General features: G+C 46.8%; 3 protein-coding genes across 3 annotated transcripts; 1 reads left to right on the forward strand and 2 right to left on the reverse strand.

The window, feature by feature from the left end:
• Positions 1–1,444: 1,444 nt before the first annotated feature.
• On the reverse strand, positions 1,445–19,490 carry TBC1D2 (TBC1 domain family member 2). Its single transcript, XM_050912843.1, has 13 exons — positions 19,083–19,490; positions 18,299–18,431; positions 17,106–17,247; positions 14,900–15,036; positions 14,090–14,277; positions 12,559–12,945; positions 11,604–11,714; positions 9,778–9,965; positions 7,506–7,976; positions 6,231–6,351; positions 3,372–3,557; positions 2,599–2,720; positions 1,445–1,901 (listed from the first exon to the last, which is right to left on the reverse strand). Exons 1-13 carry the CDS (start codon positions 19,488–19,490, stop codon positions 1,700–1,702), a joined length of 2,796 nt encoding a protein of 931 aa, XP_050768800.1. The 3' UTR covers positions 1,445–1,699.
• A 4,415-nt stretch (positions 19,491–23,905) lies between these two features.
• On the forward strand, positions 23,906–56,749 carry ELP1 (elongator acetyltransferase complex subunit 1). The gene is made up of 36 exons (XM_050913066.1): positions 23,906–24,055; positions 25,532–25,684; positions 27,467–27,548; positions 29,537–29,617; positions 29,961–30,046; positions 31,317–31,416; positions 32,320–32,410; positions 33,482–33,605; positions 34,287–34,377; positions 34,837–35,067; positions 35,359–35,529; positions 36,189–36,288; positions 36,965–37,147; positions 37,830–37,936; positions 38,433–38,536; positions 39,368–39,421; positions 39,520–39,625; positions 40,288–40,403; positions 41,161–41,234; positions 41,874–41,952; positions 42,216–42,295; positions 43,187–43,327; positions 45,010–45,095; positions 45,677–45,825; positions 46,707–46,830; positions 47,297–47,394; positions 48,621–48,822; positions 50,223–50,284; positions 50,774–50,836; positions 50,955–51,015; positions 51,828–51,941; positions 52,627–52,738; positions 53,889–54,016; positions 54,420–54,574; positions 55,605–55,683; positions 56,616–56,749. The coding sequence occupies exons 1-36, from the start codon at positions 23,906–23,908 to the stop codon at positions 56,681–56,683; spliced, it is 4,005 nt and encodes a 1,334-aa protein (XP_050769023.1). The 3' UTR covers positions 56,684–56,749.
• Positions 56,750–59,260: 2,511 nt separating this feature from the next.
• LOC127027231 (actin-like protein 7A) lies at positions 59,261–60,442 on the reverse strand. The gene has a single exon (XM_050912823.1). It carries the CDS (start codon positions 60,440–60,442, stop codon positions 59,261–59,263), a length of 1,182 nt encoding a protein of 393 aa, XP_050768780.1.
• Between the last annotated feature and the right edge of the window lie 506 nt (positions 60,443–60,948).

Genomic DNA, 60,948 nt, shown 5'->3' on the forward strand with positions numbered 1-60,948 from the left:
CACCTGGCTGAGAACAGTACAGGCTATGAATGCTTCTTTTCCCTTCCTCTGCAAGCACTGACGACTTTATACCACAAGAGGTTTAAAGGAGGCATCATCCACTGAATGGGCTTGGGTTCAAGGTCAGTCTAAAAACGTAGAGCAGAGCCCCCCTGCTGCATGCTGTCAGTGCCAGCACTGCAGGCACACCTGGAAGAAAGTACCGCTCAGCAGAAAAGCAGGGCAGCACGATTTGGCACCATGTTAGGGAAAAGAAGTTGTATTTATCTGAAGCACTTGACTCATCCTGGGTCTGTGGAGGACTGAGCTGCACAGGCAGGGCATCCAGCCCAGGGGATGGGCGAGCCTGGAAGGCAGAGGTGGCGGCTATCAGACCCCATTCCCAGAAGCAGGCAGGGCATCTCTGTGTGCTAGACCCATGGAGGCCAGCTCCTTGGTTCAGGGGAAATTAAAGTTTTTTCTAAAGAATATCAAGCCATCTTTTGTGACCTAGTCCAAGTGGTTTGCAGGTTCACCCCCAGAGTACCATATTCCATGGGTCAAATACCTTCAGTATTTGAAACTCCTACAGAAAAGACCTCCTCCCTCTCATTATGAATGGGAGTCAGAAACAGGGATATGAACGTAGAAACCCAGCACAGGAGGAGCGTAACTGTGAGGCAGAGAGAGATGGCCACACACTCATCCCGGCCAAGCATGAGGCTATCAGAAGACCCAGGTATCCCCAGTAGTCGAAGTCTCCATAACATTAGGCCTGGCCTGCAGCAAGGCTGCAGGTGGTTTCACACTGAGAAGAGAGCTCCTCTGTGGAGCAAACTCACCTCTGGAAGGCATCATGCTGCCAGGGTCAGGCCAACCCATAGATGGCTCTGCTCAAAGCTAAACAAAGAGGAGAGGTAGCTCCCAGCATTTCCCAGCCAGGCATGGAGACACACCTTGTGCTCCCATGGACTTCCACAGAAACAAAAATAAACTGGAGAGGCAACTCCATCTTTTGTGACCTAGTCCAAGTGGTTTGCAGGTTCACCCCCAGAGTACCATATTCCATGGGTCCACTCTCCCACAACCCACTTCACTTGTCCCAGCCTGAGTCCCATGGGAAGATGTCCTCTAGCTCCCAGGACTTCCTCAGGCCCAACACTCGTCTGGAGACAGTGTCATGACTCAGTAACTGCAATGTCAAACACACGCTCTCCTGGCAGGCTAGCCACTGAAGGCACCATGCCTTCAAAGAGCAGGTTTCCTTCCTGACCAATTCAGAAGCATTAGGTACCAATGAGGGAGTGCTCTCAGTTCATTATTTCTGGTGATTCGACTTGTACATAAAGATCTCTTTCAAGCCTCCATCAGAAAAGGTAGAAAAGCCCTGCCTGGCTGGGTCTTTTGCACCATGTCAACTTCTGTCATGGTACCACAACTGATATTTCCTATGGACCTTCAGCTGTAATCCTGAACTGAACAGAACAGGGTGGGCTGAATGGGGAGAGGTACAGAAGAGGATAAAATTCCTTTGACACCTTCCAATCCATTACAAAGTCTGGCTTGGTCTCCAAATGGTCCTGTACCTACAGCCTTGCTTCCTGGGGCAGATGAACTCTTGCTGTGACCACCTTTCCCCCTCTGCTCCATCTCTTACAGACAGTTGCTACTGAAGACCTTCTGCAAGGTGGGAGGGAAGTGATAAGGAACTCTGTTTTTGTTAAATCTCTTCTTCCTCTTCACTAACAACCTCCTTCAGGTCCTGAGGCCCCTGCTCTGCTCTCTCTTTTACATAGGCTGCCTTGATCTGTTCCAGCTCGCACAGCTCTGCCTCCAGCTCTTCCCTGTGCATTGACCTCCGGTTCCTCAGCAGTTTCATGGGGAAGGGGTTTAAGTCATTGAAGGCAATGTTCATCAGCTTCCTGTGATGGAAAAGACAGGTCTGGTGAACCAATTTACTGGCTGGTAACAGATGGTAACAGATACGCCAAGTGCATCCTGGCGTAGGCAAAGAGCAGGGCCTCAGATTTCAGCGCTCTCAGCTCAAAAGTCATCAAGCAGCAGAGTCTTAAAGGAATCACAGGCAATTCCTTCTCACACAAACACCAACCCAAGCAACGCTTTAAACAGCCTTACACCACAGCACCTTTTAAGGTACTGGTGTGCAGCCACCAGTCAGGAGACAGTGGATCAGATGCCAATTCTGACAGCCCCTGAGGGAGGAATATTCCTGACATTGAGCTCTGCTGATCACAGAAATCTTGCTCTCAGACACATGTTGCCATTAAAGGTTGTGAGTGGTGCTGTGTTCCCAAATACCCCAGCTACAGCTGAGAGAAACCCAGCAAGTGGCAGCACAAATTCCAGCTGCTGCAAAAAGGAGGCTGGCTCACACTTAGTGGCCTGCTCTGCTGTAGCACACCTTTGCCTGAGCCAGAAAGACTTTAAGTAACACCATGAAGGGAAAGTCAAAAAGAGACAAACTGATCCGTGTCCCACGGACCTGCCAATGTGCATGCATCTCTCTTAACAGACTGGTCACAACTCTTTTTAGGCTGACTTAACAGGCAAGCAAGTACAAACCCAGGATGGAAGGTTGTCTACAACCCACAGTCCTACCTGCCATCCATGATCATTCTTGTGAAAAAGCGTAGGTACTGGTAGATCTCCACACTGTCATGAATTCTTAGGATTTCCTCCTCGTTGTATTTAAAAATCGCAAGAGCATAGCGGAAAATCACCTGGAGGGTTGAAAGGTATTTGAGTTTACAAAGTCTTAGGCAGTTGAGGGACCAGGCCCTCCTGGCGTAAAATATGGGGTGGGGCACACAGCACTGCAGTACAGGCTGGACACTGGGCTTCTCCTGCTCTCAATAGGCTGTGTTAGGGCAGGCCTGAAGAAGCGCAGGGCTAATCCCAAGAGAATGACCCTCTGTAAGCTAATTTACAACCCCAGAGCATAGCAAGTCCTCCAAAAGGACCCCATAGGGATTTTGCAAGGGTTCTCCAGTTCTCCCTATGCACAGCGGCAATGCAAGACTCGCGTTTTCAGATACTAACTCTCTTCTGCTCCCTGTATCTGTCATACTCTCAGCTGTGTCCAGGTCACAGAGCAGAAGACACCATAGCCTGTCAGACAGCTGTTTCATAGCAGGACTACCTGCAAAAAAGTGCCAGGGATACTGTGCACAGTATCAGGGACTAGGTCTGCCTACCGGCAGCAAGTACACAGACAACACAGAGGCTGGGAGGCATCAAGGCACCCCACCAAACAGGCAGGATAGGACAAGAGGCCCAGCCCCACATCCCCTTGACATGTGTATGTCCATCGCCCTGCCGTCATGTCACAGAGGTGGTGCAGATGGGAGGAAGGCCTAGACTGAGAGTTGCACCTTAGTTCCCTCGTACAAGAAGGCATCCCACACTCGCAGGAGAATGTCGCTGACCAGGCTGTCCACAAAGGCCACCAGAAACCAATTGAAGGTGATGAGTGAGACATCAATCCGATACTGCTCAAAATGAGCCATGAGGCGAGGTAGCTTCTCTGACAGGAAGTCTTTGAAGACTCTCTGATCTACCTAAAGTTGACAAAAAAGAAAACAATTAAGTCCTAGTCAAGAGCAGGCCTGGTGTTGGAGGAGAGGAGCAGTGCAACGGGACAGTGGCTCATGCAAGCCACGGTAATCACTAGTGCTGCCTTCTAGCCTAACCACACCCTAGGAAGAGCAGAGCATCCTTTGTCTCCCAACCCTTCAAAATTACTGAGCAGTGTACTTGTACGCTGTACCCAGTGCAAGGTGTGGAGCTGAAACAGGGTCAAGATACAAGCAGAGATATATACAGTCTTCTCACTCAGAGGATCATATTCCTTCCCAACCTCAAAGTCAAGAGGGAAAATGCTGCCACATCTTCCCGCATCGGTCTTTCTGGGATTTTCTGTGATGTCATGAGCATCCAATTGAATGACAGGGATTAAAACCTGCCCAGGTCTGAATGACTGCATGTGGCCGAACACAATAAACACCTAGAATCCCTCTGACTTCGCAAGCAGGACCTGATCTTCTCACTTAGCTTCTGTTTGTGGTCTGAGTACTGTCTGTGCTCTGCTTCTGGTTGCATGAGCCGAGACACAGAAATGCAGTTCATGAGATCCTTGACCCAAGTTTATAAAGGCTTCATCTCAGGGAAGCCATGGTTTCATGAGAGGAAGTGCTAAGGAGCAAGATCATGGTTAAGTCTTCCCCTGTGCCATATCATACTACTGCCCCAGCTGTGTCAGCCCACTTAGCTGTGGCACAGTGGTACAAACCAGATGAGGTGATATGCCTCGTCTTTAAAATCTACAAGAGCTAAACCTTAAGTTTTTCAGCCAACTCAGAGCTTTCACTTTATCAAGCCAACCCCCAAAGCATCATCCTAGACCTTCCTCTTTATGTGGGTCTTGGCTAGTCTTTCAGAGACCAACCATGAGGTCAGGAAGTCTTTCTAAAACAGGCTCCCTCAGCTGACAGTCTTTTCTCACCAAATGTAGGGGAGCCTCTGTGTCTTCAGTCTGCCATGTTTTCCCTGTCAATCACTATTTGTCAAGTATTGAGTGCTGCCTATTAAATCTCACAGCTAACACTACCTGCTCCAGATAGACAGTTTGCTATCTCCACAGTGATTTGGCTGCTTCCCCAGTCTGTGGGTTGGCCTCTGCACCAGCACACCACTATCCCAGTAAACATTAGTGAACCAGTTCAGTGGCACAATCAGTCACTCCCAGCTACTGATGCCTGTAGCCTCATCTATTGTGGGCCCACAGATACAACCCTCTTCCCTCTGAAAGGACCACACTCAATAAAGACACCAAGGTCACAGCCAGGCTCACCAGACCGGGTGTGGGTGGTATGGGCACACAATTACAATTCCATTGAACTACATGGGATTTATCTTGGCTCCGTGTCTGCCTGGGAGGACATAGTATATCTGATACAACACATCTTGAAAACCTTGAAATCCAGTGACTTTGAACCAGGAGGGTAAGTTACCCAAAAAACAACATTTTACATGAAATGGCCAGAGGGCTTTCTGATCTGCAGGGAACCCCAAAGCCAGAACTAACACTGTATTTAATAATGAACTCAGGCAAGTACAGTGAATATAAAAATCTCAGTATTTTCTTCCATCTGCACATGGCACTCCAAAGACAGGGTGCAGTTTCCAAAGTGTGGCAGGTGCACCTGCCCTGATAAAGACCAAAACTTCATGACCGCTGAAAGGAAAGAGTTAAACTAGAAGCCATGGTTTGGGGGTTGAGCCGGCCAGCCGCATGGTGACTGTGGTCATGTATACAGAGTGCCCCAAGTCATGTATCCCAGCCACCCGAGCCCACCAGAAACACCTCAACCAGTGAAACGCCTTGGTTAAGAGAAGTTTCCAGACCACTGACCATATATGACCATGAGCCCCAATCCGACTTAGGGTATAAAAGGAGCCTGCAGGAAGACCCCTTTGAGCCAGTCTTCCTTGGAGCACTGGGTCTGCAGTTGGAGACTCTCCCCTTAGATCAGGACACCATCTAAGGAAACTCCCCAGGGTTGAGTGCCTTGCCTTATCGGTGAGTGATTGCGCATTTTGAGTCATCATTCTAAGCTTAGATTTGGTTGTATTTCGTGTAGTGATAGCTCCCAACTGACATCCTGAACCTGTAAATAAGTTGTGTTTGTCGCAGTGTCTATGACCTAATATTCCTGTCCAATCTGGCTGTCATATCTCAATACAACATAATATTCCTGTTCAATTTGACCATTACGTGTTGCTATCATTAAAGAAAATCGACTTTTGAAATATATCGCTATCTGTCCAGTGTTTCTGTGACACAAAGAAACATCTGAAGGGCTGCAGAATGGTGCCTTCTTCATACTTAGTTCTACACATGTCGGCGTTTGCTGCCTCACGTCTACTAGGCCCTCCTTAAAATAAGTAACTGTGCAATTAATGGGCACCTTCCTTCTGACTAACCTGACCTTCAAGTGACTACTCAGGAGTGGTGCCAAATTTCCTAGTGCTGGGGATCAATTTTGCTGCTCCTGTGTGTGTAACAACTTTGTACTCTCAAGTCTACAACACCTCTGCAATGGAAGAGATTGCAAGGTGGTATCACTGTTCTGTGAGAAATCAAACACACTGCAAGCTGACTGCTTGCTTTTAACTGTTTACTGTAAATCACTGTATCAGTGTCCAAGCAGATGTGAGGGTGCCCAGCTCACCTGTGATGTTATCAGTGTGTCACTGTAGTAGTCTGCTGGCATTAGGTTCTCCACAATATGGACTAGGCACCAGAAAGCACTTTCCTCATCTTCCAGGACCAGGAGGGCAACAGCTGCCAATCTGTGATGGACAAGACATGGTGAGGCAATGCAACACTGCAGGAGGAGACGTAGGCCAGCACAGAAACTGGAGAATCCAAGATTCCTCTTGGCATGTCTCTAGCTCCATGAGCGTCCAAAACATCAAATGTGGCAGGACAGTTGCTCAGAGAGGCAACTGATTTGTTCTGCGGGTTTCTGAAGGAACCATGGGGCTGTGATTTTCTTTCCCATGTGCCTCTGTCAGCAAACAGGAAGCATCAAATATGGAACTGGTGTGACAAAGCCAGACTCCCCAGCTAATGGCATGGCCTGTAGATCTGCTGAAGTTAGCAGTGTGCTGATTTTGGCTATTTCAATACAGGAAAGAGCTCACTCAGAGATATTCCATATCATGTGACATAGCTCGCCTTCCCATATAGTCTTCTACAGCCCTTACACACTTCAGCTCTGACTTACCCCCTTTCAGCCAGACTGGAAACACGGTATCTAATACCAAGGGCTCTCTGGAGTGGAAAATGTCCTTCTGAAGACCATCCAAAGATCAACAGGAATAGCTTACACAGACTTTCCCCATGTGAAAAGGTCCAACCAAAAATTCCCTTCTTGCAGCTAGTGCCCGGTGCTTCTCATACTTGGCAGCACACTTCTAAGAAGTCTGGTTTTATCTTTCCTAAAGCCTTCTTTGGGAAGTGAAAGAAGCTTTTAGATTCCCTGAACCTTCTCTTCTCCAGACAGAACAACCCCAGTTTCCTCAGCCTCTCCTCATGTCATTTGCTGCAACTCCCTCATCTCTAACACTTCCCAGCATTTCCTCCAACTCTTCTCAGCAAAAAGGGGAATCACCAGGCTGTTCTTCTGCTGAGCACATTAAGACTTAGAAATTCAGCCCCAGCCTCATGCTGTTTTTCTGCCTCACTCTACATCCTATAGCTGCTCCTTCCTATTCCGTAACTATGGAGATGCCGAACAAGTGCACCCTGCTGCTTGCTTGATCCCAGCAGCAACAGTGGGTGAAAAAAGACACCAAATGCAGAATTCTCCAGGAAAATACCTAGAGCCAGGACAGAACTCTAGAGAGGCAGGAGCCTGGGGTTGCTTGAATCACAGCCTAGAGTATGTGTCTACACCTTCTCAGTGCTATCCCATGAAGAAGCAGCATACCTGGCTCCTCACCTGTTCAGTCCCTGGCAGTATCCAATGGCAGGATTGTGCCAGGAGAATGCCAGCAACACCCTCCGGAGCTTGGGGATGAGGTGGGAGGTGGGAGAGGAGAAATGTTTGTTGTTGGTCAGTGTGCGGGGCAGGTCGAGCTCAATCTGCCGGCAGGCAGGGTGCTCGGTGCTCTTGCTCTGCCGTAACAGCCGCTGGTAGTGGTCAGGCAGGTGGCTGCAGTGCCGGCTGACAATCCACCTCCAGACCCGCTGCCGATGCTCCACTGGAATGCCACTTCGGATCAGACTCTTCAGCTCTGCAGAGCGGCTTAGCTCTCCAACACTGTTCCACCTGTCACGGAGGGGCTTCTCCACTACTTCCTGGCTCCGCAGGTTGTTGGACTTTATCTCCAGGGCTTGGATTTTGGCCAGAAGTTTCCAGTCCTCAACTTCATAGTCAGGTACAGTCATAAACCCATACTCATCATACTCACTGGAGGGACACAAGGCAGAGGTTAGTTCAAAGAACCGTGCTGGTACCTGCATCAAGGGCCACTCACTGCTTGGGGCCATGCCTACTACAGCCTGCTGCCAGGTTCCTGTCACCCATGCCAGAGCACAGGTACTTCACCTTCACTTCTCTGGCAGCTGCATGTGAGAGCCTGCCATGCCCACTGTCTCAGAGCCTTGAAGACAAATGAGAGCCTGCAGCAATGGCATACACACACGAACTCAAGTGTAACTTTGCTCTGAGCTACAGCCCAACCTCATCAGACCTCACTCACCTCACCTGCTCCCCTGCCCCTAAGTGAGTATCTAGCTCAACCTGTGTATCTTCTCCCTACCATGTCTTAGTGCAGAGACAGTTCTGTAGGAAGGGACTGCAAAGGCTTTGCGGCATGAAAGCAAAGAACAGAGATCCACAGTCCCTTCTGATGTCTCCCTGTGTCGTGGTTTAACCCCAGTCAGCAACTAAGCACCATGCAGCCACTTCCCCCTTCCCCCTTCCCCCTCCCCCCTCCCAGTGGGATGGGGAGGAGGAAAGGGAAAAAAAAAAAGTAAAACTCATGGGTTGAGATAAGAACAGTTTAATAACTAAAGTAAAATAAAATACACTACTACTACTACTAATAATAATAATAATAACAGTAATTATAATGAAAAGGAATATAACAAAAAAAGAGAAGTAACACCCAAGAAAAGACAAGTGATGCACAATGCAACTGCTCACCACCCGCTGACCGATGCCCAAGCAGCGATCTGCTCCTCCTGGCCAACTCCTCCCTGTTTATATACTGGGCATGACGTTCCATGGTATGGAATAGCCCTTTGGCTAGTTCAGGTCAGCTGCCCCGGCTGTGCTCCCTCCCAGCTTCTTGCACACCTGCTTGCTGGCAGAGCATGGGAAACTGAAAAATCCTTGGCTTAAGATAAGCACTACTTAGCAACAACTAAAACATCAGCATGTTATCAACAGTATTCTCACACTAAATCCAAAACACAGCACTGTACCAGCTACTAAGAAGAAAATAAACTCTATCCCAGCCAAAACCAGGACACCCTGTACACAATGCAAATCTCCTACTGATCAGAAAACACCAGGAGCGCTGATAGCACAGCTCGTTGAGGGTTTGTGCATCATCAGTCCACAGGCTGGGATACTTGTAAGGTATCATTATATTCTTCACAGAGAAACCAACCCTGGCCTTGGGGTCTCATCTCCAAAGCTACCTGGAGAACCTGCGAGTCTGACCAACCAGATGAAATGGAAAATGCTACAAAACTGAGGCACTAACTGGGCAGGAAAGCATAAACACCAATGCAAGGACCCCAGGCTCTCTGGAGGTCTCCAGTCCAGCCCCGCTTCACTGCAGGATTGTCCCCAGCACTAGAACAGGGCAACAGTGGCTTTGTATGGCTGGGACTAGAAAACCCCAAAGGATGGAGCTCCCCCACGTCCCAGGTAGCCTCCACTTGTACAGGAGTTTATCCTCATGTCCAGTGTTTACCTCCCAGGCATGCCATGGCTGTTGTCACTTGCCATACTGTCTTCCACTGCCAAGAAAAGTTTAGCTGTATCATCTTTGACTTCCCCTTCCTACAGTGATATGCTGCTATCACATACTTGTGGTCTCCACACCACGAAACAAAACCAGCTTCCTCAACCTCCACTCCTAGGTCATGGCTCCAAGTCCCTGCTATAGAAATGTCCCCGCATCTTTCTTGCCTGCACTTTCCCCTCCACAGCCAGACTCCTACAATGGTGTGAATATTCCCATGCTCTCGCCTTTTACCTTACAGGGTTCAGGTTAAAACCTTCTTCTGCTTCTTCCTTCACATCCCACTGGAGTGCTTCCTGGATGAGGTTCCTCACCAACTCAGCATGGAAGCTGGGCAGGCCAGGCACAACCTCCTGCAGCTTCCGCAAGACTGTCAGGTATTTGCTCTCCATCTGGCAGTTTCGTGCTTGCAGGCAGGCACACTGATGGGGAAACAAGAGAGAATGAGCTGGCTCATTGACAGTTCTTCCTGCGTTGCCACTGCTCTCTACTGGCCCGGTCTGCACATAAAGTAAAGACTCCTGAACAGCAAAGCCCCAGAAAACACATCCAGCAGTTTTCTACAGTCAGTGGAATTGCAGCCATGAATGAATCACTGTGGTCTACGAACAAGCACAAGTTGCAGTAGCTAGCACGCAACAGAAGTTGCTTATTGAGTGGGAGACCTACTACAGCATCACATACTTTTGCTACTGCATTGCATCAGTGGATGGCCATATCCCAGCCACCTCGGCTCAGGACACAACCAAAGAGCCACCACTGCAGCTGAGTTCTCTGCAGGCTTTTCTCCTGCTCCTCAGACAAGCTCTCTACCCCACATTGAGCTGTATCCTGACAAAACACACCAATCCTGGGACTGAGCTATGACCATACCATTTTCAGGATTCACAGTAGCACTACAGACACGGTGACCACATGCGCCTCAGCAACCCCAGTCCCATGGCATGGGTACACAACATTTCTCAAGCACAGGATGCCCAACTGAGTTCAGACAGCAGGACAGTCCCTGCCACCACCACACTCCTGGGCACACAAAGCAGAAAAAAGGAATGAGGACTGTTATCCCCACTCCACAAGTGGGAAACTGAGGCCACACAGGTGACAGACTCACCCAATGTCTCACAGGAAGCTCAATGAAGACTCCTGCTCAGTGGGAAGCAGCAGTTGAAAACAAAAACAAAACAGAAGCCACAGAGAGAATTAGGCTGCCTATAGAGGGGACAGAAAGGAGCGTGGGATACTGTTGTACTACCACTTTAACCAGCATTTTGCCTCACATTAAGCATGTCAGTCTGATTACTTCCTTTCTGAAGGTTACAGCAGTTTCAGGATCAGAGAAGGGCAGTAAGTTAGGAAGTAGGCAGGGTTTCAAAGGACTAGAAAGCCAATAGATGTAAAAATGGCAATAACACTTTAGAAGCAGCTTTTTGCTCTGTTCCAAAATCCAAGACTGTGGAGACATACCTTAAAACCCAGGGAAGTAAAACCCAGGGAAAACCCACAGAACAAATGCCAGCACACACCACCAGCCTGGGGAAATGGTTCAGGACCAGAAGGTAGGATTAGACAAGTCTGAGAATAACCAGGTTATGCACACTTACAAGGCTAGAAATAAAAACAAAGCTTAAGAAAACTTAAGAACTCTGATCTAGCTGCAGGACCTGAGAGTGCTGCCACCTGGCAGTGCCAAGCCTGGTAGAGAAATCAAGACTAGATGGAGCCAGGGCTCAGTCAGTCTGCCAGCTCTCAGGAAAACTTTCTGATTCCCTATGCATAGTGTTGCTTTTTTATTTGTATGCAAAAGCATAGCTGAAATGCAGAAATCTGCATTAAGTTTCAGCACCCTTAAGACTGAGCTTTGCAGGTTTTTTATTGAAGAATGAAAATGATCATGTCTAATTTGGGAACAACACAAAGCAGGAAAAAAGGTCACACTGAAAAAACACATTGGGAAGAAAGCTTATTCCTGGCGTGTTTTGGACCAAAATCCATTCCAGTGCCGACTTCGGAAAGAAATTAGTAACAGCTCTCACCAAGGAAAAAAAGTCATTTTGCCTTACCTTCATCAGAAGGGCTTTTTCATTCTCAGCAACGCTCGTCCAGAGTCGAGTAACCTGGTGGATCTCCGAGTTGAGAAACTGGTTCTGGGTTTTGTATGCATCAATATCGTCCTGCCACAAAGCAAAACAGTCACACAAGGAGAGTTCTTGAGGGGCTTGGAATCCCCTCCCAGTTCAGGGACCTCAAGTGTGGACTGTGTTAAGGACAAGAAAATATCTCAACAATTTTGTGTTCTGGGGAGAAGACAGGACTCCCCAGGACAAATATTACCTACAAAGGAAATCAAGGCACACCATTCAATAGGAGTGTCATGCATAGACAAGACACTTGAAAATGCTCAGTGCACTCCATGTATGTGCTTAGAAAACACAGAGACATCCGGGTGATATAAAGCTAGAGAAGCACTTATTTAAGATGAAGAATATATGCGTTTTGTTCTCTTTTTTAAAAAACTGACACAAATCTCAGCCCTATAGCTGGCACCAAAACCAAACACTCTCCCACAACGCAGTAAGTGGCTCTTTTGGTGACTCTCCACCCCATGCTAACTGGTCATTATAACTGTGCATATAGTGACATACAACAGGCTGGATTTGAAAAAACCAGGATGTATTGGGAAACTGTTTGCAAGAGGGAAACACAGAGGAACAAAGCTAGTGAAGGCAGCTAGTGATACTGCAGCTGTGAAGCAAAAGAAGAGCAAAGAAAGAGGCAGACACTGAATGGTGACACAAAGTCAAACAAAACAGGCTCTGAGCTGAAGCTGAAACTGACCCAGATGCTTTTGAGCACCCTGTTGGTATCAGGTGAGCCCCTTCCAGCCTGCTTCTGGTATGGAGACAGATGGAGCAACTGGCAGAAGTATATTCTGTGCTTCCAACAAGGAACACCCTCCCACTGAACCAGAGGGCACAGAAATGGGAGCCCCCAAATGACCTGTGCCATCTCACACACCTTCAGGTGCTCAATCTCTTCCTGCTGCTTATACAATGTCTCTGCAGTGACAGTGTTGGCTTCTTGCAGGGGGTCAGAGAGCTCTCGGGCCATCTGCTCCGTCAAGGCCATGATGACTTCCTGTTTGGCGTGGTTCTTCTCCATCAGAAGCTGCACGTGCTCCTTGAGTTCCTGGATGTGGCTGTCTCTCAGAGTCAGTACCTGCTCCAATTCCTTCTTTTCTTTCTCAAGAGCTTCCAGTCGACTGGTGAGATCTGCGATTTGTCTCACTTTGTGGCGCACCAGCTCCAGCCTGTCCTTATCTTCTGCTGCAGTGAGATACATGCTAGATACTCGCTTCTCCTGCTGGGCTGCCTCCAGAGCTTTGTGGAGAAGTTTAACCAGCTCCTGGAAAAGGAATGCAAAGCCATTACATGACAGTGCTGCCCAGGGCAATGGCAGCACGGACAGCACAGACCCAACCAGTAATCAGTGAACAGTGAAAGGTCCTCAGGATCTTGAAACTGACTCCTTTCAGAAGCAAAACTGAATGCAGCAATCTTGAAATCACAGTGCTTCCTCAGTAGAGAAGCTCTGCTCTCAGAGCTGGGCCTGAAAGGTCTCTGCAGCAGGCCACAGATGACTTGACTTTAGGTGGATTGCTAACAGACAAGCTGCTGCTCACACTGCCTGAATTCTGACTTTCTATAGTCATCCTTCTCGGGAGGCCCAGCAGAGACCAGAGAAGCTGGAGATCTGGTCAGCAGTGTGGTAAAATAGGAGGGAGGGAAATAACGCACTCTGCATCTATCTGTGCTACCAGAAGGAAACTGCTGTATCCATTTTAACCTTCCCTCTGCCAGAGTCCTCCCTCACTCCATCCCACATGCAGGCACAAAAGCTTGCCCCAGCAGCATGCTGTAATTCAGGCTCTGCCATCTCAGCCATTTAAGGAAACAAATCAAGGATGCAACTGATTGCTCACCACGGGACCTGGCTCTCCTGCCTCTTCTGCTGGAAGAGCTACCAGAATCATTAGTGGAGAGCCTGGCATTGCTCCATGCTTGTGAAGAACAGCACCATTCAGGAGAGAAAGCCCTTGCAGTGAGTGACCCATGCGCTGACTTCTACAGTCAAATCACCTCTTAATGGTGGATCACTGTTCAAAAAGAATGACCTGCTGTTAACAGCATGACTCAGCCTGGCAGCTCCTGCCAGTGTCATGGTACCTATTCAGGACTGTACTCCGTACATTCACTGAGCAATAGAGATGCACCAGCAAGACACCTGCAGAGTGCATGTGGATTTGTTTTACCTCCCTTTTCCAGCCCATCTGCTAGCTGCACTTCCTAGCAATGGCTGAAGGACAGCCCGTTCTTCCTTGCACTGGGCGCAATCAGGCACATACAAAGGGGTAACAACAGGAGCTTCAAGTGGTCCTCAGTGAGTGCCTGCTGAGCACTTCTCAGCCTAACGCCAAGGTGTAAGGGAGTCCCTGTGACCAGTCTCAGGGCCCTGCCCTTAGAAGCAGCAGACTCTTCGCCACACTCACCTTCTGTGACTTGACTTCCTCTCTGAGTGTCAGGATCTGTTGCTGTAGGACACTCACTTTATCCATTGGGTTCCTCTCCCCGGACAATTCTTCAGGCAAGCCTGGGAAGCCACTGTTCATCCACCTGGCTTTCCTAACCCAGTTCAGCCTGGGCTCCATCCTTCCATCCTCCGGGATCCCCTCCTTAGCTGAATGGAAACAGGGTTAATTCACACAGAATTGGATTGCTACTATGGACTCCTGAGTCTTGCTATGGGGGGACTCACAACAGCTCAGCAGAGAAGACTGACACACTGGACAAGGAAAATTGACCTGCTGGGATCCACAGGGTTGCAGTACAGACAGTAGGGATCAGCCACAGGTACCCCCAGAATAAACAAAGCCATGATGTTTTATGGTACCTGTTAACCCACCTTGCAGCCTGCCCATCTATCTTGCACCCAGCAAATGCAAGTTACCATCGTGGAGAGGTAACTTCCCAAGCATGCAGTGGAGCTGCTGAGCTTAGCCTGTGATCGTGCAGCAATTTAACTTCTACCTCAAAGAAATACCAGTATGGGCTGGCACCATGGATGGTATTTTTGCCTCTGCAGAAGGTTCCAAAGGTAGGAGGTAGACAGGTGCAGCCTGAAGCAGAGCCAAAAGAGTCAGTCTTGTGCCAACAACACAGGAAGGGACTTGAGACAATGTGATAGAGTTTTCATGTCCCATGACAACTTGCCATCCTCTCCCTTCCTTTCCTGCTAAGTCTTGACTCCCTGCTAGAAGGCATCATACTCAGACCAGCTCACACAGATCAGTAACAAGCACCTGCACATCCTGCCTCCACTTCTGTCTCTTGCTCCTCATCCGGCTTCTCAGGATGCTCCTCGAATTCACTGAACGTAAAGACATTCCCATTGTTCCCCCAGAGCTGCTTGGAGCCACAGATATTGTAGACAGTGTTTCTGAAACAAGAAGAGATCAAGACAGCCTAGTGAACAGGAGTCATGATCACTGCAGTCAGTGCATATTCAAACTATTCAACGCCTTACCTCTCCTCATATCCTACCCCTTCTCCCAAAACCTATCTCCTTCATGTGCTGAGAAAATGAACTGTTCACAGCACTGGCGGATCTGAGGGGAGCAAGGTTGTAACTGGTGTAAATCAGGAAGGTGCCACAAAATGAGTACCAGCACAGCAATGTAAATCAGCTGGAGATCTTTCCCCATGTGCTTGAGCCCTGTACATAAATGCATCAGGCTGGACAGAGGGATCAAAGGTAACAGTAGACCAACCACATCCCTTCCTCTCTCCCTCTCCTTAGCTCACTGCAGAAATCTCCAGGTGCCAAGAAGAGCTCAGCTATCTACAGCGCAGCCAGAACTGCCACAATGATCACATTTGAAGCAGCCACAGGTCCTGTGCTCTGAACCACATTTAATAGCCTTGCCACAACAAACTCAATAGACTTTGACGCAGTAAAGAGATTCAGGAACAAAACTGCAATCAGACACAGAACCAGTTTGTTACAGCTGCTGCTATCAGATATTGCCAGAAGCACTGAGGTGACTTTACAGCATCAAGCAGAACCACAAATGCACAAGTATTTTCTGTAAAACCTATACAGGAAAGTGAGACAGTTGCCTTTCTCTGTACAGGTCTTTTCCCTTCTCCTGTGTTGTCCATCAGCTAAAACAAAACAAGCCCCTTGTTTTGAGATCTATAAAAGACTCAGTGTCAGCTACTTCCTAACTGTAAATGAAGTTGGCATTTAGATATTGTTCTCATTTTGCCTTGTTACTGTAAGGCTCCACAGCAGAAAAGCCGACATTTCTGACCTCAGGGAACATAATGGCACGTAAGATCAGCAGACCTTCCTTCCCTGTAGTCTGCAGTTGGCACTCATACGATGCAACTTTCCTACTTTTCTCTACCTCATGCTGCACTCTGTTTTTCCTCTGAGACAGCAGCAGCTCAGGGATCTGATGAACTTAGCTAAAATCAGACACGCTACACTCATGAAGACCCTGCCTGACAGTGATAGGTCCTGAAGAAATGTTCACAGAACCAGGGGAGCAATACAATTCGAAGCTGAAAAAAGGCAATTGTTATTCAAGCCAGCAAAAGCAGGGCTGGGGAGGGGGGAGGAGATATGATCATATTATTTTTAATCAAAGTGAGGAGGAGAGAATGCATAGCCTGCAAAATGGTACAGCTGACTGATTCTCTTTAGTCCCATGGGGGATCTTTCTTGCTGTCAGCATCAGATTGTAGCCACAGTAGTGGTGGTAAAAAACTATAGCCAACCTCCCCACCAAAAACATTTGGCAGGTGCCAGGCTACCTACCACATCTGTGGCCACTTACACATTTTAGGTTATATGTAAATAAGCGACTAGGACACACTTACAGAGATACTGATGGGGGTTGTCTTCGTGCAACTGTAACTGCCCAAGGCTTGTAACTTGTAGCCCTGATGGAGCTACACATTGCAACTGCAGGCAGCAGCATCATTGTAGGTAGTGGGAATACTTAAAACTCAGCAAGGAGTAGCAAGCTGTGCAGTGTCGGGCCATGTTACAGGCTCAAGCGCCTTTTGCTTGGAGTTCCTGCCTTAGAGAGTGCACTACATTCAAGGTCCTTTGAAACCACTGGAAAGTGCTAATGGGCTTCTATCACTAGCCTACAGAGTACAGCTCAACCTGCCCATGTGCCCTTCCAAGAGCGATGTGCAGGTGCATTGCAGCAGGCATGCAAGCCTCTGCCTACACTGAAGAAAGCTTAACCAAGCCGTAGGTCTGCCACTAGGATCTTTGCTATGAGAGCTAGATGATGTGAAATGCATTGGAACAGAGGGATGTGAAAGACCCTCTGGGAGGAAGTTTGCTTTCACCTGGAATATCCTTCAAAAAGCTGCTTCATGGTTCTTTCACCTAGGCAAGAGTCCCATTTCACACAATACGTGACAAGCAAGGAAGGCACAAAGCAGCAGGCTAGCATGTCAACCACGCTGCAGCTCTCCTCACGCACTTACTGTATCTCTGTCCAAGGGTGCTTAAGGGAGATATTCTGCAAAGCAGTAGATGTTTGGGGTGCAGGCAAAGATGCTGCCTTTAAACCCACTGCTTCTGTTGGTGTTTTCACTGGAGGCAGAAAGTCTTCATTGTCAACAACACCTGTGTAAAAACAAATCAGGACACAGAAGCAAGTAAGACAGAATTCCATTGGACTTTGGCTCCTTCCTGTAACTTGAGAGCCACAACATTTTACTACAGGTATACATTCCATGTTCAACTGGCCAGGTGGAACAAGGACGGCAGAACAAGTTTCCTTACTTTTAGGTCAAGTTACAGAAGGTTCCATGTACAAATAGTGTCATCTATTCAAGGACAATCAAGTGGCTTCAACCACTTGTATATGAGAATGACTAACCCCAAACAATCAAACTTTAACTGCCTAAAGGAATAAGGAAGGGAGCTGTTGCTGTTCTTTTCCCCCATCCCAAACAGTGTTTGATAGTTTTAATGTGCAGATAACACTCCACAAACACAGTTTGTTACCAAATTATTGCTGCTGTAGCAAAATGCCAAGGTATGCAGAACCTTTTAGAGCAGACACTTACTAGGGAGGGGGTTATTTGTTTCAAACAAAATGTGCATCTAGTCAAAACTAAACAGGTGAACACCCTGCTTGTGCCCTCCCCCGATCCACCAGCCTGTGTACTCCCACTGCTAGGAATGCACATCTTCATCCCACCACCGCTGAAAAAAAAACTTGCTTGCTGTAAATTTCACAGGCCTCACAAGGCCAGGTTGGATGGGGCTTTGAGCAACCTGGTCTAGTGGAAGGTGTTCCTGCCCATGGCAGGGGGGTTGGAACTAGATGATCTTTAAGGTCCCTTCCAACCCAAACCATTCTATGATTTCTATGATTCTAAGAGGAAGGGGATACACCAGATGTGCACACTTCACATGCATGAGGAAAATCAAGAGGGAATTCATGATCGTAAGATACCTGAGCATCTCCAACCACATGCTGTGGACTAGGAGACAGCCCATTCACATTCATCCATAGTAAGGCCAGAAGTTCCAAACATAGACCAAGCATTGATATTTCGCACCTGCATTTAAAAACCTGGCCCAAACTTCTGCCCACTTAAAGATGAGGAGTACCATTCATCACTGGGAGGCTGAAAGCAAAAGAAAGGCTGACATACGCAACACCTACTTGTTCTGCTGGCCAGAGGTTCATTCACAAGCTGGGAGCTGCCCACAGGAAATCTGCTCTGAGCGTTGCAAAATTCCCAACGTCTCATTTGTAGCTGCTGCAGCCAGTACATCATTGCCTGTTTGCTGATTGCCTAACACAACATAAAACAGGAAGGGGAGGGGAGTAATCTCATCAGCACAAGACACATCCTGAAGGGCTGACTACCACTTCAGTGCCCAAGTCAGCAGAAATAAAGGCCAGCTGTGTCAAGCCTATGCTATGTCCTCTGGTCCTAACACTGACTTGGGACGACAGAGTAAATCTTCAGCATGGCCTTCGTAACAGAACCTCAGTGGACTGCTGACCTCATTTTAAATGTTCTCTGGTTTACTATGCTCCAAGACTAAGCAGAAATGTCACGATTATTTTAGCCAGGAATCACCCACAGAGCTTCTTAATAGCGATTTTCACAGAGATAAAAATCTAGCAAAGGTTCCTGCTGGAGCAACCACTTTAGACAGGGGAGCTCATTCAGCAAATTACATGTGGACTGCAGGACTCCTCGATTCTAATTCAGCACCCAGTTCAGCTTTTACTCCTATTATGTTAAACAATGGCCATCTCACAGGTAATGGAGTCCCAGTCTTGCCAAAACAATGCAAGTAATTTAGGGCCAAATGGTAACAGTCCAGGCTGGGAGGACTAAAGTGAAACTTAAGCTAGGAGGTATCTTAGCAGAGATGTGTCTGTCCTGATTGGGAATGTTTCATAACAGCCCCCACAAGAAAATGCTGCCCCTTACCTTCAAAGTAAAAACTCTGCTTGGTGTTCTGATCTCAAAAACCCCTTCCCCATTTTCCACCTTGCAGTCAAAGCTGGCACTGGAAAGATCGATAGACCCCAAAGGGTTGATGTCCTGTGCAGTTCTGTAGTATAGTAAATGACATTTGTTTTCATCGTAAACAAACCAGCGAGACTTCCAGGTCTTGATTGGCCCCTTGATACCCAGCTTATTTAAATAGCCACAGAGTTTTTTTCTGGATGTTTCTCTGCTGGGTTTCAGCTGTACATTTTCCAGTTCTCCAGAAGAGGAAAGCATGTCTTTCTCTTTCACTGAGGCTCCATTGCTGCTGTTATTGTCTGGATTTGACTCCACTAAATTGCCTGGAGCAGCTAGGGGGCAAGCTCCACTTTCTGGTCCTTTTTTCATTTCTTTCAGGAAATATACTCAGAATCAGATTGAAACAGGAAATTCTCTAGGTAAATAAGTAACAGCAGATCCCGACTACATCATCATTGTTACAGAACCTGCAGCAAATGAAAAAGGAGGAATAAGCTCAGGTCTGGCATACGACAAAAAACATTCCCTAGCTTTCAAACTGTCCAGCAAGGTCTCAGACTTCCACTTTTGGTCATTGCTCTCTGCCTTCCTTGGCTCAGATGACCTCTATATATCTGTTTTATCCCTTTTCCATTCCTAAATTAGCATGGACTAGCAGCCAAGAAGCAGTACCACAACCTCTTCAGTGAGAAATAAGTACAGACTGTGGGCGTACCAAATCAATAGCAATAACCAGGGCATTTGAAGCCACAGACAATAATTTTAAGTAACAGTTGCAGAAAACATGGCAAGATAACAAGCTCTGCAGGGGGCACATACTCAGGTCAAGGGATTTCAGGTAAGTGTATCCTTACAGGTAAGCAACCTGTAAGGTAAGTGAACATTCCACTCAATGTTCAGGTAATATTTTAAACCATGGTGTCTGGAGAAAAATCCAGCCTTATGCAGCATCCTTATATATCATTTGTGTCAGCTGAGGATTGCTGTCAAAAAGCCTGCATGCCATGTGTTAGGTCTCCATCCAGTAGGCCTCATATGATGGATTATGCACCAGAGAAAGTAATTCTGTGATCCTTGCAAAAGGGACTTGGTTGTTCAGTGGCCGAAGTAACCTGCTGGGTTCCCAAGAGGAACGCAATGTGCAAGAGAAAAATAGAAAAATAAGGCTGGAAGGGATCTGTGGAGATCTCTAGTCCAACTTCCCTCTCAGAGGAGGGGCCGTCTTCAAAGCCATAGCCAGCTACTTAGGTCCACATTCAGATGAATTTTGATCATATGCAAGGATAGCAGTTCTGCGACGTTTCTGGGCACTTTTTCAAGCGCTTAACCATACAGCACGTGTGATTTTTTGCTTAGAGCTGCAGACACCCATGGCCCTTGTATAAAGAAAGCCAACAACACTCCAGAAAAATAAATAATTTCTTGCATTTTTTTTTAAGTAAAAACATGGTTTAAAGACCAATAAATGAAAAGACTACCAGAGACTTCAGTTCAAACACTAACGTATCTAAAGCAAATACGTAAGCAAATAAATTGTTGCAGTGTTAAGTTAGTGGGAATCCCACTGCAGACACAAAACTATTGAACACGACAGCCAGCTGTGTGACAACAGGTGAGTGGAGATTAATACAGTGGAGCACACAGAGATGTTGTCCAAGCTCACGCTCCTAGGAACAACTTATCCTCATGACGGAAAGAAGGCTTACCCATCCTAGCGCTGGCTAAGCCCCATCACGTTTATTGCTGCCCCCTCCTGTTCCCACATTAGCTTTTTAGACAACTATAGATAAAGTTCACTCTTTTTGGAAAGCTGCTGAAATTCTTTTAGTTCACTCCCCTGACACCATGGATCCTGCTGCTGAACGCATTCACAAATGCAAGGAACAAGCACCCTTCATGAAAGTGCTGCCTCAGCTAAGCTTCTGAAACACCCAAAAGCTTAATTTCCAAGCTAATTTTGCCTGGCACAAAGGAACCACTATCAGGAGGAAGAAGCAGTCTTCTACTTCACACCATGAACAGGATCAAGTAAGCATTTTGGGTTCAAGCACCAAGTTGTAAAGAGTCATGTCAGATCTGCATTGCAAAGCACTCTAGAGAAGATCTCACCTCCTTAAGAGAAGCAAAGAGATGCCCCTGAAGTCACCATCTGCCGGGTAGAGCTACTGCTGCAGGCACCACCAAGCAGGTAAACCACAGCCTCCAAAACAAATCCAACAGCAACAGAAGAGGGGCTTCTGGCTCAAGTTTCCTTCGGTCCAGTCGCTGCCTGGGAACTGTCTGAAAGAGATGCTTAGCTGAAAGCAGCTCTGACACTGACTCACCAATGAAAAGAGAAGATCAGGGTGAACCCTCCACAGACCTTTCCGGAGCTGCTGGTGTGAGCGGCACAAGGTAGCCCCCCCGCCCTTCCCCGTGCCTCCCCCAGCGCCGCAGAAGCGCCTCCCAGCCCAGCTGCACCGCGCTAGGGCACAAGCGAAGGTTGCTGGAGCCTGGCACAGGGCTGCGCTGCCCGGCGCGACCGGGGACCGGATCCTGGCACCGCTTGTACCGCCCGGCCTGGGGCGGGGGGACCTCAGCGCCGGGCTGGGAGCGGGGGGGGGGGGCATCCGGGCCGCTGGCCGGAGAATGGCGGGGGTGAGGGAGTGCGGGGGAGCCGCAGCCCCGACCGGGGGTACCTGTTCCGGCCGCACAGGCTGCACCGGCCGCCGCCACCGCCCCGCGCTTCCTGCCGGGCCGGTCTGGCGAGGGGGCCCGGCGGGGCGCGGCGCGGTGCAGCCCGGGGAGGGCGGCCGGGACGGGGGAGCGGAGCAAGAGGGGTGCGAGGCAGAGGACGCCTGGAAAAAATAATAAAAAAAGGACATTTCAGGCGGCTGTCGGGAGGAAGACGGTTCACCAGGGTGATGCGGAACATTGAAAGCAAGGCCAGAGGGGGACAGCTCATGGGCTGGAGGGGACCAGCAGGTCCCATCTGCTAGGAGGGATGCGCCCGAAGCCTGCAAAACGGCCGGGGCAGTGGATGCAGGGCAGCTGCTCACCGGACCCCACAGTGCGAGAGCCACGGTGACGCAGTCAGCTGGGGCAAATCGGACACGGCAAACAAATTTCACACAGTAAAAACGGTGGTACTTGCTGCCACAGGAGACTGCAGGCTGGTAGGATCAAGCTGGGCCAAAGGGTCTAGGCTGACCCCTGAAAAAGCCTCCAAAAGAGGTACTGCAGGGAATAGGGGTGTCAGAGACTGCCCTAACCCAGCGGTGCAGGTCCCGGGGGAGCGCAGGGGGACGGGGTTCACAGGACCGCACAGCCAGGCTCACACGCTCTCTGCCAGCTGCCTCTCCTCCTGCTAGCACTGCCAGGCCCAGGAAGGCACTGTTTACGCCCTGTCCCCAAGATAAGGAGTCTGTATGGCTTTGACCTTCTCTGCGTGCAGTGATAGCTAAGCCTTGATGATATCACTCCTTTCCGTTGGTCTCAAGAAACCCCTCTCTGAGTTTAGCCATCTTTACCAAGTTTTATCACCAACTTTAGCCAAGTTAGTACCTGAGCAGCAAGAAGCAAAACTGCCCAGATGTCTGGTGGCCCATCCTTCCACTGGCCTAAGCTCCCAAACTGTAGTGCACATGAAGCTGATTACAGCATGCAAACTCTACACATTTCCGTAGCCAAAACCGGTTTGACCGAAATTCAGCTTACATGGTGGCTGGCCATTAGACCGGATCAGCACTGATGGAATCTAGCTCCACTAGACAAAAGGGGACAGTGTGAAGGCTATACCTGCAGTTGCACGAAGTCCTTGTCCCCTCTGAGAGCTGAGCTGCCTTCGCCTCCCCCTTGGCTGCAGCTGGAAGGAGAGGACCGAGTGCGACCAAAAGGGTAGTATCAGGGCAGTACTGGCCTGTCTATGTGTAGGCTGCTCTGGAAGCGCCTTAAAAGTCTCATCTGGACTTTCTCAACTGGTTAGTACCAGCACGGCTGCAAAATAACCATCCTGCTCCCAGTGTTACCTTATACCCTGTCACTGGCGCAGGCATACGCAACCACACAGGGAACTGAGCTGGTGAAAAGTCAAAGCACTGGTTTTGTTGTCTAAATCGCAACCCCACGCGGCTTCCAGACCCAGCACACGCTGCATGACTCACGAAGGGGAAGGTGGTTGTAGGACCCGCAGCAAAGGCAGCACAGGAGGAGCACAGACCATGCAGCCACCAGACCCGCCTGCTTCACGAGGGTCCCAGTCTGACACGGGTGAAAGTGCCAGCCCTTCGCCCCACACAGCCGCCTGTGCCACGGCAGGCCAGGAGAGATGCTCGGGGAGAGGCTCAGCAAGAGACATGACAGGAGCAGCAGATGACAGTAAGCGATCTGCACCGAACATGGGCGAGACTGCCAGCTCGGCCTGGCGCTGGCGGCATTGCCGGGCACAGCATTTTCCGGTGGCAGTCCCCCCCCAGCCCGCACCAGGAAGGCTCTGATGCCTCCAGGAGCCCTTGAGAAGGGTTTAATGCGAGGCCGCGGTGCGGAGCGGGAGATGGCGGCGACCGAGCCGGGCAGGGCCGCGCTACCCCTCCCGCCAGGGGGGCCGTCGCCAGAACCGCGCCTACACACGCGGGCTGCGCATGCGCCCTCCGCGCACTGCGCCTGCGCCGGGCCGCGCCTGCGCCCCCTCCGGACGGCGCCTGCGCTCGCGGTCCGCGCACGCGCCGCCGCCTCCGCCCGCCCGCCCGCCGCGGAGAAGATGGCGGCGCCCTGAGCGGCGCGGCACTGCCTGGCATCCCTCCACCATGAGGAACCTGCGGCTGCTGCGGACCGGCGGGCGCCGCTCCGCCGCCGGCCTGGGCACCCCGCAGTGTTTCTGCCTCAGCGCCGAGCCCGGTACGGTCCTCGTGGGCTCCCAGCACGGCCTTCTGGAGCTGGGCCCCGCCGAGGACTCGGTGAGAGCCGCCGCCGGGCGCACCGGGAGCCGCGCCTTCTTGTCGCTGTCAGGCCCGGGCCAGGGCTGTGGCCTCGGGGGAGGGTGCCGGTGCCTGTCGGCTCTCGTGCATCGCTGCAGGGGTGTTGTTAGGGGCGGCTTTGGTCCGCCCGTCGCAAAGCTGGAATAAAGCGTTTGGGCCTCCGTCAGCGGGAGCGCGGCGGTGCCCGCCGGGAGCTCGCCTCTGGGCGGGTCGCGGCTGCCCTCTGATGTGACTCGCTCTTTGTAGCGGCGTTTGCGGGGTCTTGGAGGTTCCCTGCCACCGCTTGCTGCTGTCTCATGGTGCCTAGGAAGTCGCCTGTGAGGCTGCGCTGTGACCTTAGTCGCTGAAGTGGTTTGCTGTGCTTTTAAAATACTAAATCTGCCTCCAAGAAGGTGCTTGTATTTGACACAGGTCATTTCTGTGGTTTAGTTTTAAGCATGATAGGACGAGCAGTGGTATCAGAGACACAACTCGCAAAACAGAAGCAAACAGGCAAAGGGATAGTGAAGAGTACATGAGGAGGCTTTTGGAACTGTGCTCTAGGGAAAAAATACCCAACATATCACTAAAGAAAAAAATGCTATTGAGCCATGAATTCCTGTTAGAGCTGGATTACAGTGTCTTCTCTGGAGACACACTATGCAACTCTGAGGCATCTCATCCCTTCAGTATGTTCAGTTCTGAAGTTAGCCGACAGGAGAGCTTTTGGGCTTTCTTGGGATCTCATTTTTAAAGAAGGGCGTTTTCTGAAAATCTCCATCGTGCTCTGTTTGTGAAGGCTATCAACTGAAATCTTTTTAGAATTAAAAAAAAAAAAATCCTGAGGCCTCCCTGAAGTCACTAAATATGTCAGCTTTCTTTTCTGTTTTGGGGCGGGGGGACATTATTTCAGGTCTTTATTACTGTGGTTTTTTTCCCTGATGACTGGATGTGTAAAACATTCATGCAACTAAGCGAGAAAGAGCTATTTTAGCTAAAACTTTCTTGTTTTGCTGTACCTGAATGCATATCCAAATGGTTTTGCTTTGAATTTTTTTATGCTGTATCTGTAAAGTATGAATGACCCCTTAAAAGTATTGGGACACTTTAAGCAGCTACCCATTTGCCTCTTAATGTTGACACTATGTGGAGAAGTATGAAAAGGGTATTGAAAGATGATGAACAAGACAAATTGGAAGTTGTAGTATTATTTATTATTTGCTCCCTTATGTGAGCTTTCTCATTGTCTAGCACTTTTAACATAAGAGGACCTTCACAGTTTCCTATGGATAAGTGAAGATAAGTACTTGCACGTTGGGTGTTTCCTGGTGCCATTCACATAGTCACTTTTGCTGCGTAATGCTTTCTGTAATTGCAGTAGGATGAACTATACCCATGGGTGTTATTCTGTCATTTCTGCAAAAATCCCAGTGAGGTGATGTGTAGTTAATAAGTCATTGGCTTCTCTGTGTCAAGGTGACAAGAGAAGTTTCCTTGACTGCGGAGGGTTTCATGCCCGAGGATGGAAGCGGCTGCATTGTGGGTATCGAAGATCTTCCAGAGCAGGAGTGCGTGTGTGTTGCTACAGCAGCTGGAGACATCCTACTGTGCAATCTCAGCACAAAGCAGGTAACGTGGCAGGAAAGACAAAACAATACTGAGGGATTTCAAAGGAAAGGATGACACTGTTTTAATTTCTTCAGGGGGCAGTTGTATGTTTATTACATACTGAGCTGTGGTTAGTGTCCCTTTTCTGGGCAGATGAGCTGGTTTCTGTGGGAGCCTTGAGCAGCATTAAGGACAGAATATACCGTATTCCAGTTCCATAAAAGAACTGGCATTGAAACAGTGGCTTGCCTGTCCACAGCCCTAGTTCTGTATGTTTGCTCGGAGGGCTGTTGGCACACACCCAGCAGCACGGGATCCACTGGACAGTCTTACAGAAATAGGATATTGCTGAGACTAGGTACAGAATGAGGTAATCCATTGATAACTCACAGTGTAGCTACTTTTTTATTATTATCGGTCAATACAGAACATCATGCTGACATGACTTAACTGAAGAAAGGAGAAAGTGTTATGTGTTGTGATTTGAAGAACATTTGGAATAAAAAAAGCCCTAGAAAACACTAAAGGGAAACCAAAATATCTTAGCTGAGTAAATATTGCAGGAACTGAGATACTTGCTTTCTATTCCTTCCTCAGTGTCAGATTTCTACAGTCTTCAGCAAGACACTTAAACACCACAGCAGCACCCTCTAAATCTGCATCAGCTCCCACAATACCAGCCCAACAGTGCAGGTGTAGGTAGGCGTGAGATGACAGTGGTCTGTCTGGGTTAGTTGTCAGATTGTGGTTATTTGCAGCTTGCTTGTTTTGGTTCTTGTTTGGGTTTGATTTGCAGATACCACTTAAATATACAATCAACTGTATGTGAAAAATGTGTCCCATATTGCAACTTAAAGCATGTCATAAGGGAATAGAGATTAACAAAAGATGTGATACATGAGACTTTTCTTACACTGATATATGGGTCAGAGTTGAGGTTTAACTTCAGATCCTTTATTTCAAGGCTTTTTGGCTTACTTTCTCAACGTTAAAATTGTGTTCTTTTGGTGCAGTCTGGGCACCAAGAATGAAATCTTGAAGGTTACTGTGCTTATTCTGAAACCTTTTGCATGTGGGTGATGGTTACTCTGCCCACTCGTGCCCAGTCTCACTTTGTTTACCTGAAAAGATCGTGACACCCAAGCTTAATTCCTTGAATGGCATCATCTTGCTGTTTATCACAATTGTTCTGTTCCATGCCTTTTGCAAATCAGGATAACAGTGCGTGACAGAAGTTCTCTGCCGACTGCTATTGCTTATATACTCATGATGGCCCAATAAAACTAGCCCAGTTTTTCATAAACTTTGAAGTTAGTGCAGCTATATACAATTGTCAAGTCCAGCATGCACAAGCTGATGACAGTTTTAATGGATATAGTGTCCCTTACCTGCGTGTTGGAATTTTCTAGGTAAGAACCATTACCTAGAGAATTACCAACCAACCATTACCATTAGCACTGTGTTTTGTGACTTCATTATGTTTACCAATGTAACCACAGACCCGATCAGGCAATATTAGTATTAACACTATACATGTTGACATCAGACTGAGAGTTGCAGAATAAAGCTCTTATTAAAACTGTGTATGGTAGAAAATGCTAATCTCTAGATTATCTGGGCTCTCATACATAAACATTCTGGCACCATCTTTGGTTAGAAATGTTTCTTCTGTTTCATTCAACACAAAGGGTAAAGAAAGACCTGTGACTTTTCTAAGTAGAAGAGGATTTCCCTGCCTTGGTGACTGATTGCTTTTGTACTGGGATGGTGCTGCACTTCTGTGATCTTATTTTGGTCTTGCAGGTGGAATGTGTTGGAAGTGTGGACAGCGGTCTGAGTACCATGAGCTGGAGTCCTGACCAAGAGCTTGTTTTGCTTGCAACAGGTATCAACAACAGCCTGTAAGCTTTCTGCTTTTAGGAGTGAAACTCACTATGCCCAAAATGTAAAACACAGTTAAGTTTAGGGTAGAAGAAGCAAAATACGAAGTTATGAAATCGGGACTAAGACTTCAAGAGAGAAAAAACCCACCTGATCCTATATATGAAATTTCATTTCATGATCCATGAGGTGCTTTGGTGATCCAAGCAGAAACTGTTCAGGCCCAAAAAGCTGAGTTTTATAGAACAGTAATTAGTCTTTCAGATCTTCCAAGGAAGTATATTTGATCTTGCCTCTAAAATATAAAGACTCCTGCTTTATATCCCCATTTGATTTCTTAGCAACAAAAACTGCTTCTTGTCCTTTGGTAGGAAATATATGTGTCACAGGCTCAACTCAGCTACAGATATGTCTCACCTAGAAGGTAAAGTTAGCCTCAAGCAAAACAGAATCGCAGAATGCTTGAGGAAGAAAGGGAACTCTGGAGATCACCTATTCCAACCCCCTTGCTCAAAGCAGGTTACCTGGAGCAAGTTGCTGGGAACCTTGCCCAGTCAGGTTTTGGATATCTCCAAGGGTGGAGACCCCACAACGTCTGTGGGCACCCTCTTCCCGTCTGTGACCACCCTCACAGAAAAAAATTGTTTTCTTATTTTTTAATGGCATTTGCTGTATATTAGTTTATGCCCATTGGCTCTTGTGCTGTCACTCACCACCACTAACAGTCTGGCTCTGTCTTCTTTACTGTACCCCTCCTCCCACATAAGGTATTTGTACACACTGATGAGATTCCCCTTGAGCCTTCTCTCCAGGGCAGTCTGACTTCTCTTAGCCTCCCTTCATGTGACAGATTTTCCAAGGCCTTAATCATCTGTGTGACCCTTTGCTGGACTCATTCCAGTATGTCCTTGTCTGTCTTGTACTGGGGAGCCCAAAACTGAAGCCAGCATTCCACATGTGTCTCACCAGCACTGAGTAAAAGAGAAGGATCACCTCTCTCAACCTGCTGGCAACACTTCTAATGCCGCCCAGGATGCTGTTGGCCACCTATGCAGCAGGGGCATACTGCTGGCTCATGTTCAGCTTGGTGTCCTCCAGGAAACACAGGTGACTTTTTTGCCAAGCTGCTCTCCAGACGCTTGGCTCCCAGTTTGTCGTAGTGCCTGAGATGATTATTTTCCAGGTGCAGGACATGGCTTTTTCCCTTGTTGAGCTTTATGAGATTCTTGACAGCCCATCTCACCTACGTGACAAGGTCCTTGCGGACAGCAGCACAACCTTCTGGTGTACCTGCTACTCCTCCCAGTTTTGTGTCATCTACAAACTTGCTGAGGGTCCCATCCTCCAGGTCATTAGTGAAGATGTTAAACATTGGCCCTAGTGTCCAGGGGCACACCACTGGTGACTGAACTCAAGCTGGACTTTGCCACTGATAACAAGCTTTTGAGCTTGGCAGTTCAGCTGGTTTTCAGTCCACTGCACTGTCCCTTTATCCATCCCATCCTTCATGAGTTTGTCTATCATGATGTTATCAGAGACGGTGTCAAAAGCCTTATTAGAATCAAGATAAATGACATCCACTGGTCTCCCCATATCCCCAAGTTAGTCATCTCATTGTAGAAGGCTATCAGGACGGTCAGGCATGATTTCCCTTTCATAAATCCATGCTGACTGCTCCCAATCACCTTCTTGTCCTTCATATCTCAAGAAAAAATGTTTAAGAGTGCCAGGTACTTATTTTCAAGGTGGAAAGAACTTTTTAAGGTTACGCCAGGAAGCATGTTTTTGAAGAGAGAGACTTGAAAATGTTCTTCTGCTCCAGTTTGAGATTTTCTGCTTTGAAGGATGTGTTCTCATTAGTTCTCATATTACCATTAGAAATATTTCTATATTCCCGTCCATGACAGAACAGTAGGACAACACAGGAGAACAATGAGTTTTTATTTGCTGGAGATACCATCACCAATACTGTATTTAATGTCTACCGTGCAGGTCAGCAAACACTCATCATGATGACAAGGGATTTTGAACCAATTACTGAGAAGCAAATCCACCCAGATGAGTTTGGGGAAGGTGAGAGGTGCACTGAAATGAAGTTGTTCAAACTGGTGTCATTGGTGTGTTAAGCATGTAGAAAGTGAAGAAACAGAGCTGAGCACTTAGTGGGCCTCAGGCGATGTTTTAGGCTGTAATGCTGCTGGGCAGCTGAAGGGGAATGCCAATATTTTACTTGTCAGCGTAAATTCAAGTTAAGTTCCCTGTACTAGAGGACTTTCTGGGCTATGTGAATTTCCTGCAGGTTTTTAGAATTAAACTTGGATGGAAGGTGTGGGTGGCTTGGAGCTGTGGTTGTTTACACCACATTGTGCAGAGTAGTGCTGTAAATCTTCCACTACAATGATTATTTCTTCTTCAGGAAAGTTTGTCACTCTTGGCTGGGGTAAAAAGGAGACACAGTTCCATGGATCAGAGGGAAAACAGGCAGCGCATCGCAAACAGACGGTATTATACTAGTTCTCTTCTGTTAGGCCCATCCTGTCTCTGGGAAAACATGTATAAAGAGAGTTTTTGTTATTCCTGCGGTGCCAGTTTGCCACCGCCTTTCTGGTAGTTGTCTTCATAGGCTTCTTCTGTTTGTTTCTGTTGTTATCTGAAATCTGGCATTTTTATCCTCCTCCTAATTCAAGACAGCAGCTGGGAGTATTTAGGACTGTTCATACAGAGCTCAAAGCAAAAGATTTGCAAGGGCTAGTGCTTGCAGAGGTAAAGCCACCCTCAAATCAGCATGACAGATTTTGCTGAATGTGTGCTATATACTAAAGTGTTTACATGACCAAGAGAAATAGCATGCAGTTTGGCTGAGAGGAGCAGAAATAACAGTAGTTTCAGCTCCCAGAAGGCAAGAGTAGAATGATTTGGGCTACTGAGCATCACCAGTCATGTGAGGCAGCTCCATGTGCCTGCACATTTTGGCTCTTTGCTCCTTTGCCTGATACTTCCTTGTTTGGGTCTTTTTTTTCCTACTTTTTATTTGGTGAAAAGTCAGGTAGCTAAAAACACTCCACTTCTGGATTTTTCTTCTTGTGTTTAAGTTTCAAAATTAAAACTGTCCTGCTGAAACCCGGCTGGCTAGAGTGCAGAGACATGAAATGTGGCCTGTTGCAGCTTTACTGTTAGGAGGGACAGGACGAGGCTTGCCTGTATCTGGGAAAATATGCCTAGTTTGACAAAGTTAAACCTTTGAACAGCTACCTCTTTATGTGTATTCCGATGAGATTTTTTTTTTTTTTTTCCTGTGTTGTTCTGCGAAGAACCTGTTTGCCTCGAAGAACACTACTTCTCATCCCAGCTTCTGTCTGCCATACAGACTGCCTGGATGGCATGCCTTTCTTGCCTTTCTGCTTCCAGGGGGTTGTGACTCCAGGCACCAGTCATGAACAAACTCTGGTTCACCCTTGTGTCCAGCTTATGCACAGCTGATGTATAAGCAGACACCCTGGTGGATGGGAAGGATAGCATGTGATCATGTGAATAGACAGTCATATGCACTTGCAGGAGGAGCAGATTGAATTTACAGACAGTTTTAATTGTAGTATTTCCTAAAATAACATTCTGAGTAATGAATTTTTAACTTTGCAGCCTTAATATTTCTTAATGGATTCATTTCATGCCAAGGCTCTTGAAAGAGCTGGCTTAGCAATGCAGTCTGTTTAGACAAAGACAGCAGTTGCCTTCCCAAGCTTTGATGCGACTTTCTTTTGTGTGACTTCAGGAAGTGTCACCTACTTCAGCCTGGGATGACGGCAGGCCTCGGGTGACATGGAGAGGAGATGGGCAGTTTGTTGCAGTGAGCGCTGTCTGTCCACAGACAGGTATGGGACCAAACTTCTTTGAAATACCAACATGTGTAAGAGGCTTCTTAAGCAGTAACTAGGCAAGGCAAGAACTGGCTGGTATTCGTTTTCTCTTGGCCACTTAAAGCAAGGGTGAGTTGAGCTAGTTAATTGCTCTTTTCTCTGTTTTGGTGTTCTCAGAGGCGTTTTATAGACAAGATCTTTTGAACACTTTCTTTGCAGTTTGGTTTCAGTCCAGTGAGAAGTCAGGAGGGGTTACTACTGAGTAGTTACTATCTGAACTGCTTCTTTCACCAGTGTTAAGTCACCGCGCAAGCTCTAAGCAATCTCTGATGGGCTCCCAGTGCCAAATGGATGAATCTGTTTGGGTTGCCATACCCACTGTCCCTCATACTAGCAGTTTGGCCTTGCACACTTTTGCTTAAATATTGGTAATACTTTTCCCTAGGTTTTGCCCTAAAGCCAAAGAGGTGATGAGCACATACATTTCTTGTAAGACTGTAATTGATGTCCTTCATGATAAATATTACTGAGCAGTTTAAATGTATTGAGCAACATACTGAACTGCACCAAACTGCACTGCTCTTCCACTAGTTTGGGTTTTTACCTTCAATACTTCAGATTAGGGAGGATCTTGCATTTATAGGAAGATTTTAACATTTCTGTGGTGAAAGTTAGAGAGAGAAATGGCTATGACCGAGCTACATCAGACTGAAATTCCTACTCAGTTCCTTTAGAGTCACTCAGTTACTATGGGAGAACTGCCTGAGACGGAATAAGTTCTTACCCCTTAAAGTGTACAAGAGAAATCTCCTTTTTATTCCTGTGCATCAGAATTTGGTCTCCTACCCTCACAAAATTAGAAAAGTCTCTTTCCAGTGCTTTCTTACACCTTTGTCTCATTGCTCTCTCAACCTGTAGGTGCTCGGAAGGTCCGAGTATGGAACAGAGAGCTTGTGCTGCAGTCAACAAGTGAGCCTATCTCAGGACTAGAACAAGCACTGTCCTGGAAGTGAGTAGCAAAGCAGTCTGCATGCTGGCAGCAGAGTGTTGCTTTTTATTCACTGGTTACAGTCTTTGATCAGCATCAATTTCATTTCTCCCCTGTTCATTTTTCCCAAAATTTGAAGAAAGCTTCCTTCTGATCCAGCATGAGGAAGAGTAGTCCTTTAAACCCTGTGTCCTGGTTTCGGCTAGGACAGAGTTAATTTTCTTCCTAGTAGCTGGTATAGTGCTGTGTTTTGGATTTAGTAGGAAAATAATGTTGATAACATACTGATGTTTTTAGTTGTTGCTAAGTAGCGTTTATACTAAGTCAAGGATTTTTCAGCTTCTCCTGGCTGGCCAGCGAGAAGGCTGGAGGGGCACAAGAAGTTGGGAGGGGACACAGCCAGGGCAGCTGACCCAAACTGGCCAAAGGAATATTCCATACCATAGGACATCATGCCCAGTATATAAACTGGGGGAGTTGGCTGGGAGGGGCGGATCGCAGCTCGGGAGCTAACTGGGCATCGGTTGGCAAGTGGTGAGCAATTGCATTGTGCATTACTTGCTTTGTATAGTCAAATTCTTTTAGTATTACTATTGTCATATTATTATTATTTTTCACTCGTTTCTGTCCTATTAAACTGTCTTTATCTCAACTCACAAGGTTCTTTTTTTCCCGATTCTCTCCCCCGTCCCACTGGGTGGGGGTGAGTGAGCGAGCGGCTGTGTGGTGCTTAGTTGCCAGCTGGTGTTAAACCACGACACCCTGAAAAGCCTAATACTTGCATTACATGTGGGAAGAAGGGGTAGATTCTCTGCACAGTCTCAATGTCAAGTGTTTTTGGACTCAGCTGTATAAACAGGAATATTACAGGTCCCTTTGCCAGTGGTGACATTTATTTGCTCACCTGAGGATGTCATGAGCCCTGGAAAATGTGCGTGCTGGACCTATGACTTTGTCTGAACAGTGCTGAGGAAAACACATCCTCTGCTGTCCTTTTCTTCATGTCTCTGGAGAAAATGCATGATGATTGGTGTTTAAAATGACAGCTAGTGATTATGTGAGCAACCACTTTTCATTTGGCTCTTTTTTAAGGCCCTCTGGAAACCTGATAGCTTCCACGCAAGAAAAACCCAACAGACATGATGTGGTTTTCTTGGAGAAGAATGGGCTTCTTCACGGGGAGTTCACCCTCCCATTCCAGAAAGGGCAGGTCAAAGTAAGTGCTGTGTCTGGACTTCTTTGATTAGAGTGTAATGGAGAGGAGGACTAGATCTTTTCCAGATTCTAGGAGGAAGTTTTTAATTTAACACTTAGTGCTGGTCCTAATGGAAGAAGTGACCTGAAAAGAGAACAATGAAGCAGCCTGTGGAGAAGACACAATGCCCTCTGCAGGCCTGTAGTGCAGAGACAAGTACAGGGGGATTGTAGCCCTGGGGTGCTTCCGGCCCCTGTATACTTTCTACCAGGCAAATGCTTCAAAATTGCTGTTCAGGATGTCAGCTGTTGCAAGAGTGAGGTGAAATACTCACATTATCCCAAATAAGAGAAGTGAGAAGCTACTGCTAGGGTGTTACTTCAACTTCTGCCTTTGGATGCTGAGAGGTCTTTTGGCAGATGCTTCCTCAGTGCCAAGGAAAGCGAAGAGAGCACTGCTGTCATGTTAGTGGTTGTATCGCCTCTTCAGCTGTGTGGAACCTCTGTGACAGGTTCTGCTTCAGGATGCTTTGCTCCAGCTGTTGGGAGCTTTGCAATACACGAGAGCTATGTTAGTATATTAACCCATGCACCTTACATTGTTGAAAATAAGAAGCAGCTTATGGTCTTGCAAACCAGTTGGGAGCGTATCCGCCCTACACAGAAGCAGCAATATCAGTAACAGCCGTGTTTGTTTTTGCAGGTTAATGAACTGCTTTGGAATGCAGATTCTACAATCCTGGCTATATGGCTGGAAGACCTGGAGGTGGAAAACTCCAACCCAAACAGTTACGGTGAGAGCACTGTGTGAAGCTCTGGCTCTTACACTTGCCTGCAAAGGCGGTTAGCAGTGAGTGTTCCTCTGCAAGTCAGGAGACACTGGAGAGGCTTACCTACAGCTTTGAGACCCCTGTGCGGGTCAGGAAGAACTGGTAGTTCAGCCTGAGCTCAAAGCATCTTCCAGGCTGCTGTAACTGGAAGTGGTGTTAATGGCATGCTAAAGGTGTGAGCCCTTCGTAAAACATGGGTGCCTTCTCACAAGGGGAGCTCAAAGATTTCTAGGATTGACTCTTTTGCACGAAGTCTGTTGTTAAGTTTTCTTGTGCTGTGTGTTGTATGACACAGCCCATGGGCTGAAGGCTAGAACTATTATTTTCATTGGACTTAACTAACCCTAGAAGAGCAGTGGTGGTGGGGAGGGTTTGAGATGGGTCTCAAGTAGTAGTCTGTAGTAACCATTTGTTTTTCTATAGTTCAGTTGTGGACCACAGGGAACTATCACTGGTACCTGAAGCAAAGTCTACATTTTGGTAGCCTGGAGGAAAATCAATTGGTGTCGCTGCTGTGGGACCAAGAGAACCCGTATAGACTGCATGTACTCTGTCAGGATTGGCATTACCTCTCCTATGACTGGCATTGGACCACAGACCACGGGATGGGGGAGAATAGCCAGCATGTGGCAAATGTGGCTGTCATAGATGGAGGTAAGCAGTGGGACTGCTTTGCAGCTCTAGGCTCAGAAGAGGTGGCATAGCCTTTTGGATGCAGGCTGGATGGGATTATGGTAGTTCTTCTGTTAGTTGCTGTTTCTACAAAGCTGTTAGTGAGGGTGACCATGTAATTTATGGAAGCTTCACAAGTGGTTCAGTGGAGTTAACTGCTAAGGGCACAGCAACTGTATTTTCCTGTAACATTGTTCCTACTTCCAGTAAAGAAACTAACAAGAGCCTCACTAACATTTGGACTGATTTTTTTTTTTCTCTTTTCTTCCACAGATAAAGTGCTCGTCACAGCGTTCCAGCATGCTGTGGTGCCTCCACCCATGTGTACCTATGAGCTCCAGCTCAAACAGGCAGTTAATCAGGTTGCATTTCACACAGATCCCAAACATAGTGGAGACATGGCTGTCCTGGATGCTGATAACAAGATCTCTGTGTACAGATATGGTGAGAGCACGTTGCAATGTCTTGTTAAAGGAAGCCCTCTGCCCCTGAGAGCAGTACCCTGGGTGACTAGGAGGGTGATGGTCACTCAAGCCTTTAGTAGTCAGGAGCGAGATATATCTGGTTCAACTGTGGGTTGAAGCTCAGTTCTCTCATCTCCGGTAGTTTGGGTGGCACGGGAGCATTTTAGTTGTTCATTAGCTATGTGAGAAGGCAGCGTTCAGCACTGGGTGCATGCTTATACTGGTAATATCCCCCTGCCTAGCTTCAGCTTGAGTGGAGCGCAGCAAGTGGTATCTTGTGTAATCTGTTCTGATAGTGTCTTGCTGATTGGCACTGGAAATGTCTGGGAATAGCTACCTAAGGTCCATCTGAGGCACCCAGCACTTCCCAAAGCAGTCCTATATACACTGTAATATTCAGTGTGCTGTGAAACAAGAGACTGTTGCTGCTGTCTCTGAGTTTTGTACTGTGATATTATGAGGTAACTGTGTTCCTCAGGGTAAGTGTTAATGAGGATTAGGTGTTGGCTCTGCATGTAGGGATGGTATTTTCTGACTTTTATAGTAGTTTCCTGTAGCATCTACTTTTTGATAAGAATGAAGACGGAAGGGGCTCTGTTGGCAGGATCTCTAAACTCTGCTTTGTTCTGTGTTTGCTAGGACAGAGCACAATGAATGACCCCACTGTCAAGTTTGGAGCTGTGGGTGGAAATGGATTTAAAGCAGCTGTGGAAACACCATACCTGGATAAAACCTACAGGTAATATAGAACTAGTACAGCTGTAGTGGGGAGAAAAGGGTCGTGCCTGGCTGGATGTTTTAGAGGTCACAGCTCTGACCACTTGTCTCAAGATTTTGAAGAGGTTGTCAGATAACATGATTTCATTGTGCTGTGATAGTGTGGCTGCAACTAGCGCTAAGCATTGGGCAACACAGTGGGCAGTTTATCCTGAGAAGTGCCCTTGACTGACGTCTTGATCTAGTGGGAGCAGTGACTGTCAGTGACAGCACTGGGATAGCCTTTCCTGTGCCTGATGGTCTTGGCATTATGGTGCTGCACTTTGTGCTCCTGCTCCCAGAGCCAAAGGAATGGCTGTGCAGTGCCCAGGCCCATGATCCCAGCACACTGAGCAACACAGCTGCTTGCGTGGCAGCGACAATGACAAGGTAAAAAAAAACCACCCTGCTCTACATTTGTGCCTATACACAGTTGGCATGGGAGCAGTACTGCCTAGGGTAAACAAATGGGGCTCCCTGGGTCTTGTCCTTTATCTCCAGCCCAGCCTGTGGCAGGATTCATGCTTTGGGTGACTGTGTGCTTGTGCACTGGAGCCCTCCTAGCCAGGCTGTGCCTAGGAAGACCTTGGCCTCTCCAGTGAGGTGGCTTACTGAAATCAGGTTCTAGTTGCTTCCCAGTCTCTCTTATTTTGTGACAGAGTTGATGTGGGCAGCAACAGCAATGAAGTGATGAATCCTCTGGGGCTCCGATTTCTCACCTGGCTGCCAGATGACAGCTTCCTGGTGGTTGGTCAGGGTCAGCATGCTGCTCAGTCTGTCCTTCACCACCTGACTGCAGTGCCTCACGTGGCTGGAGCTGAAGAAGAGCACCTGATTTTACGGTACTAGAGATCTGTCAGTTGTGGGTGAAGTCTGAGAGCACCTCTGGACACTGCCTAGAAGGAATTAAGTCTCTCAGTAGACATGCAGCCTGGAGGCTGTGGCTTGGGGAATTGGGCTCTCTTCCTGCAGGAGAACCAAACAGCTCATGAAGCTGCCTACTGAGGGACTGAATTCCTCCATTCTTCCTTTTGCCCACCATTATCGAGGTCCAGAAGGGGACTGGTAGCCCTTGTTACTCCTGTCCTCCTCCTCCTCACCTGCTGGGCTTTGTGGGGTTAGTTGAACTAAAACCAGATCGCAGAAGGATTCTGTACCTGGGGTACAGAAACCTGCTTCCCAAAGGGATCCTGAGAGTTGCTTTCTGCAGCACTCACCCAGCAAAGGCAGGCTGATTTGCATATGAACTGTAGATTAGAGCAAAAGAAGTGTGGGCTCTGCAGAGTGCTGTAAGTATGCAGACAGTGACTTGCACATTTAGGCAAATGCCTGTTGGCTGGAGTTGCTGGTGCTCTGTGGTGCCAATGTCAGCTGACATAGGTGTGAAAAGACTGCAGAAGATCCTTACATGAACAAGGTATCTGTCCATGCTGGAGATGTACATCCTTCCATCTGGCCACAAGAAATGCAGGATCTAGCCGTTAAATCTATCTCCTGTGACTGATGTTCTCTGTCTTGGTCCAGGTTGTCTGTGCCTGTAGATGGAGAAGTGATCAGCCTGTGCTGCAGCCCAGTGACCAAAACTGTAGCTCTGCAGCTGGCTGATAGACGTATCCTGAAATACCTCTGGGGTAAGCTGGGCCCTATTAAAGTACCTGGTCTGAGGTGTAGTTATTACAGATTTCTCAAAAGGTTTGATGAGATGATTTGACTTTCAGGGACATGGGTGACTCTTGCTGGTAGTTGGTCCTGCCTTTCATGCTCCCTCTGCTCCCAGAAATGGGCCAAAATTAGTGATTTGCATCAGAAAGCAGTTAACGTTGTTGAGAATGATAATTCTGACTTTATGATTTGAAAAGAAGATGACTGGTTTACTGATTTCAGAAATGCTGACTGACTGCCATGTCCTTGGCACTTGTTCCACAGTGGAATAAAGGTGCTGCTGAGCACCTAGAAGTTACCACCTTCTTGTCTGCTGTGTCCTGGACTTCTGTGTCAGCATTCCTCCTCTCTGTCAGATAGTGTAGCTTATTCCCAGCTCTGGTTTTCTTGAGATACATGTCATGTGGTTGTAATGTCTGAATCTTTGATTGGCTGGAAAACAGTTTGATCTTCTTTGCTCTTTAGAGGCTTCTGCTCCGGTCCTTGAGCCCTGGCGGACTAGCAATGGCTCTGCTGTTCAGTTCCCCTACCCTTGCGTGCAGACTTCTATCACGAGGATCAGTGGTGAAGTAAGTAAGACTGTGAGCAGATTAAATTCCCTACTCAGTTGTTCTCTGCGTCCGTTGTGCACCATGATTCTCTGCCCAGGGTCCAGTGATACTTCTTAATGGCATTCTTCATAAGGCCCTGTGCAGAGCTGAGAGCATATGTTTCCTTGTCTTCTAGAGGATTTCTGATGGCTTGCAGTTAACACCCAATCTCCCCATTCTATGAATACAATGAATAATATCATTGAAGAGCGAGAAATTTCAGATTTAAAATGTCCAGCAGTCACTGGCCTGCTCTTTTTGAAAACAGTGTTTTGCTCTGTTTTATCTGAACTTATTAGCAAATATGGCTGCATTGAGTTACTGCAGATCTCCTACTACTGGTGTTTCCTATCATTGATGGTTTCTTGATAGTTACAACAGCTTACGGAACGACTAGCTATTTTGCTTGTAGTTTCAAGGTTTCTTTCCTTCAGCATGTATCCAGGTGAATGCTGTATGGAGTTGCTTTGCTCTGCTCTCTACTAGTGCTTTTCCTCTGGTATTTTGGACCAAATGCTGCTGAATAAAAAACTAAATTATCTGGCATGGTTTCTGCTTCTATTTTGTTACTGTGCAGTTTCTGTTACAGGGGATACCACGCTGGGTTTCCAGCCAGAATTGTTTAAAGACACTTAAGTAAGCCCTCCTGGTATAGAGGTTGCGTGACTTCCTATCCAGCTTCTCTAAGTAATTCACATGAGGTACTCAGTACCTAATTGTAAGGCACTTTAATCCAGTGCTAGTCAGTGTTGTGAAACACTGGAGATTGTGACACTGACAGCTTATACTTGTCATCCTTTTTATTTACAGGAGGTGATCTTGGGCCTCACAGATCGATGCCGGTTTTTTGTTAATGACATTGAGGTACCGAAGTTTTTGCCCCTCATTGCATCCCCTTTTCCTCTGCCAAAGGCAGCTTTCCTGTTCCACTCTATACAGCGATAAACTTCATTTTTCTACAGGTTGCTTCCAACATCACCTCATTTGCAACATACAATGAGTTTTTGTTGGTGACAACCAACTCCCACACCTGTCAATGCTTCTGCTTGAAGAACATATCAGTGAAAGGTAAATGCCAGCTCTGGCAGCCTGCTGCTGGCAGCTCATGGCCATTGTCTTGGAACCACAAGATGTCCCCATTTTTCATATCCAAACCTGCTGTATTTGGGTCACTCAGAGCAACTACTTAAGAGACGGAGGAAGAGAGCTGCCTTCAAAAATCTATCAGAGAGCAAGGAGCACAGGGAACTGACTTTGTATATCTCATGCTTCTCCCAGGGAGCAGGATTTGTCCTGTAGTTGTTGTCCCTTCACTGTTTTCAACAGCTTAGCCCTGCATTCTCTCACTCCCCTCCACATCCAAAAAAAGAAAGGGCTGTGTGCTATTTGAGGGCGTATGGTAGAGAAGGGATCCCAGTAGAGTTTCTGGTGGCATCTGGCTATGAAAGGTATGAAGAACCTGGGAAAGGCAGGATGACAACTTACTGGTCCTTTGCATCTTTCAGTGCTCCTCTCATCTGGTGTGTTGAGCTTTGTTGTACAGAGGACATCTCTACTTTGTGTACAGCAGTGCTTAGCACTAAGGTCCTCTTCCTATCTGGAACCACTGAAGATCACTGGTGTATTGTTGAGTCAGTTGGTCCAGTACAACCTTGCAGGGCCCCATAGGAAAGCCTGACTGGGACACTGCTGCGGTGTGCCATATGTGCTGATAAATATGCTGTCTTCAGCCCTTCAGGCTGGCCTGAGCAGTGCTGCTGCACCCAACAGTGAGACCCTGCGCAAGGTGGAGCGAGGTTCACGTATCGTCACTGTTGTGCCCCAGGACACAAAGGTTGTGCTGCAGGTCAGTGTTCTGCCCGTGTCTGCTGAGGTCTGCTATCAGGGGGTGTAGGGGGGCCATCTCAGTGGGCAGCTGGCCAACCTGCAAACAACATGAGCAGTGCTACAAAGCTGCTGCCCTGTACTGCTGCAGCACAGTGCCTCACAAATCTCCAGCTGCCTGCCTGCCTGGATGTGGAGGGATTTTGAGCATGCCTGTGGGAGGGAGTTAGGTTCAGCACAGGCAGCTGAGTATGTACCGAACTGGGAAGGGCTGTTCAAGTTCCTAATGGCCGAGGTAGCGTGGTGCTACATATTGTGGCCTCTCATGGTGAATCTCAGACTCACCTCTTCGTACTTGCTGTATTTGCTAGCAGCCCTCCATTAGCCGTGGCACTAAGTTTGTCTGAAGTGCTGAGCTCACTCTTCAGAACCAGCAGAGGTTCACAGAATGGGGAAGGATGTAATTTGAAAAGCACCTCTGGAGGTGTGTAGCCCAACGTCCTCCTCAAAGCAGGGCTAACCTGAAAGCTTGATCAGGTTGCTCTGGGTCTTGCCCAGTTGAGTGGAGTCCAGCCTTCTGAGGAAGGAATGTTTCTGAGCTGAGAGAATTTTCAGGTATTTTTCCACAGTTGTTGAAATTGCATGTCCTTTGAAGTGAACAAACAGGCCCATGCACCTGCAAGTAGCAGACAGGCCTAGAAAATGGGCCAGTCCTCACTTTGCCTTCAGTGTAGGCAGAGTAATTATAAATAAGTAATTGTGTGGATCTTGTGTTACAGATGCCGAGAGGAAATCTGGAGACTGTTCACCACCGAGCTCTGGTTCTTGCCCAGATTCGGAAGTGGCTAGACAGGTAAATGGCACTGCTGTATTCTGGTTTTCCCTCCCCCAGTCTGAGCTGTTAGAGGCTGGCTGGCCTGGTTTTGTTGTGCTGGAGAAGGGAGGGAGGCTGAACTCAAAGGAATTGACTTCGTTAATGGGAATGGAACTGTTTCTGGGGCTACCAGCTAGACGTCCAGCTTTCAGCAATCCCAGGTGCCTCTCACTTCACCACTGAAGGGCTTATATGTGTGCTGAGACTATGTGGGTGGGAGAAATCTTAGTCTGCTCCATTCTCCAGACATCTCAATCACTTCATGATGAAGCTTGCTGCTTTTCATGTTTTATTTGTTTAATTGATTTACATTGAAGTTTTCTGAAACAGAAGTTGGTCCATTAGATTAAAACGTAGTTCTCTGTTTTTAACAGAGGGAAAAAGTAATGCAAGGCCTGTATTGCTTCCTCAACCTGGCATGCTTGTCTGTCCCACTGCAGAGGCTAGCAATGAACAGGATTGACCTAGCACATTTTTTCTGGAAGGCAATCTACATGGCTTACGGCCTAGGCTGTTCCCTTCCCAGGCGGTCTGTGCTTACCTCTAGTCAGTTGCCTTTATTTGCAGATATTGCACCTATCCGCTATGTAAACTATCCCACTTGACTCATTCCTCCAGGCTTATGTTCAGGGAAGCTTTTCAGTGTATGAGGAAGCTGCGAATCAACCTCAATCTTCTCTATGACCACAATCCCAAGGCAAGTATGCCCACTTCTGTTGTGTTGTTTTCCATATCCATCTAGCCTGGAATCCATTGACATTAAACAGTGGGCTCAAAAGAGTAGGTGGTGCTGTCAGTTCTGCTTTCAGCAGAGATAGCTGCTCTGCACTGCTGCATCCTCATGCAGGCAGATCGGTTTTAGCATTTCCTTCATCTGGTACTTTTGGAGGTCTTTGAATTTGTTCGTGTACTTAATGTACTTGTTCAGAATAACAGTAGTAATACTCTTGTTCATTTCAGGTATTTCTGGAAAATGCAGAAACCTTTATCAGGCAAATAGATTCTGTGAACTATATCAACTTGTTTTTCACAGAACTGAAGTAAGTATAATTCTGCAAACAGAAGCATGCATGTAATCAGCAGTAGTACATTATTTTGTCAGAATATTGGCAGCTCTTCAATGTGGTGCAAGGAGTCAGTCGGAAATCTGGCATATTGGATCATAAAGACTCGAGTAAGCTCAATAGTGTCAGGGTCAGTGTGTCTTGTTGGGAATTCCAGCTTGCGAGCGCCATTAAATTTTTCCAGCAAGGGATTGGTACATCATCTGACTGCTTTGACTTGTCTTCTGGTTTGCTGTACAAGAGTAAATGTGAACAGAGAAAGTTTTGTTCCCTCATAAAGAGGAGCAGGACAGCACTGCTTATCTGAAGCCTGAGGCCAAGATACTTGCTTAGATTCCCAAATCAGGTCCCCTGGCTTCTTTCTCAAAGGTTGAGTGACAAGAGGCTTTAGGGCATTGGTAGCCACAGGACTTCTCAAGCTTGCTGAAGTAAATAATTGCTTAGGAGCTGGAGCTATCACTTAGCTGTTCTGTTTTATTTTCAGTTTTGACCTGACCTTAAATCTTTGTCTGAAAATAGAAGTAAATGGCTTAATTTTCAGAAGTGCTCTGTGCTCAGCATCTCCGTAGTAGTAGAAGACAGCTGTATCTTGAAAACCTTGCCTTTTGATTTTTTTGTGCAACCAAAGTAGTTGTTCTGACCAGTTTTCTTCAATGTCTCTCTTGGCTGAGAATCAGTTGGGACGGATGAGAGATGTTGAAGAGCTTTCTGGTAGCATGGTAGGTTGTGTTTCAGTACTGAATGACATATGAGCTATTTTGTTGAGTAGTTATTTTCTGAATGCATTTGTGTTTCTTAATGTTATTGTCTTTGTGCTGGGCTATGTAATGGACCGTGCTAGTATTCATGGTATCTGTTTTTATTTAGAGAAGAAGATTTCACAAAGAGTATGTACCCATCTCTGAATGGTAGCGGTAATGCTCAACCATGCCAGCATCCTGATGAGAAAAAAGTAAACCTCATATGTGACGTGATGAGAGTCGCCATGGAACACATTGACCCTCAAAAGTGAGCATTTTCTTATTGTAGGTGAAGGAACCATTACAGAGATTTCTAGTAAGATATTTGCAGAAAATGAAGCTGTCCTTAACATCAGTTATTTTGCTTCAGATCCTCTGGTTAGCTGTGCTCCGCAAAACTTATGTAGCCATACCTTCCATCTGCTGAGGATGCTGTCCTGAAAACCATAACATCTAATAATTCCACGGTGTCCTGGTTTCGGCTAGGACAGAGTTAATTTTCTTCCTAGTAGCTGGTATAGTGCTGTGTTTTGGATTTAGTAGGAAAAGAATGTTGATAACACACTGATGTTTTTAGTTGTTGCTAAGTAGTGTTTATACTAAGTCAAGGATTTTTCAGCTTCTTGTGCCCAGCCAGCAAGAAGGCTGGAGGGGCACAAGAAGCTGGGAGGGGACACGGCCAGGACAGCTGACCCAAACTGGCCAAAGAGCTATTCCATACCATATGACATCATGCCCAGTACATAAACTGGGGGAGCTCGCTGGGAGGGGGGATCGCGGCTTGGGAACTAACTGGGCATCGGTCAATGAGTGGTGAGCAATTGCATTGTGCACCACTTGCTTTGTATAGTTTAATTCTTTTAGTATTACTATTTTCATATTATTATTATCATTATCATTGTTTTTCATTCCTTTCTGTCCTATTAAACTGTCTTTATCTCAACTCACAAGGTTTTTTTTCCTGATTCTCTCCCCCATCCCAGGGGTGGGGGGGCAGTGAGCGAGCAGCTGTGTGGTGCTTAGCTGCCGGCTGGGGTTAAACCACGACACACAGATAGCAAAACAACTTTTTACTACAAGAATTAAAGTAATAAATGCAGGATGCTTATAAGGGTTTAAGAAATACACTCAATTTAGGAACAGTCTGTGTGGTATAGGGAACAGAGAGACATGAGCAAGATTGTCATCTCAGGGAGGAGCTGGCTTTTTGTAGCAGCTGGCCTTTCAGAAAGATCTCGGCTGTTCTATTTGAGACTAAATTACTTTTGTAAACCTTCAGCTGCATATTTCTGAATTATTACCTTTTTGGTAACCGTCCTCCTTGGATGAATCGACACCAGACAAGGATAAAGGGTGGGAAAATAGGGTAATAACAGTAGTTAGTGAAGCAGTGTTAAACCGTTGGCAGCTTATGTGAAACAGTGGATAGAGGAGCAACAGATGGTGGGTTGCTGCCGAACCTTGAAAATTCAGACACTTTTCAGCAACTGCTTTTGGAAAACAAAGCATCCCCTTAGCTGGGAAAGCTATTTTGAAATAGAAAGTGTGAAATATATGAAAGTGGAAATAACCTCCTAGAAAGCTTTCCTTTTACAAAAAAGACCATTTTCATGCCAAATTTGATTTGGAAAACTGTGTCCAGCTATCTGAGCTTTCAGAGAGAGGTGTTCTGTCTCCAGTATGCTGGCTGGCGTGGTAAGGAAGCTCATTCTACTCAACACCCACTTCCAGTCTTGTGACGTGTTTGGGGAGACATGCTGAGAAGAAATACCTTTCCAGTGTATTTTGTTCTCTTCCCATTTTTCCTGTCTTCCTTTAAAAAGATTGAAATACCTGAGTAGGTTTTTTTTACTAAAACATAAACTAGAACTTGCACACACTGTGCTGAAGTAGGAATAAGCAGTATTTCTCCCTTACCGCTTTTTCATTTACTGCTTCTGTTTTCTTCAGGTACTGCCTATCGATACTGACAGCACATGTAAAGAAAAGTCCTCCAGAACTGGAAATTGCTCTCCAGAAGGTTCATGATCTTCGAGGTGTTGTATCAGGAACTCAAGAGTTTTCAAAAAGGGTGGTTTGCAGGAGCTTTCGTTGTTAGCATGGTTCACCCTGAAAATTATTTTAAGGTGGCTGTTCATGGAATCAGCCAGAAAACAGAAATGTGCTTGAAACTAGCTGTGTGTTAGTGGAACAGCAGCATATCAGCTAAGATATGCTGCTGTACATGCCCTCAGCTCATCCTTTTATCTAAGTATGTCAGCAGACAGCCCAGAGTTGGAGCTGTTTTCTCTTTCCAGTCAGAACTCTGGTTCTCCCAGCATGGAATAGGAGGTTCCAGTTCTGGGTCCTGGTGTCTCACACTGGCAAACTTTGCTTTTATTCTGTGCTCATACTTCTGACTTGTCACTGTTGCACACTTAAGAAGTTACTATGCTTGGGCTGGTCCTTGAAGTTGCCCAGGAAAGGCAAAGTAACCCCTCCTGCAAGACAGAATGAGCCGTTAGTTTGATGGTGCCTATCTGGTGTCAAGGATGTGCTTGATAATGCATTCCTCCCTCAGAGTGGGGTTCCACTGCTGATGGTGTAACTGATCGTATACTTCTTTATCTTGTTACAGAAAGCATTACTCCAGATGTCAAAGCTGTGAGTGCAGAAGAAGCACTGAAGTACCTGCTCTTCCTTGTGGATGTCAATGAATTGTATGATTATTCCTTGGGGACGTATGACTTTGATTTAGTCATCATGGTGGCAGAAAAGTCTCAAAAGGTCTTGGCTTGTAGTTCCAGCCAAGGAACTATTTTTCTGTTTTCCCAAAGGTTCTTTGTAGTCTGCGGATCAGTCCACATGTTTTGTTAGTCGTAGCTCTCTACCCAGGCAGGATTCCAGTTGCTCAGAAGTTCTGTGTGTGCTTGGGATGATGGCATGTCATCATGGAATAGTCAGGATGGAAGGTGGCATGTCTCTGCATCCCTTCGTAGTTTTTGAGCACAGCTTTGGAAACTTGGTTGTGCTCAAGGTGAAATAGGGCTCTTCTAGAGCAGCACAGCAAAGTAGCTCTGGGGAAGGGAGGGACTGTGGTCTGAAGAGTTGTGACTGCATGCCTTACATTTCCAGTTCTGTACTCTTTTGATTCTTGTTTATTTGGTGGTGGCCACGATAATAATGTGTATCTTCCAGCAGGTTTAATTTGAAATCTCTGAATGGAAATGCCCATCAGGATCTTCAGAGTTTCTTAATGTTACAGCAGAGCGTGCTGTCTGTCAATTAAAACACCCTGTTCATGTTAACAGGTTTTATGACCTTTGGTGTGGGGGAAATTGATCAACTTTACAGCTGCAAATTTATACAAGATAATAGCTAATAGAAAACAATATTTGATATGATACATAGCCTTGAATTTTAAATGTCACCAGCCTTTAGATACTGCTGAAGCCCACGTGGGAGCCTGGTAATTTAAGTTAGTCATTCCTGGCAAGCGTACATATACAGAACTGATTCTTAAGATGGCTTACATTTTAAAAAAAAAAAAAAGCCTTTTTAGTGTATTATCGTACAATTTCAAATATGGGACTGTCTGTTGGTGAAGATGGGGGCAAATAAGGATCTTACCAGATGAGCTGAACTGCAATTTTTATTGTTCTTTGCAGGACCCAAAAGAATACTTGCCCTTCTTAAATACCCTCCGGAAAATGGAAACCAATTATCAGCGATATACAATAGACAGACACTTGAAGAGATACACAAAAGCTCTTGGGCACCTCAGCAAATGTGGTAGGTGTCCTGCGCATGCAGTGTCTCTAAGGAGAAATTCTGCAGTGGAATATTTCCAGTTTGGAGAGCCTTTGGGGGGAAAGTAGATGAAGAAAGAGAAAGGTCACAAGATCATCTTCCCTCCTGGTAGTGCATGGTTAACTTACTTCTGCTACATGTTTTTTGTAGTGTAGCTTGGCGCAGGGAGAAATAGTTGAGAATGTTTACTGCTCCGTGATCACGAAGCATAAGTCTTGTTTTGTTCCTGTTGTGGGTGACTTGTCCCCAGTTAATATTGCTGGCAAAAGTGGAGCAAACCTCAAGGAAGTGAAAACCTTGATTTTACAGTAGTAGAATAGGTGCTTTTGTGCTCTTCCACCCAAGCACCTCTAGTTGCTGCTTAACGCAATGAACCCAGACTGGCTGGGAGCCATGAGAGCCATGTGCTTTCTCTTTCATTGCTATGAAAACTAAATTATTTCTGCAGGTCCTGAACACTTCTCTGAATTTCTGAATTTGGTGAAGGATCAGAATCAGTATTGTGAAGCCTTGAAGCTCTATCCCTCTAGCACTCAGGAGTACAAGGTGTGTAAGCATGTGACACTGCACTGTGCAAGCTTTTTATTCTCTCACACATGTGTTGCCTGTCCTCGGCACCTTCAGTGAGAGCAGGAATGAGACAGCAGCTGCTTGCATTCAAGTTCTGCAGGTCATTGCTATTCCTGTGTTGTCTGAGACCCTCCTCTGAGATAACACCTGGAATGACTCTCAGCACTGACCCTGCGAGGTCTGGTCATCAAAGGAGTGGCTGTTATTTCTTTGATCCCATGACCAGGAGAGCACCTGGGAGTCTGGTTTCTGCTGTGCTATCTTGTGGTCTGCTGGAGAACTCCCATTACCACAGAAAGACTTTTCTTCCTGTCTTCACCTTTGTGATACCAGTTTTCTGTCTGGCACTCGCAGGTTGTGTGGGGACACTTTGTTATCCTTAAAATATTCTGAAGAGTGCTGGAGAGCTTGGGGCACTTGTAGATGTGCCATTTCCTAGCATGTAGTGTCCCTTGTTGGTTTCAGTATTACTGAAGAACTTCAGCTTGCCCAAGGCTGAGGTAAAATGTAAATGAATGCATTTAATATAATTTAATTTAGATATTGTAAATACACAACATGCAAGCCTTTGTAAAACAAGTAGATGAAGCAGTAAGAGGGGAAATACAGAAACTCAGTCTGTTTGCAACACGGTGAAAGCAGAAGGGACTCTTTCCTCATGAGGGAGATCTATTCCTGACTCTGGCTCATTGGGAGTCTTTCTTTATTCCTTCTGTATTCTTCCAGTCAAACCCACCTGCCCTTTCTTGATGGAGATTGTGAGCTTTGAATAGCATAGTGAAGCTCAGGATATTGATTCATAGCAGCCTGTGCCTGTAGAGTTGCAGGGCTTGCATCCTCCCTTGTGCCAGTGTTTGACTCCTGGAGTAAGTTGGTTCAGGGAGACATTCTAACGAATACCGCTCATGTGAGTGGGGAAGAAGGGGCTGATTTCCTGCAGTATGTAGTTTACCCAGTCTTTGGCTTGGAGAGTTAGGTACCTCCCTGTGTCTCTTGCTTAGCTCTGTGAAGTGTCTCCATGTGCTACTCACCAGCCCTTGGCTTGATGTAAAGTTTGAAATGGGGTAGGAACGTTGTGCCTGGATGTTCCTTAGAGGGGGGGGAAATAGGCTTTTGTTGATGGGCACTTAATTTTTACAAATGGAGGACTGCTACTGACTCTACAGCTGATTTATTATTTCTCTTTTGTCCCTTTCTTGCAGGATATCAGTGATGCGTATGGGGAGTACTTGATTCAGAAGCAGCTATATGAACAGGCTGCATTGATATTTGCTCGGGCTGGCATCTTTGCAAAAGCACTTGATGCTTTTCAGAACAGTGGCAGCTGGCAGCAAGCCCTGTGCATGGCGTCACGGCTTGGTTACACAAAGGATAAGCTGTCCAGCCTGGCACGGAGCATGGCAGGTAGGCCTTGAGGAGATGGAAGTGTGCAGAGCAAAACTGGCTGCTGTTATTTTTTGGTTCATTTTGATTTTTCCTAAAATGTAGTGAAAACCTCAGTCTTCAGCAGCGTTTTTCTTAAAGGGAGAACAAAGATCCCAGGTTTCCAAGTGTTTGTGTGATTGCACATCATCTTTGTTTCTCAAAGGAACCAAAAGGTGTTGGAGCTGAGCTGGTAGGCACCCAGGGGTTGCCAAGCTAGCTGTGGCATTGGCTGCCCCATGCTGACTGCTTCTTGCACTTTTTCCTTGCAACTGGTTGCTGAACTGCTATTCCAAATTGCCTCCTTGGTTAACCTCAGGGAATGGAGATTCTTTGAAGTGTCTGACATGACTGAGGCCTCTAGACATCATTGACATAAGTACTGTGCCTAGTCACAGACCTTAAAGGCTATTGGATAATTCAGAGCTGCATCTTCACGTTTTCTCCTTAAAGCCTGCTGGCAGCTAGGACCAACTGGTACCTGTAAAGCTATGTGCCATCCTACTGCAGGAGAAAAACGTAGCTGGTCTCAAAATTTATGCTCACTAGGACATATCAGACTGCATGCATGAGATGTATTATGGACCTGGCATATATTTCAGCAAGAGAAATGGAGCATCATCCTGACTTCTGCCTTACTCAGAGGCAGAGTTTAGGAAGGGCCCACTTACACAGTGGCAGTATGGCTCCTGGAAGTGTAGTCTGTCGGAGCTGGATATCAGTATTTTCTTTTTCTGTCACTTAGTGCAATTTGGATCCTTCATGTCTTGCCTTTAATACTTTTTCTGGTGCCCCTCTTAAATCACAACTAATTTAGCGAAATGAGCAGACACAAGCTGTCTTGGATGAGATTGCTTTGCTTGGGTAATTTCATTTTTTTTTCTGGTGTTGTGTATCACTTGCTCTCTTACATTGCATCCTAGCATACTAACCAGTGCCAGAGCTGGTTCTGACTTTTGGGGAACTAGAAGCGCTGAATCCCACAAGCTTGATGGTTGCTGTCCATACCACAGAGAGCAGGTGGCAGAGCGCTCCCTGCAGATAGCAAGGCTGCAATACACTGAAGCTTTCAAGAGAGATTTCCTTTTTACATCCTGGCCCCCTCCACTTAAGAGACTCTTCACTATTTCTGTCTCAGACTGGGGGGGAAAACGTTCTCCAGCTGGCCTTGAGGGACGTGCACCAGCAATTTCACAAGCAACTGGCTGATGATGTTGCAAGTTAATGAATTCTTGGCATCAGGCAGCCCTTCTTTTTACCGGGCAGATTGAGTAAGTGTGTGAGTAGGTGGAAGGTGCCTCAGTGAGTGGGATTTTCCTCTACTTTGTAGTGGCACGAAATCCAGCTGCTTCTGAAAACCTGAACTCCACCTTTTCTTGTAGGAAAACTAGTTGAACAGAGAAAGCACGCAGAGGCAGCCATACTCCTGGAGCAGTACACTCAGGTAATGTAATCACCCTCCTGTCTGTGCCCCAGTAATACCCTCTGTCAGAGATACACCATCTGTGTTTTCTCTGTTCTCCTGAGCCACATGTGACTCCATGCATGCTGACAGCAAAACAGTCTGTGCCATGGGTTCTCCTGGGGAGGGAAGAGCAGGTCCAGGTGCTGCAGTGAGCAGAGTGGGGATGAATGCTGTGTCCCTGAGTTTTTTCCACTCATGGAGCTGCCTCTGCTTTTGTCTTGGAGTGCTGAAGCATGCCGGGTGGAGTAAGGAAGACAGAGTTCCAGAGGGATTTCCCCTCAGCATGGGAGAAGTAACATAGGTTGTTTTTTGGTTTTTTTTTATATCGGCACTTCAAACTACCTGGCACAGTAGTGTTTTCCTGTCCTGACTGTGATACTGCTGCGTAGAAATGTGCATCTGAATAGGTGCTACCTGAATGTGTATTACTTGCATCAGTAGCAGTACATGGTTGCTCTTTCCTTCTAGGACTATGAAGAGGCTGTTCTCCTGCTCTTAGAAGGCGCTCTCTGGGAAGAGGCTTTAAGACTGGTAAGACATTTCAGAGCACAAGAACCAGAGTGGAAATACTTCTTTGGAGTGCAAGAACAGAGGAATGGGGTCTGGGTTAGGTCTTTAAATAATACCTTGTCTCCTTTCCCTGATCCAGATTCACAAGTATGGTAGACTGGATATCTTGGAGACCAACTTCAAACCTGCTATTCTGGAAGGTGAATCTGTGCAAGCATCTGAGACTTCTCTGTGCTATAGAGGCTGAAGAAGGCCTTTGCTGGGTCTGTGGGAAGTCACAGCACTCCAGTACTGGAAGCTATATGGAAGGATGCTTTGCTTCTGCCTAATTGATGCTGCCCAGTTAGCTGCATTTGGCTCTACTCAGTGCAGCTTGAAGCTCTGCAATGTTATGGGCTCTTTTTAGCTTTGTCAAGCTCCTTTTGAGATTTTCCAGACCTCACAGTCACAAACTGCAAAGGGGTATGTGTCTGCATGTCCTTGAACAAGCAGGACAGTCATTGTTCCAGAGCACATGTGGCAGCAGAGCTATGGACTAAGAAAATGGCTGACTGTCCTATAAGCTTTTATGAGTAGTTTTTGGAAAATATGATTTGATACCTGTATTTTCCCTTCCATCCAGGAAGGATGGTTGGTTACTATTAGTTGTTTTTTCTTTTCATGCTATGGGCTGCAGGCTTTATGAGTTGAGGGATTTTTTTCTTTAATTCGAACCTAATTCATGTAAAGAGATTTGGCCACAGAGCTTTCTGCTCTACCTGTATCAGAAACAGACTCTTGTTCTAGAGAATGCTTGTCTGGCAGGTTAATTCACTCCGCATCCAGGTGCATCTTGTTTCCTGGGCTCCTGTATTATAAGCTTTGAATTTCCTTCCACTTGAGTCCTTTTGTGTGCTTTGCACCTGACTTCTGAGCTTGTTGAAGGACTGTGCTCCTTCAAAGTTCTTTTGTAAAAAATGCTTTTCCGGTTCTCTTGCACAAGTGTTCATGTTCTGATTTTCTTCTTGAGCAGCTCAGAAAAGTCAGCTGATCTTCCTAGATTCTCAGAAAACAGCATTTCTTCGCCATAAGAGTCGCCTGCAAGTGGTCCGAGAGCTGAAGGAGAAGGCTTGTGAGAGCCTGCAGGGTTGGTATTGAAATGCATATGATTTTCTCCTGCATAGGTAACTATGATCATCTTTTTCTTTGCGGTTTCCATTTGCCCTGGTGGAGCTGTGCCCTCTTCTAGCTCCAGTGGTATCTACAACAGTAGAACAGCATTCTTCTCACCCCCTCCTCACACCATACTTGGACTGTGATTGCTTGACCTTGCTTATTCTGTAAAGACAGCTTTATTTTCAGTGCTATCTGTGTCACAGCTTTCATGGGATCAAAATGCACCTGAAAGCTCTTCAGAATGACACAGCATTGTCTCCACAGTGCCAGCTTGGCTGGGTCAGACAGTGCTCAGCATGTCTTTTGTGCTGAGTACCTACTAGGCATATTCACCTGCCAGCTCACACAGGATCAGGGAAGTTTTGTGAAATCAGAATGCTTTGTCCTGGTCCAGATTTGCTGCACTGAGATTGTCATCCCTCTGATTGTGCTGTTCAATATCACAATCCCCACCAGAGCAGAGGAGCATTATTCTTCTCACAGTTGCCGTTTCTTCTCATGTGCTGGCTGAGCGCCATAAGGCTCCGAAACACCAGCAGGTAGAATGAATCTGCCCAAGCTGCTTCTCCAACAAGCTACATAGATTACCCAGAGAGAAAGCTTGGAATAACTGTGACCTTTTCCCATACTGTGACAGTTGTTAACATGTCTTGCAGATTATGAAATGCCAAATTGCCCAGAATTGGATCTTTTCTCTGAAACCAGCAGTGTTGTGTCAGCCAGCGACATGAACAGCAAATATTCACACAGCAATTCAAGAATATCAGCGTAGGTATCTGCCTCCAAATTAGGTAGTGGCTGCCCTGGCATCAGCATTTGGGAGGGCAGCTTGCTCATGCTTGGCATGCTCCTCCTCGCAGCTGTGCGTGCCTTGAAGCTGCTTTAATTACAGGCATTTCGTGGTTATTTTAACTTACTGGGAGGGAGAGAGCAGAAAATGCCAGAAGCTACTAGTGCAACAGGAGCTGAGTGCCCAGCAGAGGAGCTGTGAATACAGACTGTGGGCAGGAGCTGGCTCTGTGGGTGTCGGGCGTGTTGCCAGAATAGCTGGCTGTAAGAAGCTTGACACAGAATATGGGCAGAGCTCCTCAAACATTAACAGCTTGTGTGCATGTCTTGTGCTCTTTGTCCTAGGTTTTGCACTTCATGGGTGGGGGTTGCTACTAAATCTCATACTGATGTCTTGCCACAGTGGGCGTCTGTGTTGCTTTTGAGTGCTCTTAAGAATGTGAGCTGCAGTGTCGGGTGGGGTGTGTTAGAGGCCGGTGTAGTCTGTGGGACCGCCTCTGAATTCCCTAGCTGAAATGTGGAAAAATGCAATTGTGGGAAAGGTGTGGACTTAGGGCACTTTCTGTGGCCCAGATGAAAAGAGGAAGAGAATGCAACCTTAGTGCTCAGCATACCTGCGTCAGAGTGTGCTGATCATTTGGGGACATTATGCAACTAGTGCTGGCCTATGATTAGAAGTTGCTTTCCTGTGATAATGGGCAGGAGCTGAGCTGCATTACTGCACAGCTTGTGGAGATAACAGAAATGTAAATGTGCACAGGCAAGCACAGACCCTGGCACCGAATTGTTGTAAGTGGAGCTCAGCTTTGACTGATAGTGACTACTGCCAAACAATTTACCCTACTTTGTGCTTAGAGCAATGCTTTAACCGTGCAGGAACACAGAGTAGCCCTTTTTGTAGTGGAGGAACAGCCAACTACTAACTTGTGTTTCAGACCACAAAGGATATTGGTTGAGTAGCACTGAAAACATTGACACAAAGATACATAAGCTCACAGCAGTCCCCTCTCACTGGAGAGAGTAAGGACTTGAGTAACAAGTCTCATGCACGCTGTTGATGTTCCTTCAGACTTACCCTGTTACAGCTAATCCTGTTGTGCACGCTATAATTAAGCATCCTCCTTTTCAGACGATCCTCAAAGAACCGGCGCAAGGCTGAGCGCAAGAGGTACAGCTTGAAGGAGGGCAGTCCTTTTGAAGATATGGCCCTTCTGGAAGTCCTGGGAGAAAATGTTCGTGCTGTTGAGACTGTGAAGGGTAGGACACTTGATGATCTTAATCCACTCCACAGCTTGTGAGGACAGCTGAGGCAGTGTGCCCCCCCTTGTTGTTAATGGGTATGCTGGGGAGAGAAGCTGCCTGGTCCATAAGACCATCTGTGTTGGACCTTCATTTAGTTCATTTGCCTCTGTGCCTGGAAGAACACGTAATAGTGTGAGCTCTCCACATTTGAAATTTGGGGACAGAGAAGTGAGGCCTTGTCAATGCCATGACAGATTTGTCTCACATTTGTACTTAGGCACTGTAGGGGCTGGGTAGGGACAGGACCAGTTCTGATTTGCTACTCCTCTTCCTGTGCTCTGATACGAGAGAAATACAGCTGTTTATTTAGCATACCTGTGTTAATTGCTATTGCTTGTGGTTCTGTTCCCTCCTGCAGGAGACATAAACATCCTTCTGAAGCAGCTTGTGCTGTTTGGTTATGATGAGCAAGCTGGGGCACTGCAGCAAGTCCTGGAAGAGGTTTTGCAGTTGATGGAGACCTCGATCCCAGAAGTCTGGACTCCCTATCTGCAGCAGAGCTCTGTCAACCCGGTCTGTGCTCATCCACAATACCCATCACGCCTGCTATACAATACCAAGTATTTAGCAGTATTTTGCATTCTCCAGCAAAGAGTCCAGAATCCTTCCCTGGCTTTCCAGATCTGATTTTTTTCTGTAGAGGTCAAATAGATATTCTGTGCAGTACCTGCCAAGTCAGTACACTCTAGATGTGTACAACAGCTATATCCTGCTGTGTCCCTTGCACTGAATGCCACATTGGACATGATGAGGTCTCAAAGGCTTGTGTTAGTGTTACCTTGTCCTAGTGGTGACTTCTTTTCATAAGCTCTATCTTAAGCAATTTGTAGAACACAGGAACACAGTTTTCTTTTTTAGACCTGACAGTTGAAGGGTTAGGATGGCTTTTATGTACTGGAGTAGTGGTGGTCCGACCTGGTAGTGTGAAGTGAAAAGCTACCAGACTGGTCAATTTAGTCTGAACCAGTATATCATGAGTATATTGCAAAAAGAAGGGTTATGTCAGTCTTCTAAGCTTCAGGTTAATGCAGAATAAGGAAATCACAAGGACTGCCCTTAGTTCCCTTCCAAAGTAAAAGTCTTTATTTCCCATAAGTAGTTTCTGAGCATTCATGGTGAACACAAGATAGTCCCCAGTATCTTCTCCCTAACTACTGATTAGCAGATTAAGGACAGATTAAAACTGTTTTATGTGACAGGGAGCTGAGACTCTCAAATGAACTTTAAATATTGCTGGCACTGTAATGAAGGTAGTCCTGCCAAGTCATGACACAGAGTGCTGTGAAGAAGTAGGTGCTGGGATAAAGGGTTCTGTGTCCTGAGAATCTGTCCAAAAGCAGTTCTCTCTCTCTGCCTCTGTGGTAACTTTTCTGAGACATTACTGGGCTTTGATCACATATTCCTGGTCACTTTGTACTGTGAGGTCTTTTGCAGGGAGCTGCTTCTGCTTTTGGAGACTAACAGCAGGGTTTTCTTTGTAAGTATCCGTGTTCTTAGCCTTGCTTTGTGCAGGTTGGAACATGGGTATTGCTTCTTCATACAGGTCCTGGGACCCAATTCAACTGCAAACAGCATTATGGCTGCCTATCAGCAGAAGAGGATGATGACTCCTGTTGTACAAGGTTAGTTGAGGCTCTGAGTGAAGTGTTGGTGTGAAATGTCAGTGAGGTCAGTGGGCTTTGAGGCTCTCCGAGCATTGCTACCTGCCAACAGTTGTAGCATTTATTCAGTTGTAGGAGTTTCTTGCTTTTATTTATGGTGTACACTCGGGCCTTGTGGGAAGTGAGCAGCCTTCTTAATAAGGTTTTTTTTGCTTGCTAAAACTACTGTCTGAATTGTGCTCCTGGCTTCCTGTGCGTGTAGTGCGGGAATTGGAAGTCTGATTTCTTAGGGAATGTGTTAGATAATTCTGCTTGTAACTTATCCGCTGAATTTTTCTATCTGGCTTTGGCAGCCAGGCCAGGCTCTTGACCAGGCCAGGTTACAGTCTGTCATGGTGCTTTGCCATCTTGAAGTCTTTGCAGCTAATACAAACTTAGGGCTGAGAGATGTAGCAAGGGCTGGTCCCATCTCCCCTCTATCTTCCCTCTTCCCCACTCATCCTACACTCTCTTCCCCTGCTAGTCCTGGAATTGCCTGGAGAAATCCTCTAATAAACCTCTAGATGCAACCTGCCTATTGCCACTTGCCAGGGCTGGGTCCAGACAAAACCTTGTGCCTCTTATTCACACTTAACAGAGCCAGCTGGCTGTTGTGTATGATGTCCCAGTTATAAGTGAATGAACAGTTCTGCTTTCTGCCATTGATTGTTGCCTCCTTGTTCTGAATGGTAACACTTAATGGAGAGGGGACTTGATTTGCCCCAGAGATTTATTTCTGGAAGCAGTTCTGCTGGGGGCACGCTGGTGATCAGTCACTAAAGGGAAGTGCTCTGTGTCAGAGACTTCTCAGTGTCCCTTGAAGTAAAGAAAACTAAAGTAAGTAGTTGACAACTCCTGAAGAAACCATATTGCTGTTACCCTCTGTTCTGACAATTGTCCTGTTTGCCTTTCAGATCCAGAATTACTTATTCCACCAAAAATCAATAAAAATCTACAGTGGAAACTGCATTTTCTCCAATAACTAAAAGCCAAGGAATCCCAGTGGACTCCAAACTGTAACTTTTCATGTAATTTCATTACATCTTTACAGAAACCATTGTTGTCCTGGCATTTCTGATACACTGTTCTTAGGGCTGTGCAAGTGAAGGGTTCCTCCACCTGATGCAGCTGTGACTGTGACCTGTATGGCATCATGCCAATGGGGACAGCCACTCACATCCCACTGCAGACGTGGTTTGTGAGGTTGGGGAGTAACAGGGTGTGCAGCTCTGAATGCTGCTTGTTGAATCCAACACCTTCCACCGCTGTTCCCTCCCTTCTAGACAAAGCAACCCCAACAGTGTTGGATGGGCTGCTGTCTCTGCCATCACTCACTCCCATGGATGGTACCTGCCATAATGACAGGTCACATTTTAAGCTGTTCAGCCTGGTTTAGAGATCTCACCAGCAAGTCTGTACCAACAGCAAATTGTTGTAGTTGCTAAACAAATGAGTTGTGTTTTCTCTGTTGAAGCTGGATGTTGGTAATACCAGATTTTCATCAAATTTGCCTTGTTACATCAGAGTGAACCCTGCAGTACCAGCAGCTGTTACTGTCCTGAAAGCGTGCCCATTCGCACCAGAGAGATCTTGGGTAGAGGAAAACATGTATAAAAGCAGGGGGAGGGGTGGGGTGGGGTGGAGGGTGTCCGTGTCACACACTGCTGAGTAATGCTACCCTAATTATCTGAGTTTAAAGAAGATCAGCTAATGCTGCTGTATGGCACTGACAGATCAGCAGCTGTACCCTGATTATGCTGTATGCTATTGCAGAACTGTTTCAGCTGGAAACTGATCTAACCTTATACCTGAGAATTAGGTTTTACCCCAGAATACTTCTGTGATCTGACTGGAGAAGTAACAGCAGCAGTCCTGGGAGCAGAGAAAGGGGACAAGCTCTGCAGGCGAGACTGGAAACCCTTTCAGCAGTAGCAGCCCCCCATCTCCCTCGGTTAATTTTGGCCTGGCAGCTGCTGTGTTCAATGCAAGCCATTTCTGTTAGGTGCTGTGGAAAAATGCCAGCACAAACAAGGCACTTCCTGTCTGTTGGAGGTGTCTAATGACACGGCAATGGGCTGTGTTCTTACTGCACGGCATTAGCTTGCGTCTTGCGCTGCAGATCATTGTTTTTGTGGCGCGAGAACCCCATCGTATTGGGATGGCCATGAGGGCTTGCACTGTATGTGCTGTGCTGGCTTGGGGTTTTTGGAGTGGAGGGGTAAAACAATCCTTTGTCAGTGCTGGATGAAGCATTGGAGTGATCTTATTTCCATCTGTTTTGAGTTACGTGGCCTATTCTGGGTGATGCAGGGATGGCTTAAGCCTGTTGTCAAGTTCTGTGTCTACACTGGAAAGAGATTCTCCAAGAGAAAAGCCTTGAGATAGCAAAACACATGAAAGGCTGCACAGGGCAGGAGTGTTTTATTGGATCTGGGTCTTCAGAATGGTAGCAGAACATAGTGCAAGATGAAATACAGAAGCCATCTTTCAGATCTGGAGAAAGGGGTGATGAGGGAGTCTGTGGTCCTCTCCAGGGTGTGGAGGGCTCTGGCCCCGCAACTGAAATGCGACACTGACACCGCTAATTCCTGACATTCCTAAATCTGATGCCAGGAAATGCTGAGGTCTTACGCAGCCTAATCTGTTGTCTAGAAAGAGATTCCCTCTTTAAAGAACACAAGAAAAGGTAAAACTACTGCCGGCTTACTGAGGATTCATGCTTGTGCCTAAACACAGCAGTTCCTTTAACATATGTATATGGGTTCTTCTGCTTTTCCATCATGGTGATGGTCAAAACTGAAGACCCTCTGGTCTTAGACATGTTTTCCTGTTCTCCCGTCAAGGCAAAATCACTTTAAATCTGCCATCCAGGTGGAAGACCAGTCTTCTAAATCATTCATATGGTAATGCATCACTGAACTCCATTGTCTTCCCCTACCCCTCTCCCTCCTGAGTGAACTTCGACTAGGGAGCAGTAGAGCTGGAAGCAGCACCTAGTGTCCGTGAGCCTCCGGGGGGGGGGATGTCCTGCCTCCCGCTTCCTACTTCTGCGGTTGCTAAACCTTAGCTTCTTTTCAGCAGCAGCCAGGAGTCTGCTTTCCCTTGATTTTCACTAGGATGCTCTTTTGCTTTCTAGTGATGCATGTAATCTTGAAATATATTCTGCCTTAGCTGCTGTCTTTACAGACACATTGAATTTGCTCTTCTGAGTTCTGTGGAGGCTCTCACAAACAGCTGCAGTTATCAGGAACTGAAGTAAGCCATTAATGCAGAAATATGGAGTTAGCTTAAGAAATGGCCAAATTTCTGAGCAAACGTGCCTGTATGGAAGCCTGATTCGCTCATTAGAGTAGAGGTTTGTCACCTGTCTGCTGTCTAGCTTAATTAAATACAAAATACAAAAGAAAAAAAACTATATTTCAGGCATACAATGTCACAAAAATAATACAGCTCCAGAAAAAATCTCTTAATTACAGCAAGGGGTGGAAGGGGGGTGCTCTTGAATTGATTCAGGTACACTTCGTCAACACTGGTCTTTCTAAGGCACCCAGTGTCTTACTCAGAAGCACTTCTTAAAAATGCAGGAAGGACCACGTTCTTCATATTCACTCCTGTAAACCCAGAGGTCCTGGAAGGAGTGGAGTGAGGCCAGAATAGACCCACCAATCCAGACAGAAGACTTTCTTTGAGGGGACGCAGCTGTGATGAGGTTGTCACTGGGGCACAGCCTGGCCAGTTCCATCTGGAAGCGGTCAGCAAAGCCCTCCATCATAGTGCTGCCCCCGCACAGCAGGATATTCCCCACCATTTTTTTGTTGACAGCAGCATCACACTTCTTGAGACAGGTGAGTGTCAGCTGCAAAAGTCCTGGCTGCTGTGAGCCAAGTAAGACTGGTTTGAAGAGCGCTTCAGCACAAAGGAATCTCTCCTTGCCTACAGTGACGAGATGTCCGTCCGGCAGCTCATAATCCCTTTGTTGTTTCTGCACAGGCAAACTCAAGTCCTGTGTAAGGTCCAGAGAAGTGTAACACCACTTCTCCTTGAGATCTTGTACAATGTTTAGCTGGTGTTCTGTGAACACGTTTCCAGACTCATTTAGTAACTTCATGAGATAACGTGTGATGTCCAAGCCAGCATAATCTACTGTCCCAGTGATGCTACGTATAACATAACCTTCATAGATGGGAACCACATGCGAAGCACCATGGCCACTTTCCACCACGAGAGCTGAGGTTTTTCCGTAAGAGTACATGGATAAACGGGACTGGTAGGCAATGTGGATGGCAGGCATGTGAAATCCTTCAAACATCATCTCGGCATATCTCTCCTTGTCAGTGATGGAACACAGGGGAGGCACTGACACCAGAACAGCATGGTCCTCTGGCTGAATCTTCATCTCCATCTGGAAAATACACTCCAAAGTATCTTGGACACCATTCCAGTCCACCACCATGCCATGTCTTACTGGGTTGATGAGTGTTAAGGGTACGCTGCTATTCTGAAGCTCTCTTCCAACAAAGGTTTCTTTTTGATTGCTCCCAGTCTCCCGTATGGGCTTACCAACTGTAGATGAAACAATGTAGGAAGGCCATGGGTCCCCTGCAAAGCCACACTTGAAGTAACCTGTGCCAATGTCTATGACTACTGCTTTAGTTTCCTTCACGGCCTTGAGGCTACCCTTTGTCGTGGATACATGTCTGTCCCTTACAGGCTTCAAACGGCTTGTGTCCACTGCTGCCATTCTTGCAGACCTTTCCTGTACAGCTGTGACTTCATACAGCGAGTGCTGGACATGCTTCTCAGTAGCATTGCCCTGCCACCACCCCACCTGGGGTCAGCGCAAGCAGCAGACGTGTGCCTGGAGCCCTGGTGGCAGCGGTTCTACTGACTTATGACATCATACATAGGCTTGCCCCTCAGAAACTAGTGCTCTGCATGCAAGTGTGTGACAATCGTGACTTAGACAGCTGCGCACCGTTTCTATATAGATGGATTGCAGGTGTTTGTGCTTCACTTTGACCTGCTCTGAGAGGTACTAGCAAACATGACACCCACCCAGATGTGACAGGCTGTGGAGCATCAACAGTGCATTTAACTGTGAAGCAGTGTCACTTTCCTTTCTGGCCTGCGTCTGCCATGTGCAGAAGACCACGGTTCTCCAGCATTTGCAACTGCTCTTATTCCAAAATAGTTCGTGTTGCTAAGCATTAGCACTACTTCACCTCTGGGGCCAAGTGAAGCCCTAGT

This window comes from Gymnogyps californianus, chromosome Z, assembly GCF_018139145.2.
Source record: "Gymnogyps californianus isolate 813 chromosome Z, ASM1813914v2, whole genome shotgun sequence".
Taxonomy (NCBI): Eukaryota; Metazoa; Chordata; class Aves; order Accipitriformes; family Cathartidae; genus Gymnogyps; species Gymnogyps californianus.

Coding starts and splice junctions, on each gene's coding strand:
- ELP1 (XM_050913066.1), top strand. CDS start 23,906: ATGAGGAACCTGCGGCTGCTGCGGACCGGCGGGCGCCGCTCCGCCGCC. Junction 41,953..42,215: donor TCTATGACCACAATCCCAAG/GCAAGTATGCCC, acceptor TGTTCATTTCAG/GTATTTCTGGAAAATGCAGA. Junction 54,575..55,604: donor AGCAGAGCTCTGTCAACCCG/GTCTGTGCTCAT, acceptor TTCTTCATACAG/GTCCTGGGACCCAATTCAAC.
- LOC127027231 (XM_050912823.1), bottom strand. CDS start 60,442: ATGGCAGCAGTGGACACAAGCCGTTTGAAGCCTGTAAGGGACAGACAT.
- TBC1D2 (XM_050912843.1), bottom strand. CDS start 19,490: ATGAAAAAAGGACCAGAAAGTGGAGCTTGCCCCCTAGCTGCTCCAGGC. Junction 17,248..18,298: donor ACCTCTGGCCAGCAGAACAA/GTAGGTGTTGCG, acceptor GTTTTTACACAG/GTGTTGTTGACAATGAAGAC. Junction 1,902..2,598: donor AGAATGATCATGGATGGCAG/GTAGGACTGTGG, acceptor TTTCCATCACAG/GAAGCTGATGAACATTGCCT.